The 71,745-nt window shown below is 45.6% G+C and overlaps 5 protein-coding genes across 5 annotated transcripts; 3 read left to right on the forward strand and 2 right to left on the reverse strand.

Moving 5' to 3' along the window:
• Window positions 1-11,709: 11,709 nt before the first annotated feature.
• Window positions 11,710-12,882, forward strand: LOC136193040 (uncharacterized). The gene is made up of 3 exons (XM_065981829.1): window positions 11,710-11,724; window positions 11,757-11,882; window positions 11,935-12,882. Exons 1-3 carry the CDS (start codon window positions 11,710-11,712, stop codon window positions 12,880-12,882), a joined length of 1,089 nt encoding a protein of 362 aa, XP_065837901.1.
• A 310-nt stretch (window positions 12,883-13,192) lies between these two features.
• On the reverse strand, window positions 13,193-13,599 carry LOC136193041 (uncharacterized). The gene is made up of 2 exons (XM_065981831.1): window positions 13,572-13,599; window positions 13,193-13,503 (listed from the first exon to the last, which is right to left on the reverse strand). Exons 1-2 carry the CDS (start codon window positions 13,597-13,599, stop codon window positions 13,193-13,195), a joined length of 339 nt encoding a protein of 112 aa, XP_065837903.1.
• Window positions 13,600-22,014: 8,415 nt separating this feature from the next.
• LOC136193042 (tigger transposable element-derived protein 6-like) lies at window positions 22,015-22,893 on the forward strand. Its single transcript, XM_065981832.1, has one exon. It carries the CDS (start codon window positions 22,015-22,017, stop codon window positions 22,891-22,893), a length of 879 nt encoding a protein of 292 aa, XP_065837904.1.
• A 3,992-nt stretch (window positions 22,894-26,885) lies between these two features.
• On the forward strand, window positions 26,886-28,445 carry LOC136192581 (uncharacterized). The gene is made up of 2 exons (XM_065981229.1): window positions 26,886-26,991; window positions 27,054-28,445. Exon 2 carries the CDS (start codon window positions 27,278-27,280, stop codon window positions 28,370-28,372), a length of 1,095 nt encoding a protein of 364 aa, XP_065837301.1. The 5' UTR covers window positions 26,886-26,991; window positions 27,054-27,277; the 3' UTR covers window positions 28,373-28,445.
• A 13,420-nt stretch (window positions 28,446-41,865) lies between these two features.
• On the reverse strand, window positions 41,866-42,240 carry LOC136193043 (uncharacterized). The gene has a single exon (XM_065981833.1). The coding sequence runs from the start codon at window positions 42,238-42,240 to the stop codon at window positions 41,866-41,868; it is 375 nt and encodes a 124-aa protein (XP_065837905.1).
• Between the last annotated feature and the right edge of the window lie 29,505 nt (window positions 42,241-71,745).

The following is a 71,745-nucleotide window of genomic DNA, read 5'->3' on the forward strand; positions in this document are numbered from 1 at the left end:
CATTTGAACATCAGAATGATAATCAATCTCCCGGAATAGGAAACCTTTTCTCTACGAGATTTTTGGCTCTGCTGCAAAAAGAAAAATAAATAATCTTGCTTACTGCAATCCTATAAAAGAATTAAGCTTAAAAGAGAAAATAGACAAAGAGAGAACCGTTCTACTGTTTGACAATACTTCAAGGTCTTCCTGATATAGAATTTTCAGGTCTGATTACTGTAGTGTGAATTGTATGAACGCGATTAAATAAACCTGACAGGATTTAATTGCAGTCTTCTGCTCTTGCCCTGGGATGTCATATGATCTTCCCTTAATTCTAGCGAATGTACGAAGACAACCCGAAAGGCAGCTTGGAAGCAGGATTTCGAGCCGGCTGATGTCAGCATGGTTGCCAGAAGAACTGTTGGAGATAAAAAGGGTTTGCTCTCCGAACATCGATATTCTAAAGGAACATCAAGAAATTGGAGGCCTTCCAAAGCAACTTTCAGACACCAACGGTTGACAACACAAAATGGGGATGAGAGCGGCAATCAAACGTGAAATTCCTATCACGGCGCTGCTGTATGATTACATAAGCCTTCCGGTTGATAGCTTGATGATGCGAGGAGACACGAGCTATTTCATGCCTTTTTCATCAACTGCTTTTTATAGAAATCCCTCCTTCATACCCACTACACCCATGCTGCACTTATCTCATGATTCAAAGGGGACTTCGACATGTTCTAATCCAGTTCTTTTTCGAAGGAAAGATAGTGCGCAACATGCTTAAAAACATAAGCAGTGTAAAAATAGACCAAAGCTTACCACAGTGATCTACAGGGGTAGTTCGCTACCGCGCGTTAGAGCCACCCCCAAATAAATTAACAGCGTTTTCTTCTAACGACGACTTCTTTTGGAATTCTTATCAATGAATGTACGTATCGTATGATGGTTACTTTCATCTCCGCGATTTGGATGGGTTCTCGCACTGTCGTTTCCGAGATCCGAGTCGCAACATTGTAGGCGTCCGTAACTCTTCCATACTTTTTTAGTTTCGCAGACTTTTAGGCTGAACGCATGAGCTAGTAACATAAATGCTTGGACACAACTTGCTCCCGCCTGCTGCGATCTTTCCGACTGAGATATTTGTGTTTAGTTCCCAAAAGACTATGACGACATTAAGCGCATCATAGTCGTAGCATCGTACGAAGAGATCGACTACGTCGTGCCTTGTTTTAATGTTCTTCACGTTCGGCTGACGAGAATTCGTTGTCGTATCGTCGAAAGTGATCAGGACGTCACAGACTTGCAGGATTTCCTCATCAATTCGTCTACTATCACTCGAGCTCAGTGGCCGGAATTAATTGTTCCTATAGAATCCAGTGTTCTAGCTAGGGAGAAGAGGGAAGTGGACGGGGTCCGGGGGCTTTGCCTCCGGAAAAATTTTTGAGGGGGCGTGTCTATTTTTTGTTAACGGACCGTCGTTCTGCGCTTTTCTTACAGAAAACAGCAATTATTTAAAAATGGCGATAGAGAGGTTAGGAAGCCTGGGTAATTCTTGTCTTCTTTTTTCCCCACAAATTTACTGCTTTTTCAAAAGGAAACTTTTCGACGTTAGGCCCTTCAGTGGCGATGCGCAACAAAGCGTCTAAAGTTTTGTCCTTCATTCTATTCCTTATTCGCGTCTTTATAAGTTTTAATTGAGAGAAGGTTCTTTCCACAGTCGATGTGTGGACCGGGATAACTCGGCAGATTTTAGCTAGCTCACTCATGCAAGGAAAGATTTGACTTCTTGTTTCATCCGAAGACAAGCTTAGCAGTACCTCTTCCATACTGCTTTGGGAGCAGTTAGTAATCATGAATTGCCTAAAGGAAGCCCACTCAGCTAGCATATCGGACTCCGACTGTGACAAAGCGTTGCCAAAGTGCGACGTCAGGGTTACCACTTCATCATTTCCATAGGCCATAAACGACTCAATTTGAGACCTTGATGCATTCTCCGTGCTTGGCAAGCACTTCGGGTCAAAAATTTTGAATGAGCTCAAAATTCCTTTGTCTTCAAACCGAGTTTCCAAATTTTTAATCACACCATTAAGAAACGGCTTTCGAATGTGATTGTTGAAATAATCTTTGCCTAAATTTTTGGCAGTTTTGATTCGAATTCCCGAAGCGTCAACCCTTTCAAGAAATCGTGACAGAGTTTGCAGGTTAAAACCGTCTACTTCTCTAAGCTGTTTGAGAGATGTTATTGTTGATGAGAGCATCGTCGGTATCATGCTGTAGTCGCACTTGTCAAATTGAAAGCACTTGGACAAGTGGGAAAGATGGGGTAGTGCGTCCGCCATTAGCAAGAGTGTGCAAATGAAGTGATAGTCAGATATGAGATTCATCAGACCGACTGCTTTCGCGTCTCCCCTTTCTTCGCCTTCACGTTCCAGACTGAGAGCAAGAGACGAAAACGACACTTTTATGCGCTGCACGCACTTTTCGTAGCTGAGCCACCGAGTAGTACATGACGCAACAAGCTCGCCTTTTTCGTGTAAAAGAGTTTGCACAGCTCTTAAACCAGCCGTTCGCACAGGGCTGTTTTCGAAGTAGTCGTATAATTGCCTTACAATATTATTGAACTTTTTCACGTAAGGTACAGCATCACCCGCTTGCGACGACGCCAAGTTCAATCTGTGAGACGCACAATGTACACCAATCGCTGACGGAGTTAACGCTTTCAATCTTGCAACGACTCCGTTACGGCAGCCGGTCATAGTAGCGGCTCCGTCAGTAGCAATGCCTCGTAGCTTTTTCAGGTTCAACTGTGCGGCTTCCGCATACTGAAGTATTTTCTTTGTTATTGTTTCAGCGTTGAGGGAAATAACAACGCTACTATTGTCCTCGCGGTCAGTGACATCGATAGGATGCAGGACATCGATAACAGTCAAGTAATGACTCTGCAGCTCGCCCGAATCCTTATTGATGAAACGTCCGTGAATAGCTAACTGTACCGTTACTGTGCAGTCCGTTGTTTCGTCAAATAAGATAGCAAAATGATCAGCTGTCTTCATTTGTGACAAGATGTCCGCTTCAATGACATCAGATAAAACAAAAAGCATTTCTTGAATTGCAGACGCTGACGTGTACGTTGCATTCTTGGCTGTGCGAATCATTTTCTTAATTTCCACCCCCAAGAATCCGCAAAAATCTAGAATAGGCTCAAAGTTGGTTGTGTGAGCTATTTTCTGTTTCGCAAGAAAATACAAGCAAGAGAACGCCATTTCGATTCCTCGACGCGGAATAGGCGGATTAACGGCAGCTATTTGACTTGTAGACGATGTTGCCTCCTTTGCAACACTCTCTTTATGACTTGCACTTTTTTCGTGTTTTAGCACGCTCTGAAGCCGAAATCTGCGGCAAGGTTTCCCAATCCAAGCTTCCCCAGAGCGTGACTGGCAATGCTTTGTGCACAGGGTGCAAATCATTCCTTTGTCTTTTTCAGTGTATCTGCAAAGAAATATATATATTGGAATAAATTCATACACAAAATGTTGACGCCTGCTTTGACTTCTTCCCACTAGATGCCCTTGATCCGCTCATAGATGGTCCGCTTCTGCTAGACATCCGGGACGTCGATTGAACTTCGTCAGAGGAGGATTCGTCGCTTTCATTCTCCCTTCCAGTCGGGTCGTAGTGGTGTACATTGTCAACGACCTGGTTATCGCTAAGTCCTCCTGACTCGCCTAGGACTTCTATTTCAGGTTCCGATTCATTTCCGCTTTCGCTGCTTGACGTTTCGCGCTGGCCGCCGTGCGTCTTGTGTTGGCGCTTTCTGGAAAGGCCGCCAAAGTACTTCAACAGCGACATAAGACAAGCGAAGGGTTGATAACTGTGCTAAGAGATGTCGAAACGCCTAACTGAAAGACGTGCCCTAGCGCTGCGGGATTTTATTAAGAAACATGAATTTTTTTATCAGGTGGTCGGAAAAAAAAATTCGGTGGACGGCGAAAACTCGGAGGGGGTCGGGCCCGACCACCTCTGACCACCGTAGCTAGAATTCTGAGAATCATGTGACATTTCAGTGGGTTGTTTGCTTTATTTACCCTCCGTTGTTCTTTACGACATATTTTTAGAAATCTTCTCTTGCCGGGTATTCTATGGACCATCCACATCCTCTGTTGTTTGGAAGTGGATGACATGCGACGAAGTTTGTCGCAATCGCGGAAGTGTTCGAATGCCAGTTATAGCACGGACGTCATTGGCTGAGAAAGAGCAATTGAGATCGCGAGTCAATGGCCCTTGCGATGATGAAGACGAGAGCGCTACTTCCGATGACGACCGCGTTAACGACGACTTTGACGACTCTTTTGCTTTGTTTTAAATGTCTTAGAACGACAAAACAGAAGTGTCATCAAGATGCTCTACGGAAACCTCTAGAGCATATTCACAATAAGCGTGATGTACCTGTCAGGGTTGCTGAAGAGCCTGACAATGAGGTCGATACTAATGCCGTTGCCTTTCAAGTTAAATTAGACGACCAGTGGGAACGAATAGGGTACGTAGCGTCGGAGCTCGCTGTTCACGTCAAGGACGCCATGCGCAACAACGCCATACAGTCACTGCAAGTAAAATGGATTAAATATCGCTACTGGCCTAGATCTGGTTTTGGCTTTTATGCCGCAATAAAGGTCACTAGAAAAGGAAGATGGCAGCATGATGTTTACCTGAAGTCGTGGTCTTAGTCGACATCTCTGCCATCTGAATTCACTAAAACTTTCTTTGTAGTGCTCATAAGATTTTTGTTAGCACAGACTTTTAGCTAAATAATAATTGGGGGAAGGGGCACTGGCTTTGCGTGGAATTCTTTCCTCACGCTGAGTTTACCACGTGTCAGCATAACGGCTCGCCCCAGAGGCTTCTTCCCAACGACTCCGAGACGAGTTGGTTTAGTTCGCTTGTCAGAACTGTTTTCATAGTTATCGTCTTTTTCGTCAAATGATGGTGAATCGTCGGTGGAGTATCGGACATTGCTTTCGGTAACGTAGTAGAAGGGACTGCCATTATCGATCTTCTTCGAAAATTCCATGCAGAGCACCCGCCATCGATCTTGAACGGTTTTTACCGTAAAATTCGCGCCAACTTGCTCATGGAGAATGCTGAAAAGTACTCCACGTCGTCCGAAGTCCCTGCTCGTGGATTTTCGAAGCTTGACGTGCAGCACAAGTGACGTCGCCTGTACTCTTGGCTCTCGATGTTTGTGACGACAGCAATTAAGGTTTCTCTGGAGAATCCAAGAATGTTATGTACAGACCTAAAATGAATGTTGTCATTAGCTGCAACAATCGAATATTAATCAAGTGTTACTTGTTCATTTCCAACGTTGACATCATAATTTTCATTGTGCCAAGGCAAGAACTCGTCTAAAATCATATTGAGCATATTGTAATTAAACTTTGACCGTTGAAGCTGGCTCAAGCCGCGAGAGTCCGATGCCATGTGCCACTCGTAAATGGTGCGAAAGTAGTGCGCTTCGTTGCGGAAACCTCTCGACTCGAGGTAACTTGCGACTGATCCTGACAGCAGCCTTTCGGCACCCCGAACACTTTGCTTCCGCAATCCCGCCAACGCAGCGAAAGTAAGACTTGTCTCACCCGACTTCAGAGCTTCACTGAGACACTCGAGATTCAAAAACGATGGCCCACCTCCCCGAGTGTGGCTGGCAATGCGCTGTATTGTAAGGAGTCAATTTACCAGTAAGTAATAGCGCAACATGCACAAATAACCTTAAGGATATGATTGTGATCCTCGCGATCATGATATTCCCCTCCACTGTTGCTGTCTATTTCTGGAGCGTAAAGGAATGTCCAAAAGTTCACTCCGTCTGCCGAAAAGTTACGTATCTCCAACTGGAACTGGAGCTGTGCTAATAATGACCGAAGACAGTCTTTTTCGGTCTCATATAGGTCATATGTTAGTGGTTCTGAAAGAAATAAGTCAGTATCGACTGCCATGATACTGTTTCGGCTTTTACCTCCTTGCCACGTATGTATTTCGTATCCGTAAGGAACAAGCTTCCGTCGTTCGGCTCGTATTACGCCAATCCAAGTTTTGCCTTTGTCCAAACCAGGGCGAATTTCTCTCAGAAGCGTTTTGGGAACTGCTGGATGATAGTCCACGGCTTCAGCAGTTACACCCGTACAGGACATATTGAAATCTCTAATCACCTCATTTCTCTTACGTTTTGGCATAAAGTATCTTCGCAGCTTCTCCAAACCAATCTTTTTAACTTCGTTGCGCACATTTGCACGAATCTGTATAATATTGGTGGGTCGTTCATTTCCCTGGTTGCGGAGCGAGTTGAATTCTCCGTCCGTCACTAAACCTTAAAGACCAATTTTGTCAGCTGCAAATGCGACCACAACTTAATCGTCACCTCGCACTTTCATTCCCTTATTCTCCATCGCTTCCTGAATTTTGTTAGCTAGCCCGCGCATCTGCTTATCTGAGATTCCTCGCACAGGGAGCATTTGAACGGGGAATAGCGTAAGGATGGCGTGACCTCTTTTCCGGGCTGATCATAAAGACGAGAGCATGCGAGGCGGGGTTTCTTAAAAGCCGCAGAATTCCCTGCACAAGTTCAGGTGCTGTTGTCCGAACCTACAATTTCTTATGTCTCTCTTGAATTTTTCTAAACATTATCCTACCGTTGTCAATTTGTTTGTAATCATTGCAATAGACTCATCACGATCATTGAGAGAGTCGAGTATGTCTTCAAGAGATGCGATGAGGCTTGAGGATTCGTCAATGGCTGTCTCCAGGTCGTTTATAGTCCACAAAAGGGACTGGAAGGTATTTTCATCCTTTTTTTGGATTGCGCTTTTTTGCCATGGTCTTTTTCATCGTTTCAAGTTCTATAGTATTATTTGTCTGTGAATGAAAGACGGAAGTATCATAGGTGCATTCTTGATTGCAATCTTCCTCTGTAGCTCTGCACTTTAGCACAAAAAAACTGCAATCGTCTCTTATCATCACCGTAGTTTGTCTCGGTTTTAGACAGGGCTGCTTTAACCGCGAAACGAGAGAGACGTATACCTCGTATTCGGCTTGATCGTCGTTCAAGTCAACGTCACCTGCCCACTCGTGATTCATTGACTCTTGCACGCCAGGATTGACGTCACAAGCATCAGCTTTGATCCAAAAATGTGAGTCGGGGTGAGAACTTGCTGCATACGTCAGTGCCGTTTCCTGCAGCAAGAGAAACGTTGATACGTACATATATAAGCATGCACGTGCACACGATGCAATAGTTACTTGAATGACAGATCCTTTTGAAAATCCACATAACGCTCGGCGTCTTTGAAATGTCGATATTGAAGGTGCAGCATTGTTGATTTTTGCCTAAGACATGAATGAAACGTGTGTTTAAAGCTTGGCTTCGATGCTCACATTTCCTGGAATCATCTCAGATTGAGAAAGCGGAGGGAAGCTCTGCCAGCAAGGACCCCGATGCAGGCTCATCCATCGATGCCCAAAGTTGTGAAACATCGTTTCACACCAGACTAGGTAATCCGGTGGACAGGCTGACATCTGCATCAAACGGTCAAATATTAAACGGATATAAAACCGTACACCTGCCTTTGACTTATGCGATGAATTGAAAAAGTTGATTTGATACTCATTAAACCCGTCGGCATTCTCGTTAGTGGAAGAAGAGTCGAATTGCCCGAACCGTTCGAGTTCCACAACAACGTGCCAGCCCAAGCAGCATGTTCGACCGGTTAGCAAGTTGGAGTTCTAGCATTCCGTTCAAACTCGCCTGAATGTAGTCACTGACGTTGTTGTCCACCCCAAGCGACTTTGCGGCGTCACTGAAAGCCTTCCCGATAAATTCAATCTATTCAAAAGTGAAATGCAGCTACCGGATAAGTGGGTATATATAACCTGATCGTTTTGCGTCCATGAGGCAAAAGAGGGTGTACAGCTCGTCGCCAATGCTGTCAGTTTGGGTTGACGAAGACACTGTGTCAACTCCTACTTGAGTTTCCACAGAGGAACGCGATATTATCTTTTCCCTGAAATCTGCCTGTGCGTCAGCAGGTGAAGCATACTTTCCTATCATCATGCGTTGAACTCTGGTCCTCAAAGCAGAAGCTAAAATTGATTGTTCTGTCTGAGTAATGGGCAGTATAGTGTGCTATATACGTACCTGTTCTGGAACTGTCATCGGTTAGCTGAGAATTGTATCCAGCAGCTACCGTCTCCCAAACGGGTGAACGAGAGCTCATCGTAGGCCAAATTAAAGGAGAAACGTTGAAAATAGCCGACGCTAAGCGGAGATCGTCATCGCCAGTCCAAACGGAGAAAAGGCTTTTGCGCGAGCGAGACTGGACTTCATGCAAGACGACCTCTTCTTCAACGCTGCGAGACTGCTTTGAGGCTTGAACGGGCGTATTTCCAGTAGGAGTGCACTGGTCTCTATGCCTTTTCGACATCGTGGTTCTTCTCACAGCTATAACTGCAGAAATGAGCCGTTGAGAAGCGGGAACAAACATGAACATGATAGAGAAAGATTATACATTAGAGCGAAGCTGGAATTCGTATATAAGCGAATGGAAGATTTGGCCGATTGACAGGCAAACGTGAGCGCTGTCAAATTCTGTCAACCTGAATCCCGTACTCAATCAAAATTATGCAACCCCACTTCGTTGCTTGCGTACAGGCAATCGAAACGAAAAAAAGATGCGATAGTCAAGAAAAAGACCGAGTTTCAGCAAACTTCTGGGTAAAAAACGTGCGCTAGCGAACTACCCCCCTGAGTGATCTATTACGGATTGCTTTTGCACCTTTGCAACTGACGTGTGAACATAAGCAGTGTTCTATTATAGATATTACAACACACTATCCATACATTACCTACCGCTTCATCCCAAAAGCTCAGCTGCTGGCCCATGTGAGCCACGTGTAACATCTGAGTAACTCTCCCTAAACCATTAGTTGAGTATGCACCCCGCCCTAGACCTATCACAACACTATCATATTATCTTATGCTCATCAAATTCTAAACCGTATAACTGAAACACTGAAAGTAACGTCACCCCATACGTTCCCGTTCTTACGTATATCGTTTCCTATCACGAATAAATGACCGAAGCTAATAAGATCTTGATATAGTTAAAGGCTAAGTATCATGCAATAACTTTTTTAAATTTTCCATTTCATGTTGAAGTTCTGTCTTTTCTGAGCATTTTTGCGTAGTTTTGTCTACACTACTAAGATGAAAAAGACGTCACGGCCTACCGCGCGTTAAATACGGCGCGAGTAACTCTAAGCTTCGCTTCAAATTTCTTCGTTCGCGCTCGCGGCGGCCGTGCGCGAACTGCTTCCGCCGCCGTGCGACGAAAATCGTGACATTTCTATAGAAGCGCCTTTGTCGGGGTCCCCGGGATCCCGCGCACGACGTCGCTCGACGTCACCGTCACGTGCTGTGCGAAGAGCTAAGACTATTCGCGACGTCGAACGCGCAAAGTCGTTCTGCTATTAGCTTCGAAACGCTTCGAAGTATGCTTTCGAAAGCGTTGCGCGACCGTGGCGTTTCGTTTCGTCTGTTTTAGTCTAGGGTGGCGATGACGTCATTCTTTGCGTCATCACCTCTGGGCGCGTTTTCTCGCCGATTTATTTATGTCCCTCTCCCGCGCTTCTCGGTGTCCCACCGTTGCCTTTTAGAGGGATGCGACCATGTAATAAATACCGAGTTATTTACTTAGCCGGTTCTAATAAAAATTGGACTGCTCATAGGTACTGCACCGTTTTGCTTTTAGTCGACCAGAAAAATGCTACTTATTTTGTAGGACCGTCGTACTGACAAATACGCAAAAATTAGATTTTCTCCAAACAGAGGCCTTCCCTCTTATAATAATTTATCCGGGTGTTTGTGCCTTGAGGCGAGTACCTGGAGTTAGGAACTGTTTTGATAACAATAAATAATCGAGCTAGAGTCAGGGACTACTGGAGTATCTATTTAATGAAGCCGGAGTTAGGGACTGAGATAGATTTGATTGGGCCGGAGTTAGGGACTGGGTATCTGAGGACCTTTTTTCTGACTCCGGCTCTCATTGCTGAAAGTTAAAGGTTAAACATGCGTATGGACTTTCCCGTAGTGCAGGCCGTTGTGTAACCAACGCTAATATCACAGATTGAAGCTGGAGTTAGGGATCGACTGTTTAGATAACAGAAATAATCAATCCGGAGCCAGACACCGATTTCTAATAGAAATAGTCAAGTCACGGTTAGGAACTGAGTATCTAATAGGAATTGTCAAGTAGAGACCTTCTCTCCTATAATGATTTATGGACAGGGTGATTGTGTCTGGAGGCGAGTACCTGGAGTTAGGGGACGGTATTAGTGACAGAAATAATGAAGCTAGGGACTACTGGAGTGTTTATCGAATAAAGCTGGAGTTAGGGACTGAGTATCTGATAGACTTCATTGGGCCGGAGTTATAGGGAATGTGTATCTGAGGACGTTCGTCTCTTTTTTCTGACTCCGGCTCTCATTGCTGGAAGTTCTCTCCCCCAGAGGTTAATTAATATGCGTGTGGACCTTCCCGTAGTGCATGCAGTAGTGTAGCCAACGCTAATAACACAGCTGGAGCAAGGAATCGACTGTTTATATAACAGGAATATTCAAGCAGGAGTCAGAGACTGATTTCTAATAGAAATATTCAAGTCGGAGTTAGGAACTGAGTGTCTAATAGGAACTGTCAAATTGGAGTTCCCTGTCCTTTCTTCTTTTTGTTCCCCTATGCGTTTCTCACACTACGGGAGGCCATATAAGCGGTCTATATGCATGATGCATATTCACCGCTGGGAAGGAGAACTTTTAGAAAAAGAGGGAAAGCTATTAGTAAGACCTTGACTGCTAGCCTTCCCTCCTATAATAATTTATCAGGGTGTTTGTGCCTAGAGGCGAGTACCTGGAGTTAGGAACTGTTTTGATAACAGAAATAATCAAGCAAGAGTCGATCAGGAACTACTGGAGTATCTATTAATTAAAACCGGAGTTAGGGACTGAGTATCTAATAGATTTGATTGGGACGGAGTTAGCCAGGGACTGGGTATCTGAGGACCTTTTATCTGACTCCGGCTCTCATTGATAGAAGTTCTGTTCTCCAGAGGTTAATATGGGTAATATGCCAACGCTAATACTGTAACACAGAAATAATGAAGCTGGAGCTAGGGATCGACTGTTTATATAACAGAAATAATCAAGCCGGAGTCAGAGACTGCTGCCTAATACTAATATTCAAGTCAGAGTTAGGAACTGAGTCTCTAATAGGAGTTTTCAATTTGGAGTTCCCTGCCCTTTCACACTACGGGAGGCCATATCAGCGGCATGATGCATATTCACCGCTGGGAAGGAGAACTTTCAGAAAAAGAGGGAAAGCTATTAGTAAGACCAATACCCGGGCGAAGCCGGGTTGACTGCTAGTAATATATGAAAGAAATTGAAGTTAGCGCGCGCATTACTTCATTCATTCGCGACTATCGCCTTTTTCTTCATGGATTTGCAACCGTTCTTTGCTTTCTTCTCTTCGGAGCGCTTTCGAACGAACAGTCGACGATACTTGGGCGGTGCGATGCGAATAGAGCGTCGAAGAAGACGGCGACGAGCTTTCGTTCTATTCGCTGCATCACTAGCGAACATTCTTTCGCTCTTCTCGTCGCAGTTAGGAAGGAGACGGGCATGGACGTTGCCGAGGCGCGTGTTCTTTTGGTCTAGCTCTCTTTCAGGCTAAATTTCAACCGCCCAGACCTCCCTCTTTCTGGAACTACGTGTGCTGGGAAACGTTCGACGACGACACGTGGAAACGGAATTTTAGGATGAGTCGAGAGACTTTTCTTTACGTCTGCAATCAGGTAAAATAAATTGATTTATACTAAACTGCATTGTATGCAGAAATTTAATTAGCTGAAGGGAGCAATTAACGGGAAAAATACTCGAATGCGAACGGCAGTTAGCGTCGAAAAAAGAGTTGGAGTGACGCTGTGGTTTTTAGCGACGACGGCCGAATACCGGACACTAGCTCACCTTTTTGGAATTGGTCGATCGACAGTTTGCAATATTGTCCAGGAAACGTTGAAGGCGATTGTGTCTGTCCTTATGCGGCAGTACATTACGTTTCCGAATGGAAGCGGACTACAAGACGTCATAGAGGGGTTTTCGGAACGATTCGGGGTCCCTCAGTGTGCGGGCGCAATCGACGGGAGTCACATTCCTGTGACACCCCCGGCACTGGATCCCACGGACTACTACAATCGAAAGGGGTGGTACTCAATGATTCTACAGGCGGTGGTTGATCACAATTATCTTTTCCGGGATATTTGTACGGGCTGGCCTGGAAGTGTCCACGACGCAAGAGTTTTTGGAAATTCAAAGCTTTACCGATTGGCTGAAGCGGGAGTCATTCTTGGTAAAGAAGATCCACGTGACATCGAAGGCTGCAGAATCTCTCCATATTCTATTGGTGACTCCGCCTATCCACTGCTTTCGTGGTTAATGAAACCATTTGTGCACGGATCTGAGATGTCAGACTCTCAGAAAATATTTAGCTATCGGCTGTCAAGCGCACGAATCGTCGTTGAAAATGCCTTTGGGAGGCTGAAGGCACGCTGGCGTCGACTTAGAAAAACGAAGGACGTCGCTACCTGCAACGCACCGTCAATCATCGCTGCCTGCTGCGTACTTCACAATATCTGTGAGATTCACGGCGAGGGACTGGACGAGGCATGGCAGAACGAGCAGGACGAGTCGACGGCGTTTTTGCAGCCAGCAGGACAGCTCAACGGAGAGGAAGGGCTGGAAGGTGCCGCTTCAATTCGCGCTGCCTTAGCAAGGTACTTTGTAAATGATCATTAGGTTTATATTATAATATAAGTTATATGTATTTACTCACATATATACACATACGTATGTGTATATAACTATACACATATGTATATGTGTATATAACTAACATGCTATATAATATTGTATAATATTACCCATGGTATATTAATATAATATATAAATCAAATATTTCCCTTATCTAGCTATCTATGAATATTTTAATGGTGGTGAGAGTTTTGGGACAGCAGAGGCTGACTTTCCTGCTGCCTCTGCTGCTGACCTTCCATCATGATCTGCATCAATCGCAGCTGAAACTCTCTCTTCGCTCCTTCTCCTCTCTTCATACGCTCTCTTCGCGCGCCTTCTCTTTCTCGTACGCCCTTCTTTTCTCTTCTTGCTCCTCCTCAGCTCTCATCATTCCCTCCCACATGTCCTTCATCGTCTCCCTGAATACTCCCGCCAGCCTATCTTCCCGATTTCTCTTCAGCCCTTTTCCCTTTTTTCTCCTACTGTTTTCCTTTTCCTTTCCTCTAGTACAATCTTCCTCCTCTTCTTCCTCTCTTTCGATCTCTCTCAAACATGCATCTTCCTCGACTTCTCTGTTTTCCTCCTCGACCTCCTCCTCCTCTTCCCCCGTACCCAAACTCTCCACTAGAATAGGTGGACAAGTCGCCGGCCGCTGGCCAAGAACCTTGTCCAGGTCTTCAAAAAACTTGCACGTCTTTCTCCCTCTTCCTGTTTCGCCATTCTTATCCTTCACCTTTCGATGTCCCCTTTTAGCTTCTTCATCTTTATCCTGCACTGGTCTGCCGTCTTCTCATACCCCCTTTCCCTCATCCTTCTCGCAATCCCTTCGTACACTTGCCGATTTCGCTTAAAACCCTCTAACTGCCCCTGGACCTCTTCTTCTCCTCACACTCGAATTAAAAACTTGACTTCTTCGTCTACGAAAGACATTTCAGTGACGATTAATGCAAGCTTACCGGTAAAATGAGTGAGTTACATCTTCATTGTGACGTAGGATGTTCTTTGATATTAACAATGAACCAACCGTCGTGAAAATGTCGAGTTTCGATGGACAGAAAAGGTAGAAAACTCTATTTTTATAACCGTACCAACAACCGAACCGTATCTGGTACGGCAGCTCGAGGTGGTACGGTTTGGGTACGGTTCGGTTGAGTACAGTTCTCGTTCAGAAATAAAAATAACCGTACCGTACCGAAACGGTTCGGTACGGTACGGTTGTTTTGCCTCAGTGTGAACGAACTAATAGATTCGAGGTGACCTACCGACAGCTGTGCAAGGCATGTGCCGCCTATTGCGGAATGCAGCTACACATGCTATGGTAAACATGTGATCAGCCCGGAAGAGCGGGCACGTCAGCCTTATGCAATCCCTGTACAAATTCTACCGATTCAGGACTAACAGATGCAAAAGTCCGTTCTATCGCATGTACGCTGAAGACGAGAATGGTTGAATTGGGGATGAAAGTGCAAGGTTTGTATGACTTTTAAATTTCATTAATTCCTAAATAATAGGACAGTACTAGGATTTGTTACCGATGGAGAATTCAATTCCTTGCGCTCACGTGGAATGAAGCGCCCAACCAACGTGTTCGTTGTACCAAGGCATTTGAAAAGACATGATGATTCAGTCTGTTCAGCTTGAGGTGACACTGCTCTACTGGAAACATTGGACGAAGACTCAAGAGGATAGCTGAGATCGGTCGGACAGGGTTGAGCAATGCTTGAGGTACGTTGAAGGAGACCTTGGTCAGCAATGGACCATGACCACAGAATGGGAACAGAGTCATCATTGAACATAGGCGAATCAAATCGATAAGGAGTCAAAGACGATAGCTGATAAGAGGTACTAAGAGTATGTACAATGTAATATTATTTCCTTACTGGTATATCAAACGATTCAATTGGAACAACTAGTTCCGGCCACTGGACACCGACTATTGTGGAGGAATTTATCAACCCATCCTTGAGTTCGCTGATATCTCCACCTGGGATCATCACTCGGAAACGAAATCTGTGTAGGCGAACGTGCAGAACGGGAAAATTGGGGACGATGTAGTCGATTTCTTCGAATGCATCACATATTATCGCGCGACGGCCAGAGGAAAAGGAATCGACTACTCGTGATACCTAAAACAGCGAATACGAAGTAAGGTAGACGTTCTACAGAGTGAGGCACTTCTGCCTCTCACTTTCAGTAAACCGTGAACATGCAAAATATACTAAATGATGGAAAGTAATGGTGAGAAAATCGTATGTGCAGCGCGCCGACAAGTGACAAGTCAGGATCTCGGAGAAGCGATGCGTCAGAAGAATGTAACCACGCAAGGCCTACTTGGTACTAACAGAGAAACTTACCGCCATAGCTGTTCCCAAATTTATCCTTATAAAGATGAAAACGCGATTCTAAGATTTGGGTGTGGCACTAACGCGCGTTCGCGACTTACCCCCCTGAACTCTTATAACTTCTTCGTGCTCTTTCGTCCACGCCCCTTCCGAGACTTTGAGGTCGTCGATTTTGCTTAACAAAGTGTATTTCTTCTTTGCGTCGTCAACGGATTCGACTTGGTCAATCGCTGTGTTCTCTCGGACTTCCTGAGGGGCCTCCGTGGTGTTAGTCAGCAACACCCGAACTTTCACTTTCCCATCAGGAATCAGTAACGCATCCTCGATCGTGAGCCCTGATTTTTCCGTCAGCTGAGTCTCCTGTTCGAAGAGCAACGGTATGTCCTTCGACGGAGATGACGCTTTAATTGCGACCGACTCGGCATCACGAGGTATAATTCGACGTAATGAAATGAGATGTACTTTCGACCTATCGCTAGGACGACTCTTCAATTCAACCCCTGGAGCCAGCTCAATCAGCTTCAGCTGCAGAATAGCGTCTATGTCTAGAAGACACGGAAACTCCGCTGCCTTTTGAATATACACTGGAATGACGGCTTTTTTGCTTTTGATACGTCGATTTCGCCTGGGCCAGAACTGGAATTCCCTGCCGACTGAAATCCGTAAGCGTACGATCAGGTACCATTAGCTGACGATTCGATGGATCAAACTGATTGAAGATCTCTTCAGAGATGATGTTGGCCGAGGCGCCGGTGTCCACAAGAGCTTCGACTTCAACAGAACCGAATTGAACACAAAGGAAAGGTCGTTTCGAGTCCGAAATATCCCCGTCTTTTCTGTTTCTTTCTTAGCATTGTCTCGCACAACGGCGACGCGAGCGGAACACTTCTCGTCGCGACGCTTCGACGTCGTATCGTCCGACTTCGGGTTTTGACGCTCCGAAGCATAGTGCCCCATTTCCCAGCACTGGTAACGCCTGATGTGTGATTTATTCTTTTTATAATTATTTCCTTTCGACGCAGACATCGTCAATGCCATTCGAGTACCTAATTTCTTTCAGAACATTGTCACATATCATTCATTGGTTGCGTAAATTCTTTCTCTTTTCTCTTCAAGTCTCACCTGAGAACGGCGAGTTGCGACGTCGGATACAGACAGATGTGGAAGTTGTTGAAATTGACTTGTGCTGGCAGGGTTCCAAGGTCAGTAAGAATGTGGCAATAGCAATGAATTCGTGTCACAATTGCTTCATTTAGAGACGTACGAAAGATCATGAGAGTTCTTGACCCCCATGGAGTTGAGGCCCGACGTCTACATCGATTTAGGCGTCGGCAATATCGCAGCAAGGCTATTTGCGTGTCAAGTCGCATACATAGATAAGTTATTTAATTAATTTCGTCAATGTGAAAGGGACCTAACTTTATCTAGCACGTCGACTGATACGACAAACTCACCCATTACGGCTTTCAAATTCATGGATGCATAGACGGGTACACTGCATTATGCGGACGTCAGCTACAGATTTGTGATTTATGTTCTACACAAAAACGTGGTGTCAGGTACTCCAGCAGAATCATTTGGTTGAAAGTTGTAAACAGCAATCACAATCCGAGATTTGTACTACATGAATACATAACGTCTGTTCAAACATTGAAATGTATGACACTTTATCAATACGAAGTACTCGTTTAGAACTGTTTGCCTTCATTACAGATTGACCTTCTATCATTCGATCTGACTGCGGAACAGAGAACGGAATGATGGCCACAATTCACATGATGCAACGTCATAATGGAGCAGACGCATTTTACGGACCAAAAGTTACCAATATGGGAAATCGGTATATAATCAGCGGATCGAAGCGCTATGGTCTGTTATGAAGCGTGAACTGACGCACTGGTAGAGAACAAAATTAGACCTACGCTATATAATGTAACTTCTTCAAAGCATTGTATATTTTCTTTCAGGAGGTATGTACGCAAAATGGCCTTCACTTTGGAAGTTATCTGATGCGGTTAAACTAATACTGGGAGTAACGTTCCATAATCATCTAAAAGGAAATTGTCATTCGTCTCATTTTGACCCCACTGCTGCAACGTGATTTAAATGAGTTTGCTGGGAGGTGGAATGGCCATCGGTTACGTCTTCAAAGACATCACAGATCACAGAGAGGAGCTTGTCCAGACGATCTCTATTTAAATCCGGAATTGTATGGTAAGCTTCTGCGTAATCGTCAGCTATTCGTGCGCAGCAACTTTGTTAGGAGCTACAGACTGCAAAAGCCTATCGTTCCAAGAGTTCTTACGCATGGCGGAACACTCATTGGCGATGTCAATGATGCAGTTGATGTTCCACAACCATTGAAGAGACTGGCTGACAGATTCCTTCGACGACGACAACTCACTTTAGAAAACATGTGCACTCTGGACATCAACACAGCTATCGAAGTAGCTTTTGACTTTGCGAGATACGTAGTATAAGGTACAGTCTTGCAACTCATGAAGTGTACAACATAAAGGTTGGCATAACACCTATTTCTCAAAAGTAGCATGCGCATGCGTGAAATCACCTTTTTTCTACGGTTATCCGGGCTTTTCGTTTCACGCATCATCTAAGCCCTTCTCCGAATCTCCGATTTCTCGCCTGTCTTACGACTGCTGCATCGTGCAAAATAGTACTGCCTCCGCAAACGGCAACATTACGCAAGGTTTCCCATCTTCTAGAGCGTTATCCAGTAACAACCGATTTCATGGCTTGTCGAAAAACAACGCAGCAGCTAATTATCAGCCTCTCCGACAGTCAGGTGACTGGGATCGAAGCTGCCAAACAGAAAGAAGAGACTGAAAGTACGCGTACTGACGTCATTTCGCGTGTGATACATGTGAAATCGACGATTACTACGTCTTTTTGTAGTATCTGAGGCAATGGAGCTAGAGCACATTCACAGATTGTACAAGGAGGAGGAGAAGTCAAAGCGACGAGGAGGAGGAGGAACCGCGCAATCGAGACCTGTGAAGAAAGGCATTGCAAAGAGACACGAAAATGTGGCGACCTCTTTGGAGGATTCGGTAAAAGTCAGAATTGAAATTATGGTTTGCATGGCGAGTCATGAATGATGAAGCTATGTTGCTTGTAGATGATAGAAGTGCGGTTGCTGCCTAGACGACTTGGAAAAATAAGAGGGGAACCCTAGATCTCCAAATAATTTTCCCTGACATAGATATGTGATTCATTCGTGTCTGCTTTGCTTTTCCAAGTAGTACAGAGAAAGAATACCCGTCTTTGTGAAAAAATTATTAATCCACTTACCGAAAAATCGGAACCCAAACCTCTCTTGTCATTGGCAAACATCTCTCGTCATTGGCACGACTGTCAGGAGGCAACCTGCCAGAAACGGAACAAATTTATTGAAGCAGCCCATGGCAGTACTTTCTCAAGTCCTAAGCTGTGGCGTTGCAGTTGTGGTGCTTGCAGAATATTGACGTAGAAGTAGTAACTATATGTTGTTTTCTCCGTCATGTAATTGATAAGCCGATTGCAGACAATGTATATTCTACAAATAGAGTAAGTAACGTTATCGTAGCATACAAAACGACTATAACACGCGTGTTCGCTAGCTGTCTCGCGTTCGAAAGCCTTTAAACAGAATGGAAATGATTATGTTTAGTTATTCGTGAAGGAAAGCGCTTTGGAATACTGCAAACAAAAGCTCTGCCACTTTTCTGATCAGACATGTCCAAATGCAGTTTTATGGAAAAATGATTAACTTTGTCTTGTTTTGTGTCAAGATGCCTGACCCCATCTCGTTCAATGTCAAGATGCCTGACCCCATCTCGTTCAATGTCAAGATGCCTGACCCCATCTCGTTCAATGTCAAGATGCCTGACCCCATCTCGTTCTATGTCAAGATGCCAAACCCCATCTCGTTCCATGTCAAGATGCAAAAGCCTCTCTTGTTTAAAGTTTAATATTAACTTGTTTTAGACAAGATACTGGCACTCCATGGCCACCGTAAGGCGTGAGTTGAAACGAGAATTATTTGAGAAGATACGAAAGGAGGCCCTCAGAAAAAATTCGTTGTTGACGGAATGGCTAGGGAAAATGATTGTATTGCTCTTCGCTCTCCTGTAGCCCACTGTGATCTAAATCCGATTGAGCAAAAGTAAAAGGGTTTCTGAAAAAGAATAACAAAACGTTTTACTTAGCCTACTTACAAAAGCCGGTTCCTGAAGCATTCGATACCGTGACATGGGACATGGGCAAACTGCTGCGAGCAGGAAATCAAAGAAGAAATAAGTTCTGGGAGTCGGACGGCTTACAAGAAGCTGTCAATCAATTTCTGATCGAGTTTGGCGATAGCGACCAAGAAGACGACGATCTTGAGTACGTAGGAAGGAGCACTTCTCTGTCTTGACGGAGCCGTATCGGACGATGATGAGCTTTACGCCGATGATCGCGAACTGCTTCGCATAGACGAATGTGAAGAGTAATCACGTGCAACTTATTACGTGCGTAACTTCCTAATTGAATTATACTATATATGGTCAAGTGCCTGTAAACAACCTCAGATCCAAAAAAGACCGTTGCGTACGCAATCCAAGCATAAGCACATCGCAAATAATTATTTTGTATGTAAAATGACTTTTATTCGGGAAAGCCATTGCAGTTTCCCGGAGTTTGAAGTCAGAGTGAATAGACAGTAAGAGGAATTGCATTTGATCCCGTGAAAAATGCAAGGACTTTCCATCCAAAAAGGATTAGCATTGTTTTAGTACTTTAAATTTGAGACTAAATGTTCGTTCATACCTTCGCAGTCGTCTAAAAATTTTGAATGAACATATAAGCGTCCGTCTCCTTGTGCCATTTTCTTCCTTATTGGAGTACGAAACTGTTACAATGATATTGAGGATGCTCTTTAAAAAACGTTTTACAACATCTGTAATAACTTTGCAACAAAACAATCACACTTGCTGTAAGACTTGTGTCCTCGTCGTGCACAAAATGTTTTTTCATGATGTCCTTATAAGACTGCCTGATTGGAAGAACGTTCATCAGCTTCAGGCCTTCCCGTAGTTGATCTAATTCAGCCTTCACGCAAAGAACAGCAAAGTGAAGGAGGCAATGGCAAAGGGATTCTTTTTTTAATAGCGATGCATGACAAGACGTCATGGAAACCGGCATCTAAACGGCGTTGACCAGATCACTGTCGAGCTCTTCAAAAAGCTTCTGTAGTTCTGCGTCAGTAGTTGAATTCCCGATCTAAAACAGACTGTTTTTATAAAAAATGTTCTGAAGTACAGTGCTTCTTACCATAAATTTCCAATCTGCTAGCGCGCGCTTAAAAGGTGCGTCATTCAAATTCTGTTCGCGTAATTTTTTTCATACTTTTTACAGTGGAACCTCGGTTAGCGGCCACCTTGTTAGGACGGCCACCTTATTAATCAGGCCGCTATGTTTCAGTCCCGGACGTCGCGCGCACAGTACAGCGGTCTTCATGTTCTAATAGTACGGCCACCTCTCTATTGCCTTGAGCGGTCACAAATTTTACGCTTTCTTTAATGACAGACCCTCTTTATTACGGCCAATGTGAATGTCAAAACGCAACGGTAATGCAGTTTGTTGTAATTTAGTTAAAAGCTTTCTTATTTTTTAACGTGGGTCTTCCTACCTTTGAACTTGTAAATGCATGGTACTTCTACCCCGAGGCCTTGTCCTCTGTTGATGCGTCGACCAGTGACAGTACACTCCGCCTCGTTTCCTTCTTACGAGAGAAAGTGAAAAACAACTCGGCTCAGTGCACGAGGCACGTATCCGACGTCTTCGTCCTTAGTGATAGCGACAGCGTAGTTGTCTTTGGCATTTCGTGGCTCTTGTTTGAGGGAAAGCACTTGCCCCACGAACGGGGTCCATACGATGTGATAGACGTGGCCATACGAATGTAGGATCTCATTTCGTGAGTATCTTGCTGAGTATCAAGCTGTCCTTCGCTCATTGTCCTCGTGTTCTTGAAGAGATTGTGCGCACGCTCTATTCGCTGCACAAGATGGCTTCCCGCTCAGTTAAAACGACTCGCAAAGAGCTCACCCTCAAGGAGAGAGTGGATGTAGTAGAGTATGCAAGAAAACATCCTCGAGAAGGGTCCCGAAAGTTGAGTGAAGTTTTTAAATGCGGAAGAACGCAGATCCAGTCTATCGTCAAAAACCGAGAAAAATTCTACAAGATTTTCAGGCAAACGAGCGGTCCTCAAGAAAGCGCAAACGAGAATCCGACCTGAGCGACGCAGTCTATCGTTGGTTCACGATGGCAAGACAACGCGACATTCCGGTCACCGGGCCTATGCTCCAAGAAGAAGCTCTAAAAATAGCAGAGGTGTTAGTCAACAGAGAATTTAAAGCTTCTAATGGATGGCTCAACAATAAAAAGAGGCACAACATTGGGCAGTTCGTGGTTAGTGGTGAATCCGCTGATGTCTCCGAAGACGTTGTCGTAGCCTGGCTCGACAGGCTTCGGTCGCTTCTCAGCGGCTAAAAAATGAATGAAATTTGGAATGCCGACGAAACGGGCTGCTTTTTCAGAGCTCTTCCAGAGAGAACTCTTGCTCAAAGAGGTCGCGCATGTAAAGGCGGCAGAAAATCTAAAGAGCGCGTTACAATTCTTTTTGCTGCTAATGCTGCAGGAGAGAAAAAAGCTTCCTCTTGTAATCGGTCGTGCACAAAATCCAAGGTGCTTCAAAGGGGTCAAAGATCCGAAATTGCCATGTGGGATTCCCTACAGATCAAACGCTAAAGCCTGGATGAATAGAACAATATGGACTGAATGGCTGACGCAGTGGAACGCTCAGTTGGCTGCAAAAGGGGAGAAAATTTTGCTACTCTTAGATAATGCTTCTCCACATGATCCTGTTCTGAAAGAAAGACTGACTAATATCACTCTTATCTACCTTCCTAAAAACTCAACATCACGGCTGCAGCCCTTAGATGCCGGAATTATAAAGAATTTCAAGGTGAAGTATCGTCAACTTTTACTAAAGCACGTGCTTGCACTGATTGACTCAACGGACTCATCGGCTTCTTCCATCTCAAAACAAGTAGATGTATTGACTGCAACTCGCTGGGCTAAAAACGCTTGGTCACTTGTCAAGGACAGCACAATTGTCAACTGCTTCAAGCACTGCGGCGTTCCACCTTCAGACGTGGAGACAGACGATCCTTTCGCTGACCTTGTAGATGAAGAAACTGAACAGCTAGCGTCGCTGCAAGAATTGGTTTGTCGAACTGATCCAACAGTGTTTAGCGTCGAGTACGTTCAAAGTGACGGCGTCCTTTCTGCTTACGCAACGATCGAGGACAGTGGCGATTGGAGGCCGAATCTTAGAGCTCTTGCACTAGAAAATGATGCTAAAAGAGCTGTTTCAGAAGTGATAGAAGCAGATTCTGAAGCAGATTCAGAAGAAGCTGAAGACGAAGTGGTTATAGAAGAAAAATCCACAATTACATCGTACGCCCACGCGATTTTGCTTACTGAGGAACAAGTTCATTTTCCTCTAAAGAAAGGAGAAGAAGTTGCTAGTAATGCCGCATTTGATCTTGCAACGGCACTAAAGGATGCCAAATGGCGAGCTCAGTCTTCCGAAGTTCAAACAAAGGTCACCGAATACTTCAAAAAACTTTAGTTCTGACGTAAAGCATACTGCTTTGAGAAACTGCTGTTGTCCTGTAACTAGTAACCCAGTTTTATCCACGTTGCATCTGACATTGTCACATTATCAGTTATTACATATGATATTCATTAGCTCTAACGCGCGCATACAAGTCGTTCTGATAAAGCGGCCGCGATTTTTCGGCCCAGAGGTGGCCGCATTAAAGAGGTTCCACTGTAGTCACTTTTTTATTGCCTGCCTGCTTCTTCTACCGTACTATTTAAGAAAAATACATTTTACCTTTTTTCAAAATGGCCAGATAATCTTCGGAGTCCAGTCTCATCAAAAAACGCTGTTTTTAGTGTCTAAGACGATCTTGCACGGATAACTTCCTTAACAGCTTTTGTAGGGGAAGCATCTAACTTTTCATTGTGGCGTTTTTGTTCAACTCTTTTCTAACTCCTCCTTCCCTCCCTCCCTCCCTCCCTCTCCCTCCCTCCCAAGTACGAGAGAATCGCCTCGTCTATCGATGAAGGAAATCTTTTTCACATCGTCTAAGGGTCGCGATTTGACCCAATACACTGAAGCGTCCCAAACTTCGTCTTCTGTAAACGGCAGCTCTTCATAATCCGAGTCCTGACCGGAAGGTGACTCTGGACAAAGAGGAGGTGGAGGCGGAGGAGGAGATGGAGCGTCTCGTGCAGATGTGGGAGTTTCCTCGATGTCATCGTGGGAGAGAGACGCTGATCCGGTCTGTCCCGACAAAAGGGATAGTCGTTCATTCACATCGCGTCCGCGTTTAGCGTAGAGAGATTTCAGCTGTCGCTTTGAACTTTTTCGGCCATCCCTTCGAAAGAACCAGAAATAGGTAAAGCGCGCAGGCCATCGCTTGGCAACGGGACGCCGTGCCTAACGGTCAGTTGAGCTAATCCAATTATACATCACGTCACATGATGCCGCGAATCCCTCCCATTGGCTACGAAGAGGACTATGTTCTGCGACTACGAGAAGGACGTCACTAAGTAGATTAGGGCCTCCCCACTCCTGCGGTCGTTTCGGGGACCCCGTACGACCTTCCGTTGCTTTGCTAGCGCACTTTAAGGGATTGGAAGTTTATGGTGAGAAGCACTGCACGACTTATTTCATAGACAGCGCTGGGCAAAAAGCGAAAACCAGCTCCTTCGTGCGCTAAACTGGCCGCAAAAGTTTTTTCAATGACAGCAAAATAACGGCCCTGCATAAGAAGCTTGAATTATTATGAAGAATAAGCTATTGGGTAATTATTTTACAAGAAGTGCCTTGGAGTCTTGACGCGGTCGCATGCGGTTGCAGAAGCCAGCAAAATTGTGATCCATAATAGCAAGAGAAAGTCGGCGCCCAAATTGTCGGATGGAAACACCTGAATCAACCGCTGTTTCGCCAACAAATTGAATCCGATTATGCACGTCTATAAACAAAAATGAATTTGAAGGCCTGACTTACTTTCATTGGACGAAGAGGGTTTTACTTTTTCTTGGAGAAAAAATAACATGCGTCTTCCAACGGGTGGGAAGCCCGAACGTACACGTTTGCGACATTTTCCCCGTCGTCTTCGCATGTCTGAAGAAGCGACTTCTGATGGTTCGCTATGGTTTTCAGGTCCGCAAAACCTCGTTTACTAACAGCATTACAAAATTAACTGCATGAAAAGCACTCAATTACGCAATGCTCTTACACTGACGAGACTTGGTTCAAGTGCACTTCATTCAATGGCCTCTGCTGAAGCGACACATTTTCGCTCTCGTTCGCTCTCTGCTTAGCTTACTTCAGTGATAGCCATTATTACAGAAGCATTTTTCCTCATCTGCCACTTTTAAATTGATTTTGATAGATTTGGGAATTACGTCTGCCAAGGGCTTTACATTCATTCGCCGGAATTTTTGTCGGATCTTCGCGCTTAATTCTGTTGAACAGCTCGATATCGTGGTTCCGCTAGTTGAAGTAGCCCAGAAAATAGGGTTACTACGGAGTTCAAGCCGTCATATTACTTGAAACTGGTTGTGTCATTGACAGCAACATCTTTCAAATGCCGCGCCTGTGACAGGAAGGAGAGGTTCTCGACAGATACCAACAGCGAGGATTACAAACGCTTGCTGGAGAGCCACTCGCCGAACTGCAGAAGGAACTTCTGCCGGTCGGCTAATGCGATGGAGGCAGAAGGTACCATTGTATTTTTTGAACGTTCAATCCCAAAGTACTTCTGGTCACCCACGACTACCTGTAGAGAATCGATGTGATATGATCATTATTATGAACACATGCCGACCTGCGGAGAGCTGTCACTCTTGTTCGTGTCTGCACAAAACCTTTCAAGAGTTGCTATGTACTGTCCGTCGACGCTTCGTCGATGTCTAAGATTTCCAGAGCAGCAACGCGGGACTTTTCACGGCAATTTTCAGCTGACTTCTTCAAGAAGGCAAAATACTCAAGAGTATCTGCCATGAAATCCACCACAAAAGTTATGGCTTTATCAGCCATAGCCTTATCCTCATCCATGCTCGGTAATATATTATCGTCAGGTACCAGCAGAGAGCGAGGTCTCTGCAGTGTTGAATTATAGCAATTTTTACACCTGAATTTTCCAGATATACCTAGGAGCATGCCGCAACGGAATAAGTAGCCGTGTAGTCAAATTAAGAATTTTGCTTTGTGAGTCTAAAGAACGAAGGAACCGATGCAATCTCCACCACTATGAGCATACGCGCCATCTTGGGCGAAGGGTCACGTGACGACTTTGTCCACGATCTCCTCCGCCGTTTCGCGTCGGAAGCCGATTTTCGACGAATTTTCGAGCTCTGCGAAAAAATCAAGACAATGTTACGGGCTTTTTTCGCGTCGGGGCCCCTTTCGGAAATCGTCGTTTTTCCACCGATTCGGGCGACGTTTCGCTTCGATCAAAGTTGCGAGGGCCGTTATTCGACGCCGCGAAGCGTTTTCGATCGTCGAATCGCGCCGAAAACGCCCGCGAACCCCCGTTTTCGAAGATTCTCGCTATCGATCGATTTCGAAACGCGCGCGGACGACTTTCTCGACGACGGGGTCGCACATTTACGTCTTCCTGAGCACGCTTCCACTTTCGATCGTTATCGAGGCCCCTTTTTAGGCATCGGCGTATTTCTCGAAAACGAAGCGTCCCGCTCACTTGGCGATTTTTCGACGTCCACTTCGTCTAATCTTCTGTCGCCTTCGATCGTTTCGTTGCAAAGACCGCTTCGAAGCTTTTTCCGCCATCTTGCATTCCGTGGCGCATACGGGTCACAGCCATTGTCGTTTCGTCTCCGTCTCGGCTCCTGTCTGCGCCTTCTCCCATTTTTTCGCAAAGTTCTTAAACGAGCGCCGTGACAACTAAACGTGAGTCACATTTCCTTTCCGCATTCCCATTCTAACTTCGCGACATATGAATCCGCCGTGCATATGCCATGTACTGCGCGACGACGACATCGATTCCCTCTGCACTTTTCCTTCCCCTCCCCCTCGCACTGGGATTTCTCACTCTTCCCACCGCAGACGATCGCTAAAAACCCGTTCACGAAGCCAATTTTGCGCTGTCAGGAGGATACGCCCCTGTTTACGCAACACCCTTCGATCCGTTTTCGCGTCCCCATTTCGCTTCGCCTTCAAGCACGTCGCTGTCGCGTACGAAGACGAACGCGAACACCCCACTGCGAAGCTAATTTCCCGCTCATTTCATCGCCATCGAAGGGGATCCGCCCATATTTACACAACTGTCCATCATCTTCCGCGTTCACCTTTCGCCTCGCACTCCAACATTTCGCTATAGCGAACGAAAACATTACGGATAACAAAATTACGCTTCTGTTTCCAATTATCCTTGCGTCTTTAGATCTTGAACCGCGCTTTTATTTACTCAACTGTCGTCGATCCTTCGTTGTCACAATTTTTCAGGCAAAGCTCCTAATTTACCCTTTTTACTTCATCCTATAAGTACTTACGCTTCTGTCTCTCCTACAGCTATAGCTCAACATAGTGCCTCCGCTTCACCGACGACTTCAACCTCCGTTTCACCCAATGCTCACTCTTCTCCGCTCAAGCATTTCTCTTGCATAAGCGACATATACGACTCCACCGTCGGTAACGTCACAATTTAAATTTGTTGTTTTGTTATGAGACCTAATGTCTACACGCACACCCAGGTTACTTTGGGACGTTCCACGCAAAGATTGACGTTCTATCCGATCTGACCCTTGCGGAAAGCGGATCACAGTTTTTCCACGGATACGCCAAAGACGAATCTGGTCGTATTCGATTCATCTCTTTTTATCCGCGCAAGCGAGACAAGTTGGTCGACGCTGTTAATCGAAACGAAGCCGTCTCCTTCTCCAATGCGCTTCTCAAGAGGAACACCTACACAAACACGATGGAAGCAAAACTGACTGAGAGAACGTCCATCCTCAGATCTCCGCAGAAGATGAACGTCCGTACCCACACGGATGCAACTCCGCAAATCCCATTGGAGATTCTCTTGAAGGACCTGCAGAAGCAAGTTCCCGGCCAAATGGTTGACTTTGCGGCCAAAGTCCTAGATGTTTCTGACGTTACGTATTCACGAAAAGATCATACCACCCCGATACGGAAAGTTGGAATCTCCGACGAGTCCGCGTCGGCTACTGCTACTCTCTGGGGAAACTTCACCAGTCAAGTACAAATGGGCCGTTCGTACGCTTTTCGTTTGGCCGTCAAAAGCGGTCTTGATGACGACATGGTTCTCTATACCTCGAAAAACGGATGCGAAATTAAACCAGTTCAGGACATCGGAGAAGTCGCACCGTTGACGCACTTCAAAAAAGAAACGCACAACCTCTTCAAGAATGCGACCGTGATTGGGGTGAATAATTTCAAGTCCTACTACGCGTGCACCGCCTGCGATAACGGTGAAGCCTTTCTCATTGAACCAACGGAACCCTATGTTCGATGCAACTCCTGTGGGAACTCTTCTCATGTCCGACACTCTTCCCGTGAAATCTCGGCTTATCTCACTCTCCAGAACGACGACTCCGTCAGAGTTCAACTGACCGCTACGTCTACGACCATTTCAAAGATGGCGCGCAAACCAATCTGCGATATAACGCAATACACTCTCCTTGACGTTCCAAAGTTCAATGTGGAATATTCGCGTTATCAGTCTATAGTTGACGTCTCCTATCCTCAAGAAACTTCCTCTCCTAAGCGACATGCCAGACGCAACCTCTCCGAAGAAATGGCTTCGGAAGGCCAACAATCCCCTCTGCAAATCAACAATGCTTGCAATCAAGAAACATTGCAAACAACAACGAACGATGATGAGGCCGACGGCGAGCGCGAAGACACTCTTTCGGATCTTTCCACAACTCTTCCAACCAGACAACAGTCGGCGCTTTCTTCTCGAAAGTCACCTTCGCGCCGTCGACAAACCACCCATCGTCGTTCCGCTTCCGTTCTTCAACTTGACGCTCCTTCTGTTTTTCCAAAGTGACGTAACTCTACAACACAAAAAACAACGTAGTTTCTTTAAACGCCAAAACGTTTTGGCCCTCTTGGCCCATCTAATTTGAACTTTTTTGGACCGTTGGCCATTTCTTGCATCTACGTTTTCTCCTAAAAGGAACTTTTTCTGGTAGTTACCTTAAACGCCACGTTTGGCCTTTTGGCCTCAATCTTCGACTTTTCATCCTGTTTTAATTAAATAAAGTAAAAATGCGTCCTGCTACACTTTTTTCGATACACGAACAACGAACCTACGCTAGGCCGGATGATAACGCCCCTAAGACAAAATATTTAAGCCCGGCTTCAGCGCCGTATGCACTATCTCTTTTTAATGCGGTTAAAACAAATAAGGATAAAGTTTGTAATTCAATGGCCAAATAAACAGAAAGTCAATTAATTGATGAAACTAAAAGCACAGATCCCAATGTTACAATTCCACAAAGAAGTACCAATACTTTGAAACTCTTACCCAAGCAAGTGAAACCACGTGCCCTATCGCTACCTGTCAAAAAAAATTCCGCACAACGGGCAAAGCCGGGTACTCACCTTAGCGGGAGTGGGTCTTGCTCCCCAAAGCGTACCGAGGGCGGGTCAACAAATACGATTTAGGTTCCAGGAGCGCAGACATAATGGTAGTGTCGGAAGTAACACGGAAAGTTACGCCTTTCCAAGTGTCTGCCACAGGGTTCATCGAAAACCTTAGAATCTCCTGCTCCCGACCCGGGCGAAGCCGGGTAGTCAGCTAGTTATATACCTATTAACGCGGTGACCAGATTCGCTACCTTGACGTTCGTGGTGAACCCCCCCGAACAAATTGAAGTTGTCGTACACCCAGAGGCATTGACGGCCCTCAAACTGCTTCAATCTGTCCGGATCATCTGCGATAGTCTGGAGACGCCGCCACGCCTGTCGGTACGACATGCAGATGCCCATATGATTGAGATGTGTCAAGACGTCCTTGCTGTTTCCCTTGGCAATCAGCTTGAAGGTGGTAAGAAGCTGCATTCCGCTTGCACGAGGATCTCTCTGCTTCAGAAGTACTGATTCAGCTACTGCGGTTTTCATTCTGACAGAGTCCTCAGCTTCCTCACGACGATCACCGGAACTAATGAGCTTTTGCAAGAGGAGGTAAAGATGGGGACTGTGGGTTTTCAAGCAGTCGTCAATGCCGCGGAAGGAGAACTGATGAAGTTCTGGAGGACTGACCGGCCCAACAAGCAAAGGCGAATAGCGACACATCACTACTTTCTCAATTTCACTCGTAAGGACATCAGCAACCCCTGTCCCAGTCGATGTCCGTTTCTCCCGCAGGAGGTGGTGCGATTGCTTGAGCGGTTTCGTCAGGCATAATTCGAGTCAGATCTTTGTAAACGGAGCATTTCTGACTGTAGCTTCTGCATGGCCTTGTTCCAGGGAATGCTTCAGTAACAATCCTGTTCACCTCTATCTGACTGATTTCGCAGTCGTAACGGCTCACAAGGAGCCTAGAAAACGACGTTTTGCTGAACTCGAAAGGTCACACGCACCCAACTGAACATACCAAGCGGCACGTTCGGCGCGAAAATCTTCTGAAAGTGCATATCTTTGAGCCATTTCTGAGTAAGTAGACCTGTATAACGTGCTAGATGTACGCGAGTCGAACGTACGTCTGCCTGAGACGCCCCATCGGAAGGTGGCGAACGTGAGTCAGAAAAGTGACACGAAGGCAAAGGCGACAGGGTTTGTAATTCGGCATGAACGCGCGATTCCTTATAAGGCAATCACGTGGAAAGGTAGGGGGTCACGAGGGGTAGTATGCGCCCAAACCTCTCTCCGCGCCCACTAGCGAAAGCGGAGACGAGGCCTGGGTACGAGGCTACAAGAATATCACATGCCATCTTTCACGTTGTCCATGACATCATCGACTTTTTCCAACAGAGAGCTGCTCGAACAGTGCTCGGAAGGGCTCACTCAAAATTCCGTACGCTAATAAGCAATATATCTTATGCATTTATTCTAACCTCACGTGTTTAAAACAAATCCTTTCACAACACTCTTTGGAGCCCGGTCCCAAAAGTCATGCATCGGGGACCAAAACTAATCAAACTGGCTGCAGCGTCGCTCAATCACGGAAACGGAGCATTGTTTCGACCAATAGATGTCATGGACACTCCCGCCGGAAGCCACTCTGTAAAAGCGTACGCCGAAATTGATCGTGCGCGAGAGACATCTGCCATCATAAAGAAAACTGAGTGGTCTAAAAAGGCCATGTCCCTTCGAAGAACAGAAAGAAGAAAAAAACTCCTAACAGCGGAAGAACGAAGGGACCACGTACCTGGCGGGAGGGTTCGGCGGCGAGACAGGAGCGACATCTCAATCGAAATCAAAGCGACAAAAAGAAATAAAAAAAGGAATGAAAGACGGACGATGAACAGGAACGAGGAGAATACTAAGAAGAGAGACCGACGAGGAAAAGAATGGAGAGCGTAGGACAACGGGAAATGACAGAAGCGGAAGAGCAATGGGTAGCGATGGAATTAGCAGAAGAAGAAGAGGAAGGACATAAGCGACGACGAAAGCGACGACGATGGCGACGACGTCAGCGACGTCGACAGCGACGACGAATGCTTTGACGACGACGACAGAGAAGCATAGGGTCAGGAGGTGTAGGGTCAAGATATGTCAGGTATGCGTAAGGTAGTATGGGATAAATAAGCCCATGGCATGATATCTGTCACGTGCCCGGTGTTCGCAGACTCAACGCGTTTAAAACGGAGTGTTCGACGCAGTTGTGCGCACGAAAGGCTTTGAAAGAGATCCAGCATGCCTCGTGAGTTCCCTTTTTTGTGAGTCAGTGCATGCATTGGGCTGCTGCGATATGCCCAACTTTCGAAGCTCACGCGCATGTCCGAAAACGATGGAGTAGGTATTTTTCGTGCAAGTTTTTGAGAATTTTACGCGATTTCGCGTCCCAGCGCGCATACGATCGCGACCGTTTGCGCGATTGTGCCCGAAATCGCTTCGCATGAGAGAAATCTTGCACGAAAAATACTTACATCGACTATTTTAATCGTCATTGCTGCGATCGACGCGAAACCGCAGCGGATTCGGCTTCGTCGCGAAGCGTTAGTGCTATGAAACAACGTAATGATTACGTAGCTAGAAGGCGTGACAAGTCTCTAAATTAGACAAGCAGCGCCTTCTCCTAGTAACAGTTGGTATGCCCCGAGGTTGGGATTCTGGAACGTTATTCCCTTAATTCCTAGTCCCGCTTCACAGAGATGAAACGATTCCTTGGATATCCATCTCGTTTGGCTGGAACTTGCAAGGCAAACGAAGATGTGGGTCCACGATCTTTGCGACCGAATTCTGCTTGAACTTGTAGATCATGTCGAATGACTTCTGCTTGAACTTGTGGTCGATCTGCGATGAGGTGACCACGAACTCGTCCGATCACGAGAACGAGTGTATAGCCGATTTAATTCGTCGCGGCGCGACTGCGATTCGGTTTGACGCTGGCTCGGATTGGACACCAACTCAATGGCTTCGCTGCACAACTGACGTATGCTCGTAGAAGGCGTCGATCGGGAAGAATACCGTGGAGTAGGAAAAGGAAATCCTGCTGCGCTCGCGATGTGAGCCTCTTGGCAAACGGTGTAGCGCCGATTTCGCCAGGAATCGTCCGGTGGCAGAAATACATTGCTTTCGATCGCGACGGCTCGAAAAGAGCTTTGTGATTGGAACTTCAGCCCAACAGCATCAGGAAAGTAAGCCTAAGCGCGTTCCGGTTGACGAATGGGGTCCCCAAATATTCTCTTACCTTCAAAGTCTCCGATTTAACTTTTTCGTCTTCCCTATTGGGAATTTGAAGTTCCTGTGTACCGTCAGTGACGTTAAGGTGGCAGTAGGGGTAAAAACTAGCCTCGGTTCCAGACCCTCTCTCCCCCGGATGTTACCGATCCTTGGAGAGAAGGTCTGGTACGGTACTGCCCTTTAACACCTGTAACTCCGCCTATTATGAAGTATGGGAACAGTATGGCCGACCGACTTGTAAATCCTCCGTTCGCACTCATCTCGCCCTCAGAAGCTATCCTCGATCTTCCGATCTGTGTTTGCCGCTTACACTGTTTAGTATAAGACGCTGCTATCCGATCGAGGTCCCTTTCAGCATCAACCCCTTGTCCGGGATCTTTTACGTCGCCTAGGAAATATTCGCCGATGGGCTCTCATTCTCAGACTGTTCGATCTTCTGTCTTTCATGCCACATGCGTTAGTTGGTAAGCCTGTCTCTTCCTGGTCGAATATCGCCAATTTTCGTCGATATCGCAGGCTACAGTCGAAGCCCTCACTGTCCCCAGGAAGTATCGTTACTCCTGCGGCTTTACTGGCCTTCGCAAACGTCTGTTCTTGGCGCAGGCTTCGATGCAATGTCGGCGATCGAGCTCGGTCTCCTGATCGGCGCGCATTTGGCAGTAGCGTCCGTAGACGGCGAAGGAGGAAAAGAACGGAGTCGGCGGGAGCTGGGCAACTTGTATATGTCTATGAAGGACTTTCTGTTGCTCAGAGGACCGTGAACGCAGAAGAGGAATTCGTCGTTGACAGAGTGTACTTGGAAAATGTTCTTCATAAGCTCAACAGTCTTGAATCAGCGCTCCAGGAGCAGAGGGGCACTTCCGCAAAGTTGAACGCTCGTTTGGAACAGCTGCAGCAGTCGAAAGCTATTGAACATGGTGAACTGAGTAGAGCCGTGGAGGATATCTCGAGTCTTCGGAGTCAAATATATTCCGATAAAGTCGAACTTTGGTCTAGTGTTCGGTCGGCCTCCCAGTTTGAGCTTGCAAACATTCGACGTGATCATCGTTCCTTAGAGCAAGAGATAAATTCAGTACTGCACACGTTTTCGATTTCGTCGTTGTACGATACTGTCAGCAAAGCAGCTCCTAGATTAAGCCAACTGATCCAAAGTCTTGAAGTTCCCGCAGAGAAGGATGCGCTTCTGCACAGTGTGCGCGGTACAACCGTCATGGCGATCTTAGCACGTCGAGGAGACAACCGTTTTCAAGGTCTTCAGCTTGTTATCAGTCTCATGTTGTTTGCTCGTGCAGTTGGTAGGAATGTGATTACAAGTCTCAATCACATAGGAGTGGCAATGAGCTATACGCCAACTTTAGACTGGCTGCGTAAGGCTGCTGATGACGTCTCACGGTCTGTTAACTTCAGAGAAGGTCGTTGGATGCTCGTTTTTGACAACGTCAACTTCCAAAAAAAAAATCCGTCATGAGAGACAGGATCACCATACACAATCTTGGAACTTCACCAGTCGAATGGCAATAAAAGTCAAGCACATGCCTCCTCATGACCTCTTGGTCAAAGGAAACAAACCTCAGCGCTCCAGATGAGATCTTCGTCCTGAGCAGTTACTTCCTTCAGATAGCGACGAGAAATCTTTTATCAGTCGGTGCTCTTTTTGTCATGCAAGTCATGGTTAGTTTTTTCCTTTCTGTGACCATTTGACGCATCTAATTGTTGACCCCCGTCAGAAGGAAGAAACTGCGCCTACTGTCATGAGTCCTCTCCCATTGCTTGATATTGATGAAAGTGTTATTGACAACAACATTACGATCTTAATTAAATAGGCAAAATTACTTGGCTGGACTGGAGAATTACACCAAAGCGTCGTAGGGGATCAAGCAAGCTGTAGTACTATCAGAGGTGCTCAACGTCAAAGAATTGGTGATATTAATGTCTTTCAACGGTTGGAATGGGCGTGAGAAAATCCCGGAGACTTTCATTTTCTTTGGGAACGTCTTCGGGTAATTTTCTTATTGCATTGGAGCAGTGCTGCTGAAGTTGGATCGTTGCACTTCTATAAAAACCTGCTTCAGCTAAGTGGCGTTGATAAAAGTGCAAAAAGGTTTCAAGCGGCTGATGAATTTCTGAACACTGTCTTGGACTCATCCATCGTTTCGGCATTGATGGAGCACTTCAAAATCCGTGACTGTCATGAGGTCCCATTGGGGTTGGCATCACCGGCAAAGCGAAGTACGTCCTGGTTGTCCTCTGTAGCTAAAAAATTTGTTTTGGAGTTTGTTTCCATTCCAAGAAATTGTGACAGCCCCTCAACCGATCACTGTATCAACAAACAGAGATCGTTCCTTCACGCTGCACTACTTTACCGAGACCTGCGATTTGCTATTCGCTACGAAGACGGACCCAATTATGAATATTGTTCAACAGTGGCGTTGGTGGCTGGTTTACTTCGTCTCTTCGTCTAGGCATAACCAGAGCCGTAGAGAGAGAGAGAGCTGTGCCAACTTAATTAATCGCGTGACTCTATGGACGCCATCTTGGGTCCAGCTGAATGGTCCCCGTCGGACAAAACTACATGAGAAAAGCCCCGAAACTCCTAGTTTTTTTGCACCAGAGTGCTTCAGAAGTGCACAAATAGGGTTTTAGCTAGGTACAGTTTTAGCGAACCGCAGATCAGAGGCAGGCGAATAAATCGCGACACTTTGAAAGTGCTGTTCGCGTAGACTCGAAGCCCGAAAAGGCCCTCTTTCTCAGACTTAAAGTTGTAAAGCATTGTATTAGTTTAAATTAGGGCATGAAAAGAGCGTTTTTACTGTCTCACAGGTCCAATACTAAGAGGGCGTGATCTGGTTACGCGAGAAAATGCTCTAAACCTTGCTCTCTACGCCTCGACTACATGCACCACCTTTTCCTAATGCCTATAGTTTGATTTCTTAGTTCTCTTTAGTAGTTACTGATATGGACCCCATAGATATGGACCCCATATGTATTGCCCTTCGCGCGGTATGAACCTGAACCCAAAATGGCGTCCATAAAACCACGTGATAGCCTAGCGTGCGCAGAGTTGGCACCATAGATAGAAAATAGAGAGGGATAGGAAACTCACGTGATCACGTGACTAGTCGTGGTACTAGGTGTGTCTCCGTTGCGATGGACGCCTTCAAACGCGGTCTGGAGTCGTTCATTGCCAGATGTGTGCACTGCGTATTCTCCCCGTCTCTCGAAACGCGATCCCAATGGCTGTAGAGCAAGAGTACAAATTATTATTATTGTCCTTTCGGAGAAATGCGTATTTTGAGCACCTATTGTTGATAACACTGGATTTTGCGTCATTAGGTGCCTCTGTACCGCTCACTTTCCGGCGTTTGGCCGTTCCTTTGACGCGAGTCAACCGGAAACGACCCATAATCGCGAGTACCTGAAATGAACCGGAAGTGCATAAAACTCATCCAAATGGCACTTAGCGTAAAGCAAAAGACGATGCAGGTGCAACAGTTGTGTACAAATGCTATATAGTAAGCTGTGTGTAGCGATAACTGCGTGGTAACAGCCAAAGGACGGCCTCTAGACGTTCCCCCAAATGACTTGTCGGAACGCCCCTTTCTGAGAGAAATCGGCCTCAGGTGACCGCAGCGACGAGAATCACGCGTCCGGAACACACGCGTTGACTGCATCTATTACAGGAGGACTCTTGGGAATGTAAACTGCATGGCTACATGCAATTATGAAAACGAGGGACGTCCCCCCATTCATCGTGTGGGCGTAATGGCCCATGTCACGCCATGCATGGCTTTCCTCACGCGACATCGAAATCCACAAACAATCTTACGTTCGAAAAAGCTTTCGGCACCCAGTAGTAGTCGAAAACAACGATTTCGGAGAGAAATGGTGGCTAATATCCGGGACTCGTCGGCATCACGAGAGACACACATAGGACCACGCAAAATGTATGGAAAAGGACACGTGACCACCAGAGGTTCCTATCCCTCTCTATTTTCTATCTATGTTGGCACAGCTCTCTCTCTACGGCTCTGGGCATAACTACAGCAGAGAAGCAGCCAATTTTTTAGCAAACCTGCTAGCCAATTTTTCAGAAGAATTGGCTTTCCTTGTGACTCATAACAGAACTGTGAATGTATCTGGTCAGCCTGGCAAAGGAAAAGCTATCGATATGGCAGTAGAACATAATAACCTAATATTGAAGAATGCATTGCGTTCGTCTGGGGCTAACGTGACTGAAGAACATCTGAAGACAGTAAGCATGGCTTCACAAACGTTGCACGATGCTGCGCTTTTGTGTGATGAAGAATTAGGAGTTGCTTCGTACGGTGGCCATCGAACCAGCTCGACTATAAACGAAATTGATACCCTTGTAAAGGCAACACTTGAGGGCAACGTCATGGCCACACGTCCTGGTAGAAGTATCGATGACAAGGACACATTTGTCCCTCATTATACAGACGGCATTGAAAAATGCATTGGGAAACAGTGGCTAAAGAAATTTCTGCGTGATACTGCAACAATAGCAGACTTTGAATTTGACGAGTTAGAAAATCAGGTAGACACTGACTGTACGACAGACATATTCTACTAGAACGACGTTAGAGCAGACATTAATTTACGTAGTGTACTAGTTTGTTCATGTGTTCTTTACAGCTGATTGAGGAATGCGACGTGTTGACTGACTTTTGAGGGACAATTGAACAAATAATATGTAGAACTTCTTCAGCGAATTCTAAGGGAACAGAAAGAGCAAGAAGTTCAGAAAAAGTCGTCAGGTTGAAAGCAGATTTAACTGTTTTCTTGATTAGACTAGTTGGCAGGACTGAATTAACCCCTCTCATAATGTACCGGTCAGTCGCTTTCGCGTCTCGAAATTCCGTAAGAGCATTTAGAAGAGATGCTTTTGTTTTAGCTGTTAGTCTGCCTTTTCGTTTTCTTTAGGCAATGACTGCGCAATTGATGGCGTGCTGCTGATAGGAAATATTTCAAGAACATCTGGTGAGCATACCGAGCAACACTTGTCACTATTCTCCAGTTCTTCATCTGACTCCAAAATACTTCGTACTATGACTTCTCGAAGGCACTGTTCGCCGGAGCAAACCAGTCGCATGTACCCATCGGCAACTTTTCCTCCGCTACTGAGTATAGAAGTTTGCATACGGATGCCGTACCGGGTTGTCTGCCTGCTCGTCCCGAAAGTTGGCAATACATTATTCCTTCGCGTGGGCATTCGTAGAGCAGAACTAATCGAATGTCTGGAACGTCGATACCCATTCCAAAAGCTGTTGTCGCTACCATGATTCTAATGTCACCGAGGAGAAACTTTCGTGCATTGTATGCTTTTCCCTCATCACTCATCGAAGCATGAAACTGGGCAAACAAAGAACGTTTCCTTTCGTTGACCTTCTGCCACAGATAGCAGTAGATCTTGTAGCAGGCCTTTTTGGAAAAGACAAATATTAATGTCTCGGGAACTTCATCTGGCGATTCGCTTAGCTGGAGACACGATAAAAGGTGCCTCAAATCAATTTCCAATGACTGCTTTTTCTTGACTTCGTAGAATATGTTCGGCCGATCTAAAGAAGTTAATACCCTTTTATACGGTTTACGAAGGTGCATGCAGGCTGCAACTTCGCTTTCAAGTTGTGGAGGTAGCGTTGCCGACAAAAGCATAAATGGGACGGAAGGTAGAAGTGGCCGCAAGCAGCTCAACGCCGCGTACGATGGGCGAAAATCTTTTCCGAGAGCCAAAGGAAGCTAAAGGAGGCTGTCGAAGCGAAAGAAAGAGAGAAAAGGGGAATAAAAAGCTGTCGGTACCCAGAAACGTGGCGTTTACCGTTAGTTCCGCCCACCGTCTGACAAAAAAGCCACCGGATATCGCCTAATTAGCCCCTCAGCATTTGTCTGCAATTATCTCGTTGGCTTTTGCGTGCAAGTACTGTCACGGAGACAAGGTCGTTATCTTTGAAAAGGAAGAACACCGTGGATTTTGCTCCTTTTATGAGATTTATCGTCACTCTTGCAGAAAGTAATGAAATATTTCAGCAGTAATTTTTCTGATGTGCAATTTTTTCCTTAGACGAACTCCATTTCCGAAGTCGAAGAACAATGCAGTTCGTGGAATTAGCTACGATGTCAATCGGACGGTAGTAATGGCCAGTGTTCTGATGGGGTGCAGCAGAGAGACGTTGGTAAAGTTTGCATCTGCTTTTGATATGCCACCTCCGTCACTAAGAGATTCATGGAATAAACACCTTTCTGTACGGGATTCAAGTCTGACTGGGGTAAGGTCATATGCTGTGATGAAAATAGTGAAACCAAAACACGAATATTTCAGGTATTTAGTGAGTCTGCTAGTGCAGCTGTTGCAGATGATCGTGCCAAGAAGAGTACCGGAACAGAAATGCGGCCAATTTCCGTGTTTCCTTTGATGGAACCTGGTCAAAGAGAGGCCATTCTTCTAACTTTGGCCTGCAAGCTTCCATTCTCTTTGATGTCAGTTCTGTAATAGATTTCAATCTATTTTCAACTCATTGTCGTAAATGCCACAAAATGGAGAAATCGGACATTGAAAAGGACAGCGAAGAATACGTCTTATGGAAAGAGGACCATGATCCTATCTGTCAACAGAACTTATGGTTAGTGTTGGGGTTATGGGTTAGGGTTATGGGTTAGATCTGCGAAGACCATGAAGCCGACGGTGCAATAGCGTTGTGGAGTCGATCGATTGAAATGCATACTTTGAGGTGAATTTTGAGCATTAGAGTAAAAGACGGGATTTATATTTACACATATACGAAGTTTGTGAGCGACAGAGATGCGAAGTCGTTTGAAGCAGTGAAAAAGGTAAGACGACAATAATGATTCATTTTTCATTTCTGAAATCTGTTTTCAGACGTATGGTGAAGATGCTACTTTGACGAAAGAGGATTGAATTTGCCATGCGCAAAAAAGGATGGGAGCTCATTTGAGAAACTGGAAGAAGGGAATGAAAAGAAAGGAGATGGCAGATAGACGAACCACTGGAGGTCACGGACGACTCACTAACGAAATTATAAATCAGTAATGTTCTGCAGATTTATAGTGACTATTGGCATTTTCGGAAAACTGTATAACTCTTTTTAGAATTCAAAACTTTTATGGCCGCGCTATCAGGAGAAACGTTGGCGACGTAGAGGCCATGTCAAACGCAACGAGAGCAATCCTCTGGCATATCTGCCCGCCGTGCGCCGGGGAAGAAGTCGCCACTTGCGCGGAGAAAGCAGGTCTTCTCGGCGAGGGAAGAGACGTTCTCCATTTTCAGCATTGCGATTGCCCCAAGAACGAAAAAGAGGCATCAATTCTCTCCGCCTGGAGCGCAATCTTGCGCAAATGGAGGCAAGACGAGGCAAGACAGAACGATCCTAACTACGAACCCGTCTACAACGCCAAAGCCAACTGCCGATTACCACACGTCTTTTTCCATGCACTTGGACAAATGTTTGATAAAATGGCGGATGAGACGTTGCTGAGCCGATGCGAGAACGTATTTACTCAAAACGCTGTTAAGCACAACCGAATTATCGTACTTGCACCTATTCTCCTACTCTAGAACGGCTTTTCATGGCGTTCTGTGGACCCTTTCACCAAAGGTGAAAAATAGAGGACATGTTTTGCTGCTATTGGCAGCAAAACTAGCAGCAACTTATTTCAATCATGGTGCTGCGGCATTCGAAAGGCTTTTGACCGTGAGCGGCGTTTCAGTCGGCCGGTACACTCGTAAAATTGCACGTTCGTTAGATAAGGTATGGTCATCTGTTTAACGATTGCACAGGAATAGAGAGAATAATTTAGGAATGGGAAGACTTCGCTTCACGAATATGGAAAAGGAGTTGAGGATTCGGCGAGTTGTGAGAAGGCAGAAAGGAAAGCGACTGAAGAGAGGGCGCGAACGAAAGGAAGGTGTGATGTACGAGCCATTAGCGTTCGGTATAAGGGAAGAGGCAGTTGTCGGAACGTCGAACGAAATTGAAGCAGCAGTGCACGACGAAGTTGAAAGCAATATGGTCGTAGAGACTGTTGTCGGAACGTCGAACGAAATTGAAGCAGCAGTACACGACGAAGTTGAAAGCAATATGGTCGTAGAGATTGTTGTCGGAACGTCGAACAAAATTGAAGCAGAAGTGCAGGACGAAGGTGAAGGCAATATGATCGTTATACGTGCGAGCGATAACGAAGACGAGGGAGGAGACGACGGAGACGACGGAGACGACGGAGAAGATCGTATCATGCTGACTAGGCCAGCCAGAGTATCAGCGCCGAGGGCGAGAGAATGTTTCACTCAAATGGAGGATGATGAGTACGTCGTCTACCAGGAATCCTACCACGAAGACAGCAGCTATTACTTGTAATAAGTAAGCGAATTACCCCCGGCTTTTTTTAAAAGCCACAGAATGATCAAAAAATATGTTCCCTTAGGGTTTACCACAGGGTCCCCAATACACTTTAGTATACCACTAAATGTACCCATTTTGGTAGCTCTACAGCACGACATCTACACTAAGCCCACAAGAACAAAACGTTTAGGGACAAAACGTGAAAAAATGTCTACTATCGTTGGGAAATTTGAGTTTACCAATATAACGGGTATCAAATTTCAAACGAATTTATATCAGTCCCAATATGGAGCCTAGCAGTTAGACAAAACAGCTCACATCAAACATTTAACGCTAGCGATATATCACCTAACGAGTCCTTTCTTTGAAGAATTACGACTTTCTAGGTACAGACGCTTCGTTGCCTAAGATGGTGGTAGTTTTGAGTGATCAAAACACACAGAATGCGGATACAGACAGGCAGAAACTATACAAACAAACATACAGATGCGGACACAGACAGGCAGAAACTACACAAACAAACACACAGATGCGGACACAGACAGGCAGAAACTACACGGACAAACACATGTATGCGGAAACAAACGGGAAGAAACTACAGAAGCACACAAATGCAAACATAGACAGGCAGAAAGTACACAGAAAAACACGGACGCAAAACAGATACGAACACGCAGATAAGGAGACAGACACATACAGACAGTGCTAACAGAGGCAAAAGGTACAGTACATAGACAAACATGCAGATGCAAAGGCAGACAGGCAGAAATTACACAAACAAACACACAGATGCGAACACAGACAAAAACACAGATGCGAATCACAGAGAGGCAAAAACTACACCGACAAACTTCAAGAAGGGAGACGTAAAATTAGGTGATGGGAGTTTAGGACAGAACTTCGTTGTAGACGACGTTTCTGGTGGACGGTGTGTTTGTGTTTACGTGTATAAAGAGATTGCTGTTTCTTGATACTCTGCTGCATGCGACGTAGAACTGGCCGTGGCTGAAGCATGGGTCTTGTAGCTCCAAACCTGCGACTTTTAGCGTCTGTCCTTGAGACTTGTTTATTGTCATTGCCATTGCAGGTTTGACGGGGAACTGGCGTCGGGTAAACGTAAAAGGCAATCCGGTGTCGGATGGAGTCAGTGATATCATTGGAAGGTAGAGTATTTCCCCTTTACGAGAGCCGGTGGAGATGACGGTTTCCTTATGATGAGTCTTGTACCGTTTGCAATTCCAGGAGCGAGATTGCGAAGGCCCACGACAGGCAAACCGATTTTGAGACGAAGTTGATAGGGCGGCATTCCCGATGGTTACAGAGAGTTCAAAAACTCCAAAGGATACTGAGTAGCATCATCTTTATTTGGAACGCTGTCAATTGCATTATAGGTTTCGACGTCGTCTCCTGGAAATCTATTGAGTAGAGTATTATTTATGGCATTGACGGTCCCGTTGAGAGGTGCCAGAATCGCTCTTTCCATCAGCCAGTCAATGTCGGCGTGGTTGTCTTCCAGGTTGTGGTAAACTTTGTCGAAGAACTCGTCTTCTGTAGAAACGATATGACACAATTCTCCAGGTACAGTAATTGTTCGGGTGTTATTTGTACACGGTATTTTTCCATTGCCAACGGTGAGGAGAAGATTGGAAAAAGCTGCTGCGTTGAGATCGTTGTGTAGGTGAACAGTCATGTTCGTTGTCAAAGAATGGGTTTCTACGTAACGCCATAGTGGGGACGATTTCAGGTAAGAGTGAATTTCGTTTCCACGTGTTCCTCCGCGGGTGACTGGAAGAGTTTGGCGAAAATGCCCGGAAAGAACATAAAACTCCGCCAAAAATATTCTGACATTCTCGTATGTCTCCGAAAGTGCGATCGACCGCTTCGAGTGCAACTCTGTTCATCATTGTTGATTAATCCCAGAACACAGCAGAGCATTCTTTGATTAATTTTGCAGTTTGCGTTCCTTTCTTGATGTTACACATGGGTTGGTCGGAAGAGGTAAGGTCGAGAGGGATTTTAAATGTAGAAAGTGAGGTTCGTCCATTAGGAAGTAGTTGTGAAGCGATTCCACTCCTGGCCGTTGCGAGGGCCATAAGTCGTTGACTTCGAATGCGACTGAGAGCCATTTTCGCAAGGTAGGTTTTTCCTGTTCCTCCTGGTGCGTCGATGAATAAGAATCCTCCGCGTTTTTCGTCAATCAGTTGAATGATTCGGTCGTATATAATCGTAAGACTTGCTGTTGCCATTGACTAGATGGCCATACACGGACTGCATATTAGGGAATCTTCTTTGAAATAATTCTTCTCTCCTTTGAAGTAATTGTGGCGAACCTCTCAAAGGGTCTAAGCCATACTCCGTCGGACGTGTCAAGTGGCCGCCGAATGCTCCGTATACGGCGACGGCCTCTTCAGATGACATGTGGCGGGCGTCCCGCGTGGTTCTGTTGCGTCATCAAATGGAGGGGAGTACCTTTTCCGGGAATAGGATGGTTATTCCACGATTCGATTAGTATTTGTGCCCCATATTTGACGACCATTATTGCGACGCGAGAAACCACATACTTGTGTATGGGATAGTCTATGTCAATAGCGCCAGCGTCACTCATCTCATTAATTGACGCGTGCATTGAATTCAACCCAAATCCTTTCCACAATGTGATTCTGCAGAGTACCATGTTGTCCAAATTTTGAACTACAGTATGCCTTGACTAACCTTTGTTGATGGTGTTTGGATGAAAGGCGTACGATTTCGTCTATTCCTGTGTTCCTCCAACAAGTCCTGCACATATAGGAGCAGGATGTGTTCTCCTCCATGATCAGATCGAACTGTATCCCAAACTCCATGAGCCCATATCAAAGGTCTATATCGTAAATAAACATATTTACTGAGAAAATAATAGTATAGTAGCTAAAACTTACTCAAAAAGTGACCCATAGATAGTAATAGGATTTTTGACTGGCATGACAGTAAAAGCAACTATCATGCCGCTGAAGCCATCGACAGCTGCATAAAGTGTGACACCATACATTACCAGCTTCTCATTTTGATCGATATGGAGCTGATGACCAAAATATTCAGCTGTGTAAGGTATTGGATTAGTTTGTCGCTATGTTCGAGTGGTGCGAGCGTAATGATACACTGGTGCAACCATCTTCAGAGACTGTCCTATTCTTCGTTGACTTATTCGAAGTCCTCTAGCAGCAAAGAAACCTTTCATGACTTTTCTCCCGTATGTTGGTCCGACCTGAAAATATAAATATTATAACTTCAGTCTTAGCTAATAATCTCGCTTCTATCCGACTGGCCCACCCGTCGACCGACCTCTTGCACAGCTTCGTAAACGAGACGGTCGACTTCTGTCTAAGTCAAATTGGATCGAAATGATATGCCGTTCTTGGAATGTTTCACTCTGGGTCTGCAGAAGACACAAGGTCGTCAATTCTTCAATTTCTAGCAGATCCTTGCGGGTTCTGCAGATTTATTTTTTGCTACGAGTGCACTTTGCATGGGAATTGACATTAAATGTCTCCGCATTGTCTTTCACTTTGGTTCTCCCGCAACAATAGAGGGATACCAACAGGAGACAGGGCGAGCTGGGCGAGATGGAACTCGGAGAGAATCAGTTTTACTCTGGAACTCCTCTCTGCTGAGGAAGAAAATGCGCGCCTTTATCATCAACGAAGAATTTTGTCGTAGACGGCTTCTGATGAAGTATTTTGATTCGACGTGCTATTCAGAGGTTTCAAGCACAATTGCTGCAACGTCTGCTCTCGTTTGTGTCATTGCGTCCCCAGTGTTTGCAGACAGAATCCCTCAGTTGTTGATGTCGTTTCATCTGCAGAAGTGCGTGTGAGGAAAGTTACTGAAGCTCATTTATGATGAGCTTCTTGCGGTAACCGCCACAGAGAGTCTGGAGAGTGAGGACGACGATAATTTCTCAGGCAACGACCTGTCACTTGATCAGATGGAAAAATAGTTCAAATTTTCTGATTTTTGATGAAGATGACGCGTGCCGCTACGGAAATATCTCTACATGCTCCACCAGTAGCCGAATCGTTTGTGCTATTTCAGATGTATTTGTTGAAATCGAAATATAAAAAATCTATGCATGCAAGTGGAGTTCACACGACGAATGAAGTTTTTTCGTAAAAGTGAGGAAAACAAATCTTTGATGTTTGGAAATGATGGGTTTTTTCTTCCTTCTGTATATACAGCGACGCTATTTCATCGGAGGATGTCGCATATTTTAAAAACGTCTGATCTTCTGCTTGCTATGACGTGCTTTCCCGATGATGAAAAAAATTTGAAGATAAAGGTCAACTTTCTGAAACAAATTCTTTAAATATCTGCTGATTTGCTGGCTGCCTCTGCTTAAAAGGGAGCTGAAGTGGTTTTTACCAAACATTACAATTTTGTGCAGTTGACTTCTTTGCAACATTTTATCCTATGTTAGTGTAAGCGGTTTTTGCAAAAACCAAATATGGGCCTTGCACAGCAGTTTTTTACCACGCTGGGCGTGCCTTCTTGTGACGTCACAAGAGGAACGGTCTTCCAGACGCGGCGCCTCTCTGAGCCATTGTCCTACCGCGAAGGGCGCTTTTTCTCTCCTATGGTACGTCGATGCGTGGCTTACGGGTGCAGCAACACCGCTGACGGAGTCTCGCTTTTCACTTTCCGAAAGACCCTGTACAGCGACAGATTTTGACGGAAAGAGTGACTCGAACGCGTGACCACTGGGCGGGTCCCTCCGAGCACAGCTTACTTTGTAGCTCTCATTTTGCTCCAGACTGCTTCGAGATCTCTGCAGCACTTTACCAGGATCTTTGAATTGTCAAGAAGACGTCACTAAAGCCCAATGCTGTTCCTACGATTTTTCAGCGGCCAGTATCGAGCTTGCGCCCACCGTCAACGACAAATGTTAGAGGCGCGTTCAGAAAGCGACAGAGGGCTCGAGTAAGTCTTTGAAAAACATCGAGCACGTGTAGAATAAGCTAACGTCGATATTTGAGGAAGATTGTTGAAGAGGTCCTGATGTTTCCCAGTGCTGAAAACTCAAGTGAAAGCAGCAGCGAATCAGACGATCCCATCGTTCATACTAAGGTCACGACTGCAGAAATAGGCATTCAGTGCGATCTTCTTACGGTCCCAAAAGAGAACGAAGAAGAACTCGTTTGTGTTACAAATAATAGTGACATGGGTGACATCACGTTGTCAACAGAGGACATAAACGAGTTGGATGAGCTGTCGACTTCTTCATTTACTCCAGAAGATACTACTGATCGGTAAATTAATATCTGATCTCTGCAATCCTTAATATAAATATCTTGTAGGTCTGATTCAGAAAAAGTGATGGCGGGCACAGTGCTTTACATGGAAGAAAGTTTATTGCTTACGAAAGCGCATTGATGGCGTTGTTTCAGTTGTGCCTTTTCTGTGAAAGCACAAAGGTGGAAGTCAGGGGGGTTTTGCGCTAGCGCGCGTTTCAACCACGCCCATTCTAAACTGTTCTTTTTCTGCTCGCTTGGGCTGTATACGGCAGCTCAGCCACTTTCAGTATGTTATAGTCATGACTGCTTTTCGATACAGCGGGTTTCTAACTCGACCATCCTAGTCCTTAACGTGAACCATTTCGACACCTTTGTACCGTTCGTGCAGGCTCACCGTGTGCTTCAGATCATTGGAGTTGGTCTCGTTGAATAGAAAATCTTATGAAGAACACAGGAATGAGTTGGTGCACCCCCTTTATCGCTTTAGTTTCGCCTCCACTGACGATTTTGCGATGACATCTCCAACAACCTCAGAAGTCATTGACTACGTCCCTCGTCCAATCGTTCTCCACGCTATTTTCGAGGAGATCGACTACGTAGTTCCTTCTTTTCCAGTCCTCCATGTTCGCCTGCACCGTTGTCGCGGAAGACGATTGTCACCGGAGGGGAAAGAAGAAAACGAAGATATTGATTGCCTAATCAACTCTGCCACAATTTCGTCCAATACGAGATTGCCTTCTACAATTATCCCCACAGCCCATTGCGATATTAAGGTGTGGTCGTAAAGAAGTAGAATGAGCAAATAGAGACATAATTATATTGAGAAGTCGTCCATTGAACACTATGTATGGGCTCCGCCACGACCACTCTTTATCTTTGACGACGTGCCTGTTATTTGGGAGTGGGAGCAGGCAAACGAAGACGACCCTTTGGATTACCTCGATGAGTTCGACGTTGAAAGTAATGGCCCCGATCGGTTAGACAGCGAACTTGGAGAAGAGGACGAGGACGATGACCAGCAGGAAGGAAGTTTCGACACGAGAGTGCCGCCAAAAAGTACTGGACAAATTTAGTGAAGATCACGTGCAATCTTTTATGTACTTTACTGAGTTTTTTTGTTTAGGCTTAGTCGCTGTGGAAGCTGAAAGCGAAACAATATCTGCCGTTGCTTTCAAATGCATGGGAACAACGAAACACGACACTCGCCAAGCAGTTCTTGAGAAAGCAAGGGAATTAATTGCAAAAGGGAGTCGTATTCCTGTCAAACTCGAAAGAGAGCAGGACAACAGCGTTGACTCCAACGCAGTCTGCTTTAAATTCAACGTTGGAGAAGGATGGCAAAGCGTAGGATATGTAGCGCGCGAACTCACAACGTACGTCAGCGCGGCCATGACGTCAAATTCCATTCAAAGAATAACAGTTAAGTGGATAAAGTATCGTTATTGGCCTAGGTCAGGTATAGGTTTCTACACAGCGATAGTCATTGCAAAACGAGGCGAATGGCCTTATGAAGTATTACGCAAAGCAAGTTATTGATTGCGTGTGACAAATGAAATCAACGATTACTCATGCATCTGTTGGTGGAAGAACCACAGGCCCGCTGTGAAATGTTTGCCTAATAGATAAGGTTCCCCTACTAATCATTTTTGCCCTTCCAAACACTTTTTGACCAATGTCCTCACGTCTGGACGATTTTAGGCTTTCAAGTCTTGAAGGCCTCTGGGTCTCTTGATCAAAGTCTGGCAGGTCGGTTAGGCGGTATCTATTCTTGTCGCTGGTGTGGTAGTAGTAAGGTAGTTCGTTATTTAGTTTCTTTGAAAATTCATGGCAAAGATTCTTCCAGAAACTTTGCACATTCCTCATGGTGAAATTCTTTCCGAACTTTTTGTTTAGTATGCTAAATAGACACTCCACGTCGTCAGTAGATGAGACACGCGGATGCTCTATTCCTTTTTCTGCTGCCTCTCGGCGTCGGATTTCTTGGCTTTCAATATTTGTTGTTATGGCAATAACCGATTCACGGCTAAATCCCCATGCGTCGCGAACTGGCCTATACGTAAGCAAAGCCATACATTATAAATTGTCATATATGATATCTTACACTCAATCCTGAGAAATGCGAATTTTCAACGGACAGCGTAAAATTCCTAGGCCAAATGGTCGACGCAGAGGGAATCCGTCCAGACCCAGAAACGACCCTAGCTATACGCGAAATGTCGTCTCCAAAAGACATTCACGGAATTCGCCGACTCCTGGGCATGGTAAATCATGTCGCAAAGTTTATTCCCAATCTTGCACAAATCACGGAGCCAATACGGAGCCTACTCTCAAAACGAAATCAATGGACGTGGGAAAACAAGCGTTTGAGAAGATAAAGAAAGCATTGTCCAGTGCACCAGTACTATGCATCAATCCTAATCTAAATGATATAATACACGAGCAAACAAGGCTCTATTCAAAATTGAATTTTGAATTTCTCTCAGGCGCAATTTTCAATATTCAATCTGTTGTACAATTGAAAATCACACCTTGGAGGTGCAATTATCAATATTGTACACTAATGAAAATTGAAATATTACACCTACAAGGTGTGATATTTCAATTTTTAACATGAATATTGCACCTCAATGTGTGACATTTCAATTTTCAATAGTGTACAATATTGATAATTGCACCTCCAAGGTGTGATTTTCAATTGCTTAAATATTGAAGGCTATTTTCAATTTTCAATATTGCTTACCAATGCAATGAACGAAAGGCACACGCACATTGGTGCGACGTTGTTGAAGCGGAAATTTCGGCAGATGAAACAAAACAATGGAGTAAGATTTTAAAAACAAGGTTTGCTGTTTTTGTTTGCTGCTCACTGATCAATATGCGTTTTCCAGAATTGCCATTCCACACATTAACCAGAACGTTTTGTTTCAAATTCTTGAGTTTCCTCTCGGTATTCAGTGGACAATGTTACAAAAAGCTCCACACCAGAAAGTGAAAAGTTTTCTGAAAAGTCGAAGACCATATTAAAAAATCTCTAGTCTAATAAATGCATGCATGATACAGACATAACAATTTGGCGTTTTGGGAGGCGTTGGGCGTGAACGACGACCGGCTCCTCGATCGGCGTTCTTTCGAAGGTTGCGCACCTTTGTTTGTTGTTGTGTAGTGATAATAGTGTTGTAAGACGAGTTTAGAATGTAGAAAGGGGACTTTTGAGGCATTTGAGAAGGTGTGCTTGAGCGCAAAATTGATGTGCTCAAGCAAATCAAGCAATGACGTCACCGCAATTCGAATTGATCACGCACGCTGATAGATATAGCTCAATCAATCATTCTATTTATTTTGTAGGAAATGATTATGCTATTCAAAAATAGGTTCTGCTCTGCTCGATTATGTGATATTTTTCTCGCTTGCCTGAATGGCGTTTTTTTGCTATACCTACTTGCACACTTTGATGAAACTGGCAGCATTAAGCGTAATTTCTGGCCGTGAGAACCGTTTAATATACATTGCAGTTTGTTCATTGTATATTAGTTACTGAAAAGTAGAATTTTCTCGACTATTAAACAATAGGATGACTGCACGTAGCGCCATCACTTTGTTTATGTCCCCATTACCCAGTGAGAACTATGTAACCATTTCTGTTTCCAATTTCCGTCCTAATGCCGTTGTCCAGTATAGAAACATTTAGCGTGCGTGATCAATTTGTTCAATCGATTTTCCAAAGGAAAATGAAAATTGAAAATTGAAAATCACACCTTTAAGGTGCAATTTTCAATTTTTTTATGAAATAAAATATTGAACATTGAAAATCACACCTCAAAATGTGCCATTTTCAATTTTTTATTTACAAAACAATTGAAAATCGCACCTTAAAGGTGTGATTTTTCATTTCGTTTTCTACAAAAAATTGAAAATCGCACCTCATAACATGCAATTTTCAATTTTCAGTAGAAAGCAAATCGAAAACATGATATGCCGTAATCAATTTTCAATTTTATGTTGTTTGCTAGAAAAGAGAATTTCCATGTGCATAGAGTGATTTTCAATTCACTTTACGTTACAAGGTTGCAAAAATCACTTTCAAATTTCTATTTTCAATTTTGAGTTAAATTTTCAATTTAAACGATTTCCTTTAATAGCTTACATTTTTACAATTTTGCATTCATTTCAGCCCTTCTCAAGGCCACTAGTGAACGGCATTTTGAACTGCTTTCTAGACTGAAAATTTAATCAATTATTGTTTGACAGTAGTTATCACACCTGAAATGTTAGCGCTAAGTTCCGCATTAGCGCCAGACGCTGCCGAGGCTAGCGCCAACCGCCTTCATATTATCGGTAGTATACTACTCGTGGTCCTTGCGTCCGTTTTCATCTCGTAAATCTTCGTCTCGTACAATGACCGACAAGACCTTTTACGTTACTGTGAATTCGCGCCCGGGCAATGCAATTCCTCTACGAGCCGCGCAAATAACTTTGCGTATATTGGCTGCGGTGCTGAACGTAAGCTGAACTGTTCTACTACGGAAGGGGCTTCCTTTTATCTCGCGGCTTTGTAGATTCGACCGGACACAATGTCGTACATAACCGACGGTACAAACGTAGAAGTGCCAAACGAAGAAGGCAAGTTTGACACCTCCGCCTTCTTCGATGGAGTTCAACTCACCGTCCACCTTCGCGCCGGCGCCGACGACAGCGAGGGACAGAGGCTAGGCTGGCAGCCTTCCCAGGGGAGTCCCTGGTCTGCCCCTAGCAGCTACCAGCCGTCTTCCGCCGGCGTCTTGTCCAGTACAGACGTTGCAGACGGTTTTAGAACCCCCTCAAGGCGCAGCTACGTGCCCTACGCGGGAAGAGGGAAAGCGCGCGCAACGTTTGCTCCTACGACTACCGTTAAAGTCGTTAGGGCAACGCGAAAGAAGGACGGAAAACCTCAGCCGTCTACCGAGGTTGCCCTTATCACGGTGACGGAAGAGAACGCAAACGTTCCCTACATCAATGGACGTCTCCGAGAGCAATTCGGAGACGACAGCCTTTCTCTGTGTCTTCTGGATGGTTGCCAGATTCCCGACACGAGCAGCACGACTGGTATTAAATAAATTTCTGAAAATAATATCCTTGATTAGAAAATCAATGTATAGGACTGTCCTACTGGAAAGTTGGAAGTAGGAAGCTTCTCGCCCTACCACCGCGGCCCAGCGCGCAAAAGAAGCGGCCCAAGATCGTAATCGACAGCGACTCAGACATGGAAGAGTGAGGAAGAGTACATATACCTATAATAAAATTAAAATTCCTACTCTGTAGTTCTCACCGTGGGAAACGATGCGGAGACGGTTTTGGAGCAGAGGACAGAAAAATGCTGTCGGCGTTGGAGTCGAAGGTGGACGGAATCAAGTCGGCACTGACCGTCATGGACTCGGCGTCAATAGCAAGCATTCCGCTCCCCCTCGTCCACGTCCTCATGCAAACGTTTCAGTGCGTCATCTGTCTGGCCGTCATTGAACCACCGGTCGCTTACGCGTCGTGCTGCCAGAGGCTACTCGGCTGCATGACGTGTGTGGACCAGTGGTTCAAGACCAGTCGAAGCGTCCTTCAGGCCCAGTGCCCTCATTGCAAATCACCACGCGGGTACAGCAAGGTGGCCGAAATGAAAGGCTTGGGCGACTTCCTCCGTCAAGTAAGAAGAATACTGCAACCTGCCGGCCAGCAGGGACAGCAGCAGCAGGAGTCGCAGCAAGAAGAGGTGATTGAGGAGGAAGGGGCGGGTCCTAGCGGTAGCAGAGTGCCCACCGCGACTCAGAGGAGGGCAAATGCCGCGCTGGCAAGAGCCAGGGCTCAAGCGGACAACCCCTCCTCCTCGTCTGAGTCAGAGGAGATGTAAGCCTAGACGGATTTATATCAAGTCGAACCCTCACGTCAGCCCGTTGCTTGCTTTCTGTTCATGTAGTCGTGCTTGCTTTCTGTTCATGTAGTCGTGCTTTTCATTGTCCTATCCGTGATGCTCTATGACTGTCTTCTGATGTTGCTTTGACGGGGTCGATAAATATTGCAAGGTCACTGAAGGTGTATCCTTAACAAAGGTTGTCGTCTAGGTAAATCCTCTTTTTCCTTTATAGAGCAGACGCCCGAGCTGATTCTGAAATTCCCTGTCCGTAGACGGTGTGTTACTGGTAGACAATTGTACGGTTGTCAGTTTATTATTAATTGACCAGGCTCTGCTTTCCATACCGAATTAATTGGCTTTCGACATTAACTAATTTTAAATACGAGCACTATGACAGTGAAACAGGCGAAGAGTCACTTCTTGGAAAAACCTTACTGACATACGAAACATCAAAGCATCACCATTGGCAACGTTGTGAAATATTGGATCGAATTTGGGGAATCGACGTGAAAACTCTTGCTCTCTGAGATTTTGTAGATCCAGACGTTGTTCTAAAGGGTCCCAGCCAAAGTTTGACGGATCTGAGAGTGTGCCTCCTTGCGATCGAAAGGTCACACTGGCTTCCTCTGGAGATGGCACTGCAGACGGGTGAACGGGCCGCAGACGAGTATTTTCACTAATTAAATTGTTAGGAATCCCGTGCTCTAAAGCGAGAAGAATGTAATATAATTAGCCCCAGGAATGATCAATACTAGGTATTCGATGATGATTCCACGCCGCCACTGTTGCAGCTGTTCCGACATGGCACACTCGCAAGCTAACCCATGAGACAGAGAACTTTGACACAGGATCGTCCATATTGAAAGCCTGGTCCTCGACCATCTTCACCAAGGCGTCCTTCACAGGATAGTTCACGCGGTTGTTGACTTCCACCCATATCCTTTCGATAATGTGATTCTATAGACACTACTACTTGTTCCCGGACGGTTTCATTAAAGTTTGATTACCCTTATCGACGGCGTCTGGCAGTAAGGCTCTTTGGATTGATCAAACCTGAGCTGAGCAAGCCTCTCTTGAACGTGCAACAAGAGGACAAACTCTCGTCCATGGTCGACACGCACTTGGTCCCAAATGCCGTACAACAGAAGCATAGGTCTGCTGAAAATGTTAGTACTATGTTATATATACATATATGGACGCTGGATTACTTGAAAAGATGGTCGTATATGGCTGCAGGATTTTTAATAGGCATCGAAATGAAGCCAACGATTTTTCTACTGTACCCGTCGATCGCCGCCACATGAGTCACGCCAAACATGACCAACTTCTCGTTCTGGTCGATGTGGACTTTGTGGCCAGCGTACAGCGCCGTGTACGGGATTGGATTCAGAAAAGTCGCTGTTCCTCGCGCTCTCGCATCGTGATGGGTCGGAGCGACTTCTCGTAAAGCTGATGCAACTTTCTGCACGCTTGTGTGCACTCCTTTGCTCTTCAAATAGCCATGCATGAATTTTCTGCCGTAGGTTGGTCCCACCTACTCATGACCGGACTGTAGGCGTGTCAGAGAGCCAGAGGAAGGCTGAAGCTAACCTCAGAGACTGCAGAAGCGACGCTCTTACGCACGTCTTCATCTGTCGCGCTGTATCGCCGTGTTATCCCTGTCTGACTGCAAAAGCGTCGAACTGAGGCCGCCGAAACTCCCCGTTGCCCGGGGTAGAGACACTGAAGCTCTTGGCTCAACTCCGCGTGAGTTCGACCGGCAGCAACGCGGTCTCGGACAAATTCTTCGAGATTCTCGTCTTCCAAAAAAGACATTGAGAATAGATGATGTGATTAGAAGGCGTGTCTGGCGTGATTAGGAATTTTGACGCCGTTAGCCGGCGCCAACAACCAGCGAAGGTGCAATTATCAATTTTCAATTTGTGCATTGATTGAAAATTGAATGCTGCCAACGACAAAGAGTGCAAAAGCAATTTTGAATATCAAAATGCTGAGCAGATTATAGCAGAGCGGTGGCAAGTAAAACGTAGACGCAGAATTTAAAATTGGAAGTTGCTCAAGTGAAGTGTCGGCACGTAATACCTACGCAAAGTATTGAAAATTAAAAATTGTTTGACTTAAAAAATGCAAACCTTTTGGCAATATTCAATTATTAGAAAGTTAGCAGGCAATACTTACTTTGGCAAATCACCACCCAATTTGAAAAACAAAAAAAGAACAAGCAGCAAACAAGCAACAATGAACTATCTATTTTCCAAAAAATTGATATTTACTATGAACGTTTGGACCACTCACTATTTAGGCTTTCATGTTTCTATCTAGTATCTAAATCAATATTGAAATATTGGAATATTGCACCTGGAGTGGTATTATAACGCCTCCGATTTGAACGCACGCTAGCAAAGAAATAATGTCGCGTATAGAAGAAGAAGAAGCTTTGAGTGGTTTCGTACGCGAGCGAGTGGCCGCAGGAGCAACGCACGTTGATATCAGCCGAGATCTGCAATCGCTTTACCCTGGTGAAAGAGGCCTCTCTTCATCTTCGGTTCGCCGCTTCTGCGCAAGCAACAACGTCTCGCGAAGGTCTGGCCTGGACGCTAGCGAAGTCTTGGAAAGCGTGGCTTCCGCTGTCGCAGAGGTTAGAGTCGCTCCGGCGGTGGCACGCCACTTACATTTATCTAACCTTTTATCTCGCTGGCACGTAGGTTGGACCGACTTACGGCTATTTGAAATCAAAGCGAATCAACGTTAGCGAAAGGAAAGTCGGCGAGGCGCTTAGAAAAACTGTCCCCGCTTATCACGAAGCAAGAGCGAAGGGACTAGCGATTCTAACGAATCCTGTGCTATACGTGGCGCATTTTTTCCGTCAAAAGATTAACATCGACCAGAACGAGAAGCTGGTTATATTTGGTGTAACGCACGTTGCAGCTATAGATGGCTTCAGCAGGAAACTCGTCGGTTTCATAACCTTGCCAGTGAAAAATTCAAAAGCGATATATAACTATCTTTTCCGGTAACTTTAATTAAAATTATTTTACTATTTCTTAGCGTCCAATTTTACAGACCTATACTTCTAACATATGGCGTTTGGGACCAAGTTCGAGTTGACCACGGCGGAGAGTTTGTCTTGCTTCTACACGTGCCGCAGCTCTTATCACAGCAGAGATTTGGTCAATCAAAGGATCCTTTCTCCCAAACGACATCTACCAGGGTAATTTATTTTAGCAAAGGCGTTTTGGCTCTAATATTAAATAATTTATCTGGTTTATTCAGAATAACGTGATCGAAAGAATGTGGGTGGAAATAAACAACAGGGTAAACTACCCCGTCAAAGACGCATTGGTGAAAATGGTGGAGCAGCAGATGATCGATCTTGAAGATTCTGCAACTCAATTTCCTGTCTCTTGGGTTTCGATGAGAGTGTGCCAGGTTGGAGTTTCCGCAGCAGTTGGAGCGTGGAATCAACATCGGATTCCAAGTAAGAATATTACAAAATGCCGTGTACAATAATTAATTAGGCTTTACTAATTTACAGAACACGGTGTGCCTGAAGAATTATCAATGTCAAATTCTATCCTTCGTCCGTTACCTCCTGGAGCCGTACAGTCTGTCGAAGACGCAACACTTTTGTAGGAACGACTTGGAGGTCATTTAGAAACCCGGTCAATTTTGGCCAAGATCCTCTTGAAGAATTTGAACCCTTTCAATTAATGCGAGAAGGAATTCGAAAGCAAATTCCCGAATTTGACCCAATATTCAACCGTGTTGTCAATGGAGACGCTCACCCGCTCTTTCTTGCAATAGTGTCTTTTATGCGCCTGTCTCTTATGGGATGTACGCTGTGGCCAACGCCCTCAAGCGCGCGTCATCTAGCATGGAAGGAGTGAATGAACACGTCGTTCGAGAGTGCAATTTGTAATCGGCGTCGACGACATCCATGAGAACAATGGAGTGCTTTCCTTTATAATGATAAATTGTCGATCCTGCTTTCGACGGAGCCTGAATAATTATTTAGGTGCTTCCCATCGATCGCGCTCACGCAGTTCGGATTATTCCAACGAATTGAAAATCTTTTAGCCACTTTATTCCATTCTTCCCCAGATCCCGGAAATCTAACGTAATTGCCTGCCAGCCCCTCCCATATTGCCAGCCAGGATTCGCGAATAATCACACAGACCGTCGATACCCCCATTCAAAACTCAAAGGCCATCGACGTTTGCGAATTGCCTGTTGCAAGATACCGAAGGGTAAGCGCCAGTCGTTCGTGAGGAGAGATCGTTGGACGACGAGAAACGCGAACAAGACGATTTCCAACCTTTCGTAGAAGCGTTTCGAAAGTCGTGGGTGACATTCGAAGGTATCCGTGAAAGCCCTTGGAGTCCGAAAGCCTGAGTCGTCGCACTAAACTGTGGTACGTGCCGTGCACGGAACGCACTGCGTTCCGTGGGCGTACTCACCATTTCCGTCTTTGTGTTCCGGAACGAATTCTTTTGTAAATCTGCCAAACGAGGAACAAAACCACAAGCGTTTCTACCGACGTGAGCATCGCGATTGCAGTAATAAGAGAAAAATAGACACAATTCTATTCGTTAAAGCGCGCTACGACAATTACACCAGGCCACTCGTTATATGAATGCTACAACGCTACGTTGACGCAACGCTCGCCGACGACGCGTCGCTCGCTGAGCGTCGCTTATGTGAAAGGGCCTTAATGCGGATGCGCGAGTAAATAAAGCACGCTTTGGACGTTTTCCGTTAGGAATCGGGGACTTTGGTTCGCCGGGCGTCGACGAAGTCTACGTGTTGGTGTTTCGAAACACCGGTTGGAGAGGTGTCTGAGACGAAGAAAGCATAAAGGCCATTCAAACGAGACGCGCGAAAACGAAGGTACCCGTACGAATCCCGGATGACCGGCTCGGGTCTCCGAACGGGCGTCCAATCGTCAGTCAAGATTTTTGACATCAGAAAGTGGAAATTTAATCTACGCTAAAACTGATAAAACCAACTACCGCTACAAAATACGTTCTGTTTGGACGTGGGATCATAGATTAAATAAGAGGGGATAGGCAACTTGCCGATCACGTGATTAATTAAGTGAAGTAAGGGTCGAAATAGCCTCAAAAGTTGCTGTTTTTTGCCGCGCGGTCGACGCAGTCGTTAGCGAGAAGGTTCTAACAACGGCGAACAGTCGCCTGGACTGTGTGCATCGCGAAGGAAGAGTTTTTCTCTCTGCGCCCGACGCAGACATCGTCGAGGACTTTTCTGAGATCGTGTCTCTCATCTCCTACGGATACGATTACAGCAAACAGAACTTTCAATTAGCATCAGTCTGAACCGCGAGACTCAGTCTATTTTAACGCAGAATTACTTAGCGAAATCGTCGCAAAACCGCCACCAAGAGCTTTGGTCTTTTTTCTGCTTACTCCAACGCAATCTATGAGGTACCAATTTTTGCACGTTTTGCACTCATAATCATAGCCTTTCCCGTGTCGGTTCGGTGGCAGGTGCAGTAGAGTTTATACGTTTCAACGCGCAGACATTTCTTCCTTCTTTGAGTGTCGTTCACTACAGGTAACATCATGGAAAATAAATTTGTAAACGATCTTTGATTGTACGTGTAAGCCGTCTGGTCGTCTCCGTGGCAGATGGACTTTGCAAAGGCCAATGAGTAAGGACCACAGACATTCAGTCCACTTTGCCTCCGCACATTCATTATCTCCACATTAATTACAGTGAAATTACAAGAGACTGGCCAAAAGACTCTTTTGTTCTATTTAGTGTCTGAAGTGAACGCAGGTCAGATTCAAATCAATTACTCAGTAGAACTTCCTGAAATCAAAACAAAGATATTTTTGTGAGAAATTTAGGAAGACACATTGATAATGCGTATAACCCACTTATTCAGCTGCAAGTTGGTATCGTTTCAGAGCAGCGACTACAGAATTGGTCATTGCGTGTGCCAAAAAATGCACCAAACAGCACTTCATCCCCGTATTTAGCAAAATAAAAGAAATCTTGGCCTGCTCTCATAAAAGCTATTTAATTTTGGAAGTCCTGGAAACAGTTGCTTATGTTGAGCATTATCACCATATGAATTAATGAAAAATCATCAACCAAACTATGAAGTATCTTGTTTAGAAAATTTGCATGATTATCATTCCTATACTATGCATTGCCACAATGTTTTTGCGAGTAACAGGTTTTTTGTAGTTCCCAAATACGATCAGTTGTAGGTATCAATTTGTATATTAAGATAAACGTATACCCAAAAATTAATTTACGCAAAACAAGGAAGATTCTTTTCACTACCTAATACCATTAATGTTAGCATGTAAATTAACCAAAGGAGCTTGACGTACCCAGGATGTACCCAAGGTGGCCCATTAGTAGATAGTGGATAGGAGCAAAATGGCCAGCGAGCAAGGAATTCTTCAGAAGTATAAGTAATCGAAATTTGCCTTCAGTACCTATGAGAAAAATTGCACATATCCAGTAATGTATGATTAGTTTAGCTGTGCTTCACAGTTCTTTCCGAAAAAACGTGCGTGTTCGGAATCCGGCCCCGGCTAAAGCAGTGGCCCGGAAGAATACCCCAAGTCGGTGCACTGGCCTGATCTTCCGCCAAACGATAAAACACCGGAGGAGCTTCAGAGGATCAAATATATAACGCCTCCGCTGGAAACGCCAGGGAAGCGAGGCCAACAAAGTGGGACGGGCCTGTCGCCGGCAAGGAAGAGAAAAGGTCTAGCAGACACCTTGATCGAGAAACGAATCAAGTTGAACTTTAAGGACTTCAAGGATCTGTCGGACTGCTGCAAGGTGCAAAAGCGTTTGCCTCACAGATAATAAGACAATGCGCAAATGAAGTGAAAGGTAAAGTGATTGCGTTAAATCGTTACCGACTACAAGAAATTCTCCGTACGAAATTCCCTTCGTTTTCGAGCGCCGTTCGCCATCTTCTTCTTCTAAACATAGACCGATAGAGCTGACGCTACTTTTAGGGGCTAGGTCAAGCCACGTACTCACTCTTTCAGTCATGGAATCGTCCCAAATTTGGTGTTCGCTGAACACCAATTCACTCTGCGCTGACACAAGTGCGGATGGACACTTACAAGGTGCAACCAAGCACTTTTCAACATAGTTATAAGGAAGACCCTCAGGTGTTAGTTCACAGAGTGTCAGACATACTCCAAATAAGTGCACAGGAGACTAGCTCAATTAACAGTGCGACTCCGTGCTGGTGTCCGATTCCGTTAGCCGACTTGTGTTCTGCCAACTCTGTTTACTCGTATTCATCTACACCCGTATGAATCACGTCATCAGCTCCTCCTTGATATACATGCTTTTCGTAGAATCACCTTGCTAGCTTCATCTGAAAGTTTTTGTCGCACATCTTCTGGTGGTCACGATACTCGTCTTTCTAGATTCGGGCTTCATCTTACGCGTTCCTTCGCAAATGCTCTTCGATCAACGTCTTTTTGTCTTGCTCAGCTTTATTGGAATTCTCTCGGTCCCCTTCTGTGGTCTGCATCTGATCTCAAATCACTTAAAGTTCGCTTACGTTATAACTGTTATTTTGTCTAAGAGAAATAAACTTATTTAATTAACCAAGAGGTATACTTTTGACATTACTTATTTCATTTATGGTAGACAGGCAATCATGTACGGCACCCGGTAGATCGACCAATACGCGTCGAGGGTTGCTCCGTCGGAAAATAAATTAATATCACTATCACTATCACTATCTATGCAAACTGTCTTTAATTAAGGCTGGAGGGCAAATGAGGTCGAAAGGAATTTCCGAAAAGAGCCTTGGCATCATTCGAATAAGATACGAAAGAAAAATGTGTTAGAAGGATGACCGGCTGAAGTGGAACACCGGCCGAAATTGTCAGAATAAAGCCGAAATTGACTTTCTGAGGAGTAAGAACCGACCGAATTAGGAGACCGGCAGCGACAGAATCCAGCAGCTTTTTCTCGCCGTTTCAATTTGGCGTCGCCACAATGGGGTGCAGATGCAGAGCACTCGATGCATCTACTTCAATTCTGTGGAAGCCAACATCCGGTTTGGATCATATTAAAAACGGAAGCGAAGAATGCTTTCAACTCTGTCTCGTGTCCGCTGTTTCTTCGGCAAGTAGCGCAGCACTTTCCGGCGCTACCGTATAAGCGAAAAGTATCGCGGAAAGCAAATTTCGAGATTTACGCTGTTCAGATTCCGTCCGAGAAATTTTTTGAGCGAAATATTTGGGCTGAATTGTTTTGCACGCGCGCTATCTCGGATCATGCGCAAGATCTGGCACTCCTCTGCCTGATGTCCACGGCCCTTTATCAAAGGTTGTTCCGTCGCAGGCCATTGCTCCGGCAAATGAAGAAGTCAAAGCCGCAGTTGACGCCGAACAGGGGCAGAAGCGAACGCGTGGCCCGTACTCCGTCTTTAGTCCCAAAGAAAAGGCAGAAATAAGGAAAAGAGCCTCACAGCACGGGATCGCAGCAACAATTCGCCACTTCGCGATGAAAGGGTTCCGTTTTAGCGAAGTAAAGGAAAGCAGCGTCCGAACGTGGAAGAAGAAGTACCTGTCAGCGGTGAAGGCTGAAAAAGATGGTAGTACATGTAGAATTACTAAGCTGCCTTCTGCTCGTCGAGGTCGTCCTCTTCTTTTGGGAAGGTTCCTGGATACGCAAGTACAAATGTATTTACAACAACTGCGAGAAAACGGAGCTGTCGTCAATTCGGCTATAGCTCTTGCATGCGCAAAGGGCGTTGTAAAAAACTATGAGTCATTTGTTTCAGGAGAACGGTGGGCACCCTGCGCTTACAAGAGATTGGGCAAAAGGTTTGCTACGCCGGATGGGTTTCGACAAGAGAAGTGTCTCTCTGGTGTTGCATGCAGAAGAGGGTCCCCCTTCTGGAAGTGTCTCTCTAGTGATGCACCACGAATCCATACCACAGCTACGGGCATGACTAAGAATCGTTTTCACTTTTTCAACTAACGTACTCGGACCCGTGAAAACCAGAGTGCACTGTACTTCGAAACCACCTTGAGGCAAGTCTGCAGAGTAACGCCTGGCACCGGATACATTACGGCTGCAGCGTAAGGATCTCGAGCGTTTCGAGCTTCGCGACGGCACGAAGGCGCTAACCAAGAACAAGAAATCAGTCATTGTTGTACACGTGATGACCCCGAACCATTGATTCGGCGACGAAAGTAACTGGAGCTGCCATTTCTCGCTCGCGATGCACTTGCTCTGCACGTGGCACAAGTAATATTTATATAACCAATGGGCGTGGCTGCAGAAGAAGATCCGCGAAAATATTTACCGCGAAAATACAGAAAGCGCAAAACCGCGAAATTCGTTATCCGCGATACCTTCCGCTTATGCCTTTTTCGCAGCGTGTTACATCACCCCGCCGGCTCTCTCCTTCCTACACTCCGATGGAGTTCTCTTCATTCAGTCTGCGGAGGGAGTGCAGCAGGGGATCCCATGGGCCCTTTCCTGTTTGCGCTCGCTTTGCAGCCCTTTTTGCAGTCAACTTTTCCGGGTGTGTCTCCGGGAATGGTGAAGAGCTATCTCGACGATGCTGTCATCGCGGGGCCAAAAGAACAAGTCGTCTCTGCATTTTCAACCCTGCAGAAGTCAATGAATGAAATCGGCTTGCTTATTCCTCAAGATAAATGTGAGGCAATTAGCTTTGTCGACTACCCCGATTGGTCTCTCGCGGACATTCCCTTCACCAATTCGGGCCTGCCTATCTTGGGCTGCCAAGTAGGGTCAGAGGCCTTTGTCCGCGAGTGTTGCTCGCGGTTCGTAAACAAGCAGGATCGATTCCTCACACAACTTCGTCGCCTTGCTAGCCAACAGACTGCGCGATGCTTCTTCTCCGTTACTGCAGAGTCACAAGCATAAACTATCTTTTGCGAGCTACGCCATCATTTATTCATCTCCGCATCGCAGTTTGACTCCAACATTAGAGATGCATTTCAATCCACCATCGGCTGTCAGCTACAACTTACAACTTGTAACTTGTAACATGCAACTTGGAACATGCAACATGTAACATGCAACATGCAACTTGCAACGTGCAACTTGTGACATGCACTTGTAACTTGCAACTTGCAACTTGCAACTTATAACTTGTAAGATGCAACGTTGAGAATGCAACTTGCATCATAATATGCACGAAACTTGTAACAAGCAACATGTAATACAGTTAGTCTTCACATAAACTGACAATAAAATACCTAGGCGCCTCATAGTATTCACCATGTTTTTTTTAAATTTGTAAACTTGGGTTAACGATCAAATCGCCCAGAAGAGTAACATCAGAAACCGAAACTTGACTATAAAGGTAGTCCATACATGACGTAAGAGCCTCAGATTTAGTGGGAGATCGCTTGCGTCGCATATTTCGAAAAGAGGTCATGAGAAAACCAGTCCCGGATATCAGGTTCCCGGATTTGAGTGAGCGCAGCTATTTCGAAACAGGCTACAGTACGCGGTTGTTCTGACATTTATTTCAGTTAGACTGCCAACTGGCAGAAAAAGATTAGGCCCAACACGTAAATTGAAACAAAAAATGCCAAAGGGCAGAAAAAGAAGACAGAAAAATGCCAAATAGCATAAAATTGTAATTAGACTGCCAACGGGCAGAGGAGTCAAGCTGCAGGAACGACAGCTAGCGCAGCTCTCCGTGCGCTATTCCACTTTTTCAGAGGAAGCTGATCCCTTCCTTTCGATTCTTCTTATGATCGAATTCTTTGAGTAGGCGTCAAACTTTTCTGCCAACACCAGTTTAACTTTCGTGACGTCAGACAGAGAACATTGAGCAATGGCGGCCAACACGTCGCCATGACCAGACAGCTCGACCATACTTCCAGACGACTGGACCGTGAACGTTGCGGTTGTGACGCTGGAGCACAGTTCCATACGGCTCAATGACTTGCAAGAATTACATTGGCCGACTGTGGGTTGGTCTGCCAAGACGCTGACGCTCCCCTTTTTGCACTGAGGGCACCTACGCACAGCCAGAAATTCGCTGACGGTACCGATGGTCGAGTCGGCATTGCATTCCAATTCGGAATGGCCGTCTTCCGTGATGTTACAGATGTCATCAGGAACGGCGACGATGGTTGCGCGCTTCCTCGGCGAAAAGAGGCAGAACTGCTCTTGAAAGGATTTCACGCAAAAATCTTTTAGCATATAGCAAATGTTCGGCTTGAGTTGATCAATGAATTGCGCCCATAAATCGACTGTCGTGGTACCGGTAGCGTCAGCCACAGCCACAGTCTGCACCAGTGAGCCACTTGACGTCGTGCGGCACGGGTCGACTCTGAGTACTCTGATCTTGATGGAGATGGGGCTCTACTCTTCAACGGATGACAGTTGCGACACTGTGACAATTTTAGCAGGATCGGATGATGAAGACGATTCTTCTTCATCTTCGAAGGAAACGTCGCCGAAATCATTCGACGACTCGTCGAATGATGTAAAATTGCCGAGAATGAGCTCTGGCGCTCCGCCGTAAGAATTGGTCTTTATTTCGCAATTTTCGACAACGACTGATTTTCCTTTGAAGGCGGAAATCGCTTCGTAAGCTGGAACGACGTCGAGAGTACGTGGTGCAAAGGAAATGAAACGAATAGCGGAGTTGCCGTCGCTCAGCTTTCCTGAGAAGTACTTTCGCTGCGGCCCTGTTTTCACAGGAGACAGTTGAGACACGACACCGTGAACGTTTGCTCGTGAGCCGCTGCACTCGCGGGTGATTTCGGCAATCTTGTCGAAGTCCTTCGGCCGAGGACGCTTCTTGTGAGGAGATTTGCTAGGAGACGACATGTAGAATGAAGAGAAACGACGTGCGTGGATAAACGACTGGGGAAGAAAATGGAGAAGACCCTGATGTCCAGAGTGCCGTCCGAACGACTTTTGAAATCGATCGATAACGGCGACAGGTCGAAAACGGAGCCTTCGGAAGGATTTCGGGCGAAAGCGAACGGTTAGAAAGCTTCGTGGCCACGAAAGATCGTCGTGGGACAACGGCGCGGGGTTTGGAGAACTGGGCAGGAGGTGTGCCATCGCAAAGATGGCGGCGACCATAATCCAAGATGGCGCTGTTCAATTTTGGCAAGATGGCGGATGCGCGTTTAGTACTATAGTACTATAGACTAGCTGAGTACCCGGCTCCGCCCGGGTTGTCTGCTTGAGATTTCGATGAGCCCTGTGGCCTTAACTTCCGGTGTTACCTCCGTCAATTTATTGACTACTAGCAGTCAACCCGGCTTCGCCCGGGTATTGGTCTTACTAATAGCTTTCCCTCTTTTTCTGAAAGTTCTCCTTCCCAGCGGTGAATATGCATCATGCCGCTGATATGGCCTCCCGTAGTGTGAAAGGGCAGGGAACTCCAAATTGAAAACTCCTATTAGAGACTCAGTTCCTAACTCTGACTTGAATATTAGTATTAGACAGCAGTCTCTGACTCCGGCTTGATTATTTCTGTTATATAAACAGTCGATGCCTAGCTCCAGCTTCATTATTTCTGTGTTGCAGTATTAGCGTTGGCATATTACCCATATTAACCTCTGGAGGACAGAACTTCCATCAATGAGAGCCGGAGTCAGATAAAAGGTCCTCAGATACCCAGTCCCTAGCTAACTCCGTCCCAATCAAATCTATTAGATACTCAGTCCCTAACTCCGGTTTTAATAAATAGATACTCTAGTAGTTTCTGATCGACTCTTGCTTGATTATTTCTGTTATCAAAACAGTCCCTAACTCCAGGTACTCGCCTCTAGGCACAAACACCCTGATAAATTATTAAAGGAGGGAAGGCTAGCAGTCAAGGTCTTACTAATAGCTTTCCCTCTTTTTCTAAAAGTTCTCCTTCCCAGCGGTGAATATGCATCATGCATATAGACCGCTTATATGGCCTCCCGTAGTGTGAGAAACGCATAGGGGAACAAAAAGAAGAAAGGACAGGGAACTCCAATTTGACAGTTCCTATTAGACACTCAGTTCCTAACTCCGACTTGAATATTTCTATTAGAAATCAGTCTCTGACTCCTGCTTGAATATTCCTGTTATATAAACAGTCGATTCCTTGCTCCAGCTGTGTTATTAGCGTTGGTTACACTACTGCATGCACTACGGGAAGGTCCACACGCATATTAACCTCTGGGGGAGAGAACTTCCAGCAATGAGAGCCGGAGTCAGAAAAAAGAGACACGAACGTCCTCAGATATACATTCCCTATAACTCCGGCCCAATGAAGTCTATCAGATACTCAGTCCCCAACTCCAGCTTTATTCGATAGACACTCCAGTAGTCCCTAGCTTCATTATTTCTGTCACTAATACCGTCCCCTAACTCCAGGTACTCGTCTCCAGACACAATCACCCTGTCCATAAATCATTATAGGAGGGAAGGTCTCTACTTGACAATTCCTATTAGATACTCAGTTCCTAACCGCGACTTGACTATTTCTATTAGAAATCGGTGTCTGGCTCCGGATTCATTATTTCTGTTATCTAAACAGTCGATCCCTAACTCCAGCTTCAATCTGTGATATTAGCGTTGGTTACACAACGGCCTGCACTACGGGAAAGTCCATACGCATGTTTAACCTTTAACTTTCAGCAATGAGAGCCGGAGTCAGAAAAAAGGTCCTCAGATACCCAGTCCCTAACTCCGGCCCAATCAAATCTATCTCAGTCCCTAACTCCGGCTTCATTAAATAGATACTCCAGTAGTCCCTGACTCTAGCTCGATTATTTATTGTTATCAAAACAGTTCCTAACTCCAGGTACTCGCCTCAAGGCACAAACACCCGGATAAATTATTATAAGAGGGAAGGCCTCTGCTTGGAGAAAATCTAATTTTTGCGTATTTGTCACTACGACGGTCCTACAAAATAAGTAGCATTTTCCTGGTCGATTAAAAGCAAAACGGTGCAGTACCTATGAGCAGTCCAATTTTTATTAGAACCGGCTAAGTAAATAACTCGGTATTTATTACATGGTCGCATCCCTCTAAAAGGCAACGATGGGACACCGAGAAGCGCGGGGAGAGGGACATAAATAAATCGGCGAGAAAACGCGCCCAGAGGTGATGACGCAAAGAATGACGTCATCGCCACCCTAGACTAAAACAGACGAAACGAAACGCCACCGTCGCGCAACGCTATCGAAAGCATACTTCGAAGCGTTTCGAAGCTAAGAGCGGAACGACTTTGCGCGGTTGACGTCGTCAAACAGTCTTAGCTCTTCGCACCGCACGTGACGGTGACGTCGAGTGACGTCGTGCGCGGGATCCCGGGGACCCCGACGAAGACGCTTCTATAGAAATGTCACGATTTTCGTCGCACGGCGGCGGAAGCGGTTCGCGCACGGCCGTCGCGCGCCCGAACGAAGAAATTTGAAGCGAAGCTTAGAGTTACTCGCGCCGTATTTAACGCGCGGTAGGCCGTGACGTCTTTTTCATCTTAGTAGTGTAGACAGGCATGTCTTCCGCTCTAGAAGACGAAATCGTATTTGTGTACCCGCTCTCGCTAATGAAGACGAACCAAGAGCAAAAGTAGACGATGCGTCCTAGTTGGTTTTACGGGTGTAAGTAAATCTGGGCTAAATGACCCGGCATGTCCTGCAAGTCAAAGTTGTTTCGTTTCCGGAAGAGAGTTGATTGCTGGAGTTGTGCTACGATATTGTCATTCAAGTGGAGGCAACACCCGCTCCCGCCTAGGTTAATGGATGGTTAAGTCGACCATGAAGACGTACTTGTGCTGGTCGTGTCAGCGACTATTGGTAGACTGTCTCGGATTCCATTGATGAACACTATGGATTAATGGATTAGTAGAAACAAACTGCAGTTTGCGGTACCCGCCCACTTTATCCAATCGATGCGCAAGGTAAACCTGCTCGAAAGATCTGTTTTGTATCCCGCCGACCGTCATTCACTTGCCCGCCACTCGAAACCCGCCGTAGGTGCTTTGATTGCATACCTATTTTGCAGCGTTACGTTATTACGTTACTATGTAATCACTAACCCTAAAGTATTGGACGAGAAAGGAGCTCTTCCGCTAAGATTCGTGTTTGAAGTGAGTGGCTCAGTCATTTGGAGGACTATCTATGATATCGATAAATTAACTGCAAAAAGTGATAGCCTTTCATTGAGAGGTAAGGTAATTTTATATTCGAAGAGTAATTTAGGCTGCACCCGATAACCTGATCCGAATTACGCCTATCGAAATGCGTTCAGACGGATCGAATAGAGAACGCCGGAAAAAAACGTTAGATAGGATCGAGAAGCGTTCGAACGTACGAATATCGCTTCCGATGAAGCGATGCAACTGGTTCGACGTGCGAAAATGCAGGAAGAAAGGCCAGGGAGGTGAGAAGAGCGGTCGAAACTGGTTCATCACGTGACCGACAGCATCCAAGATGGCGCGGGCTGTTCGCGATGACGTCAGTGACGAAAACGGACCGAGAAAGCGATTTCGGGACTTCGCGAAAGGAAAAAAGGCTTCGCGGCATCGAAAAATCGCCTTCGGAAGTGAGAACGACTCGCGAAAGTGAGCGATTTCGAAGAAAAAAGACGATTTCCCTAAAAGGGGCCTCGATAACGATCAAAAGTGGAAGGGTATTCGGGAAGACGTAGAAAAGCGACCGAATTCGTCAAGAAAGTCGTCCGCTCGCGTTTCGAAATCGATCGATGTCGAGAATCGTAGAAAAGGCTGCTTGGCGGGCGTTTTCGGCGCTATTCGACGATGGAAAACGCTTCGAAGCGACGAATAAGAGCTCTCAGAACTTCGAACGAAGCGAAACGTCGCCCGAATCGCTCGAAAAACGACGATTTTCGAAAGGGGCCCCGACGCGAAAAAAGGCCCAAACATTATCTTGATTTTTTCGCAGAGCTCGAAAATTCGTCGAAAATCGGCTTCCGACGCGAAACGGCGGAGGAGATCGTGGACAAAGTCGTCACGTGACCCTTCGCCCAAGATGGCGCGTATGCTCATAGTGGTGGAGACTAGCTGACTACCCGGCTTCGCCCGGGTGTTGTTTTAAATTTATTACTTACTTACCTACTGGCGTACGTGTCGGCGTTACCCAGGCCACACCACGGGGAGGTCCGTACGCCACGTGGCCCAAAAATGTTGGCCTCTTTCGAGGCGTAGGATAAAGTTGCGGTTAGGGAAGGGGGAAGGTGGGGCTAAAGCACTTCGTGATAGACTACGTTAGCTGTTTTTGGAGATTCTGTCAGGACGTACAAATTCGTAGGAGAACTTACACGCGAGCAGGCTACGTAGAATTGGCCGTGAGCAAAGCATTTGGTCTGAAGACTGAGACCTACCGTCTTCAATGTCTGTCCCTGCGATTTGTTTATCGTCATTGCAAAGGACAGTCTTACTGGAAACTGCAGTCTCTTAACATGCGCTATGAACTTACACCTGCGTAAAATGCTGTCTTCTAAACATTGTCACAAATTCCCTTCTCCGTAAGCAGAAGAATTCAAATGTTTGATTCCGCTTTCTTAATTCAGACACAATTCGATTCTAGGTAATTTCGCTGCACGTTCTTCGATATCGGTGTCCTCACGTGTTTCAGGCACTGGTTCGGGTTCAGCAACTGTTTCAGGCTCACGTTCGGCTTGTAGCCTCGTTCCCAGACCCTCCCTCGCTCGTTCCGGATGCTCCTTTTTGGCGAAAGAGGTTCTGGGATGGTTTTGCCCATTCCACGCCCATGCGCTTACGCATTATGACGTGGGGGAACAATAGGGTTTGCGAAGAGCAATACACTCCGGTACTTGCCCAAGACGAGTTAGTTGGCTAAAATCACCTACTCTGATCGTTCAGGCCATCGTTTGCGAGCCGTACGCTGCTTCTCCTTTTAGCGGGTCTTTCCTAGGGAATTAATTCTTATCCGGAGACATACTGGTTCCGAACACGTTTTTAGCGGGTACTTCGAATGGCTTGTCAAGTTGTGGCGTCGATAGATAGTGGACCTGCTCCGGAATGAGCGACAAAGTTCCCCTCGGAGCGTGTCACCGTAGATCTGAAAGACCGTCTAGGCTACAGTCGCCTTCGCCCTGGCCAACTCAAAGCTGCAACAGCTGTACTCAACGACAACGACATCGTAGTGACAATGGCCACTTTTGCAGGAAAATCTCTCTTCTACGTCCCGCCCTGCGTCTGTCTGAGTGAAATAATCCTAGTAATCAATTCACTTATTTCTCTAATGGAGGATTTAGTGAGATTACAGTGGCGTAAACAGTGGTTGGGCCCGGGTGGGCAAGGCTCACCCAAAAATTTTCAAAGTATAAATGGAAAATGAAGGTATTCACCTGTTATAATCTGAATGGAAAATTCTGCTATTATTTCGTCTAAGTTAACGTTGTAGCTATAACCAGCGTGCAAATACTTCTTTGTGATGATACATTTGAGCAATTTAATTTTTTATAAACCACGCCCACATACCTAAAGCGCCAGGGGCCAAGCCACCAAACCCCTTCTGCCCACCCTCAAATAATTGTCTGCTTAGGCCACTGAGTGAGAACATAGTTGTTTCAAGATATTGGCTGTATGTCACTGTTGCTTCTGCGGTGGAGTAAACGACGTATTTCTTGCGCAAGAATTTCTTCTGATCATGACGAAATATTAGCGCAGAAGTTTTCAGATAGGAGATTGAAACTCGATAGGTCCAATATAAGTGAACCGTTTCTGTGATTGACTCCTTTCGCCTTTGTGTTCTCATCAACCGAATCTATAGCTTACAAATTTTGGCGAAATTACGTCAAAAAGTGCGCAGAGAGCACTTTTCATTAACACCTGTGGACGAGGCTTATTGCGTGCGTCTGTTGGGAGATTGCTTGAGAGTCTCATATCTGGAAATTTTCTATCTTCGCACCGTAATTCCGTCCGTTCCTGTAATGTATGAAGCGCCGATAGGGACAAAAGCAAATAAGAGCAGATGTAGGATATATAAGACCAACGGAAGGATATATAGGACTAAGGGCAAGATATATAAGACCAACGGAAGGATATATAGGACTAAGGGCAAGATATATAAGACAAACGGAAGGATATATAGGACTAAGGGCAAGATATATAAGACCAACGGAAGGATATATAGGGCAAGATGTATAAGACCAACAGAAGGATATATAGGACCAAGGGCAAGATGTATAAGACCAACAGAAGTATATGTACGGAAGGGTATGTCTAGCACGCCCCGGGAAACACGCAAACACCAATCATGACAACTGAACACAGTCACTAAATGTCCTTTCGGCTATTGGTAGCCTACAACGAAGTTGCGTGCTTCAACGTATTGAATGCAGCCGTAAGCACCATCTTCGGCAAGTGGATCGAATCTTCGTCTGAGTTCATCTGCAGTCTGCCTGGAAAGTTCCACTTCAATTTCCGGCACAACCACTCTCCGTGTCCTCGTCTTCTGACAAATCGATGTCAGCGTCTTCATCCTGTCCGTAATCCGCTCCAACGGTTTGCAAATCGGCATCAGACGTAATCATTCTCGTTAGCCACAACTGTCGTGGCGACCTACCCCTTTCTTTAGCGATTGCGTGATTGTTCCACAGAGACGTGAATCCTTTCAACGCCTCATTGATTCTAGGAAAAAAGACGTATTTTAGGCAGAATAAATCGATGTCGCTCAAGACGTCAAGATGTCCCATATTTTCGAGGTGATAAAAAAGGCTGCGAAATCGGTCGATTACAATTCGCCGAACTTCAACCCACATGCGCTCAATACGCTGATTGCGAACGCTGGATCCAACTATAACGGAGCTTCGATTCAACCCTCTTTGATCCAGCATGTACTTGGCGACTTCAACGTTTTCACCACCCCTGTCACATCTCACTCGCGAAGGCACTCCGTACTCGGCTGTAGCTCCTCGGAAAAAACGTAGTACTGTCGCTGCTTTATTGTTGTCTGCGCATTCCATGTACCTGATCAAGCGACTATATCCGTCGACGCATCCGTGAATTACAAACTTCCACCGAATGAGCTTATGATTGCCGTCGAAATGCCTATACGAGATTGGCAGTGAATGCAATGCCTACGTAACAGGCCAACATGCGTAATTACCACAAGGCGTTTGGTCCTGCAACGGAATATCTTCTTCTCACAATTGCCACTGAACGTCGCAAAGCTCGGTGTATTGGATCGATTCGCGGAGCGACTGCCTGATTTGTCGCCGAGGAAAGCGCAAGCCTCTGCTCACAAGCAGTCCTCTAACGTATCTTTCTCCCGCAGTGGGGAAATCCTTCAAAATGTTCGAAATGATGTCGTCCAGTTCTTCATCATCAGCGAGAGTGTACTGTTCACTTCCAATAGGAAGACTTTGTCGTAGCCTTTCACGTCTGAGAGTTCTTGTAGACACTCCGAGGGCTGAAGCAAAGCTACTCCACGTCCCCATTATACATTGGAGTTGTTGAATGTCGACCCCGCCGAGGTCAAAAGAAGGTCGTCCTCCGGTCTCATTTAATTCTAGTGCATGGCCAATACTTCCCAGCCCGTCTTCCTCGTGTGGATCGTCTTCAGCCAGCTCATCCAGCCGATTCTCACATGAGGCGATGCATCCCGTAACACTCTGCCGCATCCGACGAAAAAGAGCGCCTAATTTGTCCGAGTCGCATCGACCATGCATCAATCCTACACCACATTTTCGATACATCACAAGTCGCTGCGTTCATGGTTCACCTAGCACAGCTGCAGCGTTCCCAAGTTTTGAAAGAGCCGTGCTCAACGATCCCGCATGACAGGATAAGAAAGCGGTATTCCCCTCGTCGAGGAGGGAAGGCAGGGAAAGGATGAAATCGCTAGCAGTAGCCATTACTCGAGCAGCACGAGCCCGTATATGAACGAATGGACGGAAGGACCCTGATGTACAATGTACCCAATTGCACGACGACGTTGGGCACTTATATACCACTCTGCTTTAATAAAACGTCTGAACAACTAGTAGTCACAGAAAAGTGACCAATTGAACACAGGGCTTTCCAAAGTAAGCACCAACACAAAACAAAGCCTTTTAATTAAAG

This window comes from Oscarella lobularis, chromosome 11 (genome assembly GCF_947507565.1).
Source record: "Oscarella lobularis chromosome 11, ooOscLobu1.1, whole genome shotgun sequence".
In the NCBI taxonomy this organism is placed as follows: Eukaryota; Metazoa; Porifera; class Homoscleromorpha; order Homosclerophorida; family Oscarellidae; genus Oscarella; species Oscarella lobularis.

Excerpts from the sequence above, each read along its gene's own strand:
- LOC136193040 (XM_065981829.1), top strand. Across the intron at positions 11,883-11,934 it reads TTCTTTACGTCTGCAATCAG|CTGAAGGGAGCAATTAACGG; the intron begins GTAAAATAAATT and ends AAATTTAATTAG.
- LOC136193041 (XM_065981831.1), bottom strand. The coding sequence starts at position 13,599 with ATGGCGAAACAGGAAGAGGGAGAAAGAC. Across the intron at positions 13,504-13,571 it reads ACAGGAAGAGGGAGAAAGAC|TGGAGAGTTTGGGTACGGGG; the intron begins GTGCAAGTTTTT and ends CACCTATTCTAG.
- LOC136193042 (XM_065981832.1), top strand. The coding sequence starts at position 22,015 with ATGAATAGAACAATATGGACTGAATGGCTGACGCAGTGGAACGCTCAG.
- LOC136192581 (XM_065981229.1), top strand. The coding sequence starts at position 27,278 with ATGGAAGCAAAACTGACTGAGAGAACGTCCATCCTCAGATCTCCGCAG.
- LOC136193043 (XM_065981833.1), bottom strand. The coding sequence starts at position 42,240 with ATGACTGTTCACCTACACAACGATCTCAACGCAGCAGCTTTTTCCAAT.